Source organism: Rhopalosiphum padi, chromosome 1, assembly GCF_020882245.1.
Source record: "Rhopalosiphum padi isolate XX-2018 chromosome 1, ASM2088224v1, whole genome shotgun sequence".
NCBI lineage: Eukaryota > Metazoa > Arthropoda > Insecta > Hemiptera > Aphididae > Rhopalosiphum > Rhopalosiphum padi.
This window is the reverse complement of record NC_083597.1, coordinates 39018974-39091062: the sequence shown is the minus strand read 5'-3', so window position 1 is coordinate 39091062 and position 72089 is coordinate 39018974. Positions and strand designations below refer to the sequence as shown.

The 72089-nt window shown below is 29.8% G+C and overlaps 4 protein-coding genes across 10 annotated transcripts; 1 reads left to right on the top strand and 3 right to left on the bottom strand.

The window, feature by feature from the left end:
- Positions 1–17420: 17420 nt before the first annotated feature.
- Positions 17421–70086, top strand: LOC132918643 (protein NDRG3). Of its 6 annotated transcripts, none has more exons than XR_009660528.1 (12): positions 17423–17776; positions 29232–29454; positions 31067–31111; positions 31854–32053; positions 33692–33812; positions 47696–47837; positions 47938–48084; positions 49331–49621; positions 58824–58908; positions 64394–64646; positions 67268–67438; positions 69150–70086. XR_009660528.1 is itself a non-coding variant. In XM_060980031.1 (11 exons), the coding sequence occupies exons 2-11, from the start codon at positions 29255–29257 to the stop codon at positions 69242–69244; spliced, it is 1374 nt and encodes a 457-aa protein (XP_060836014.1). In that variant the 5' UTR covers positions 17421–17776; positions 29232–29254; the 3' UTR covers positions 69245–70086. The 6 variants fall into 6 exon arrangements, 3 of the variants coding, with proteins under 3 accessions (XP_060836014.1, XP_060836015.1, XP_060836016.1); XR_009660527.1 differs by having other exon boundaries at positions 64917–67438; XM_060980031.1 differs by lacking the exon at positions 67268–67438 and having other exon boundaries at positions 17421–17776; positions 64394–64441.
- LOC132932353 (uncharacterized) lies at positions 34945–37180 on the bottom strand. Its single transcript, XM_060998678.1, has 4 exons — positions 37055–37180; positions 36508–36806; positions 35968–36411; positions 34945–35453 (listed from the first exon to the last, which is right to left on the bottom strand). The coding sequence occupies exons 1-4, from the start codon at positions 37149–37151 to the stop codon at positions 35004–35006; spliced, it is 1290 nt and encodes a 429-aa protein (XP_060854661.1). The 5' UTR covers positions 37152–37180; the 3' UTR covers positions 34945–35003.
- On the bottom strand, positions 42405–45152 carry LOC132916961 (uncharacterized). Its single transcript, XM_060977437.1, has 4 exons — positions 45083–45152; positions 44664–44965; positions 43657–43907; positions 42405–43097 (listed from the first exon to the last, which is right to left on the bottom strand). Exons 1-4 carry the CDS (start codon positions 45141–45143, stop codon positions 42506–42508), a joined length of 1206 nt encoding a protein of 401 aa, XP_060833420.1. The 5' UTR covers positions 45144–45152; the 3' UTR covers positions 42405–42505.
- Positions 52349–58160, bottom strand: LOC132918642 (glucose dehydrogenase [FAD, quinone]-like). 2 transcript variants are annotated; one of them, XM_060980028.1, is made up of 5 exons: positions 57965–58159; positions 56278–56316; positions 55967–56185; positions 54750–54983; positions 52349–54203 (listed from the first exon to the last, which is right to left on the bottom strand). In XM_060980028.1, the coding sequence occupies exons 1-5, from the start codon at positions 58041–58043 to the stop codon at positions 52837–52839; spliced, it is 1938 nt and encodes a 645-aa protein (XP_060836011.1). In that variant the 5' UTR covers positions 58044–58159; the 3' UTR covers positions 52349–52836. The 2 variants fall into 2 exon arrangements, with proteins under 2 accessions (XP_060836011.1, XP_060836012.1); XM_060980029.1 differs by lacking the exon at positions 56278–56316 and having other exon boundaries at positions 57965–58160.
- Positions 70087–72089: the final 2003 nt, after the last annotated feature.

Here is a 72089-nt window from a genome sequence, read left to right as displayed (position 1 = left end):
CCATCTGCCTACTGTTTACGATCGTGACACCACATCAATACAACTTTCTGGTGGAACTAAGATTTCGCGTTCCCAGTGCCGTCATTAAAGATCTACGCGGTATTCCTTCATATTGATAGTTAGCACGTTTATTTCTTTTTAGTTTCGCATAGACATAATTTGCTCTTCGTTCGATGTGGTAATCATTAGCGAGTATGATACCAACCAACGTAAGGCTTTAGCTCTAAGTGCTATCAGTTAGTTTTTTTTTATGTTTTGTACTTGGCATTGTACCTATACTAGTTGTTTATGCAGTTTGGAGTGATTTTACTATTAGTAAACTAGTGAAATTAAAGGCTGGCTCAGGACCTCTTGGCGAGACTCAGACATCAGATATCTGAGGCCACAAGCTCCATCACGAGAAGGTGTGGGTTCTATCAGAGGAGAACCAATAGATACGTAAAGTAAAAAAAAAATCACGAAAATTACATAGTGTAATTTATATTTTTGTTAGGAATACGCGGTAATTTGAATTATTTATTACTTAAGCAAATCACTTAAATTATTTAGTAATAATTATGGCTGTTATTAATTTAAGTCAATGCCGATGTACCTATAGGTACATACCATAGGACGGAACAAAAACCTAATGTATTGAAAATTTCAATGTGTCCCATATTCAAAAACAAATAATGATATGCATAGTGACGAAAAGTTTCAAGTCACAACATAATATTCTTTATAACATTAACTAATTAAAATGGTTATTTCTTATTTAAATATCCAATTTCTGAAAAAATTAATTTTAAATGCTTAGATACATAAAAATTGATAATTATGTATTTTTAATATTTTTAATTACTGTATGAATTATTTATAAGGACCTTACATTGAATTTTTAGGGTTTCATACTCAAAGATGAAATATTATTACTTATTACCAATATAAAAATGGGGAAAAAATTAAAATAATTTAACAATTTTAAATGTTTATAAATAGCGGAAATGATTCACTAACAAAATATTTTGTCTTGAAAATGCTAATTTAAAAATTTTGTGAAATATTCAAGTCTCTATAGTTATTAATTTTTGATATAAAAATTAAAAAATATATTTAAGAAATTTACATCATTGCAAAATCAACATCAATTTCATATTATATTATTATGCATGGCTTCGCTCAAAATGTAATAGGTATATTGATTTTCAAAAATGTTAGATATTTCCACCGATTGTAAGTCTGTTGGAAGCATATAATATTCATGATAATATCAGTTGTCATTCCATATTTAGTTGTATGATTTTTCGTTTTAGTGACTTTCAAACTAAAATTAATTTTAACTGTTTTAAAATTGTGTTTTTTGAAAATAAATATATTGTGCAGACGATTGTATTAATATTTATTGTTATAAAAAGGCAATAAAATATTTATTTTTATGTACGAGATAAAATGAATAAATATTTTAGGTAAAATATTGCATTAGCAAAACTAAACCACAGAGTGTATTAAACTATGTGTGAACCAAATGCACTGTCTTCAAAAACGATTTTGTTTTTTTTCACTCTCTCGAGTTGGATGCTGCTGCGGTGGCTGAAACACACGGAGACACTCCATAAATACGGGTACTGATATTATCATTGAAATATACTGTGTAATATTTTATGTATTGAAGCCTAAAATAATTAAAAAATTGAACTATTAAAATTATATTGATTTCATATAATGGTGTATACCTAATACATACGTACAATACTATACAATTTAATACTATAAATTGTGATATTATAATATAATACTGTCTGTGCGTTTAATAATTTTACGTGTATGGTATTTATAATATTATAATATAATGTATTGTGCATAGACGATGTGTGATCCCATCGAAAGTTTACCGGTGGTCGGGAGTTTTTAGAAGAAAACGTCGCCGAAGTGCACACGCCTTCGTGCTATATTGTTATGGTATACATTTAGTAATATGTACGAATGAAAATACTGTGGCTCAGTGTATAGAATTTTAAAAGGGGAAACTCGAAGTGGGATTAGACACGACGAGCAGCCCGAAGCCCGTGATATCGTCAGGCTGCTAAGGATTTGTGTGCCGTCGTATTGTAATGCTGCACGTTTATAACATACAAATATAATACATAATATAGATAGGGTTAACGGTGATTATATATTTTCAACAGCAAACGTCCATTATAATTTCAAAAATAATTTTCAATCATTTAATATGAAACGGAATACACCCGCCAACTTTTCTGACATCGTGGTTACACCTTATTGTTACACTCTTCGTTTTACATACATTTTACATTTAATTTCAAATACTAATATACAAAAAAGAACTATTTAAATTAATTATTTGATATTATACAATACATAGACGTTTATGAACAATTTTTTGCGAAATTAAACATATTAGGTTATATGTTTATGACATTGGATCTTAAGTTTATTTTACATTTATCAAAACAATTAATACTTCCTGTTGTAATAGTTATTATTGTTCAATGTTATATGGATCATATTGTATGTATCTATATTATATTAAGTGTATTACGCCTATTGTTTTTATTTCGCCCACTATCGTGACCCGTGAGCAGGCGCATTCGGGTAATCCTTGGTTTTAAGCAATAGGTAGATAATATAATATATATTTGGTATTATACCCAGGTGGTAGATCGATTTCAACCCACTTGGGACGATGAGAAATTAATTTAATTATATATTAATATTGAATAAAACTATAAACGCGACGGTATTCGACAGGATAACCGGTATAATGTATATAAAAGTAATGTATATTAAAAATAAATCCTATCTATTCTAATAATAAAAATTAATTTGGATTTTTTAAAGCTGATAAATACAAGAATAATAATCCCGACTCAACTGTGCTTATACACCCACGATAAAAATTAAAGAGATTTAAACTTTCTACATTTTTTCTCTATACAATGTGTATCATTTCGATAAAAGTAAAAGTAAATTCCATCATTTTATTTTTTTTTAACTACATCTCAACTGGATTTTTTGGACAAAAACTTGTGTTGCGTACATTTTCCAGTTTTTCTGTTATTTTTGTTTTTGTTTTTACCAATCGTTTTGAAAAGCTTAGGGATTTTTTTACTATTGTCACCTTAAAATACAAACTACCGTAGATTCAATGTTTTACCAAAATCTATCATCAGTTGTATTAAATATTTAAGGTTTTGTTACATCGTAATACTCAAACATTTTTTGTTTTGTTTCGAATTCACACATCACTGCAATAGAACCAAAATACATTCACGACGTGTTTGTTTCGTCTATGCACAGAATCTAAAATGTGTATACGAAAAAAGAGTTTCCTAGTTTACGTTTTATACACATCACCACATTCTGTTCGCCGATCTGATCTGAAATGCCAATATATTATGATCTGTAACACTCACGCACACGCGAACAAAACAGTAAACACGTATACAATAATATAATATATTATATAGTGTAATATGTACGTAGTATACACAGATGTATGGTCGGCGGCGGCGGAGTACACAACGGGCACGCGTTAGGTATATTGCGGTCAAAAAGTGATGACCTCGTTAAAAGACGCCCGAGAGAGGGTGAGAAAAAAAGTAGCTTCCGTGTAAATTATAAATAAATCGAGTTTTCGTATGCCGGTCGCGGCCGTTGCGGCGTCGCTCGTGTATGCGGATGGCGGGCGTATACTGTATATATATATATTATCATGCAAAATTCATCTGAGCTTTTTGTGGTATAATCTAAAAGAATGTGCGGGCGTGTGTGTCTGCCTGCGAACGGGAGCGCAAACACTATACAACTGCTAACGGAAGAAATACGAGTATGATGGGAATTTTTTAGCGGCGAGCCTCGCGGGTGAGACAGGACGGAATTTCTTTTTTTCTTTTTTCTTTTTTTTTTATTCGGCTTTTCGTCTTTCAGAAATTGAACAAGACACGTTCTCTCTCCGCACCACCACGCGTGTGTACACGTGTAAAATATGTATGTTCGCGTCACGATGATCCAATGAGTGCTGCTGTTGCAGTGAGTGAATATTATAATTTATAATGTATCGCGGCCGTATAATAATAATGATAAAACAGACACAAACGGTTAAAACCTTGCCAACCGTGATGTACATGCCGCGCATATACGCACACGCAACACAATAATAATAATAATAATAATAATAATAATAATAATAATAATAATAATAATAGCTAGTAGTGTAATATTATGTATGCAACTGAACGGACGATACGCGCGTGTTGTGTGTATTCCAAGAAACGGGTGAAATTTTTTTTCGTTTAGAAAATTTTGATGACGCGCTGCCACCACTGCGGTTATCAGCGACGGACGTTATAATAATAATATTATCGTAATATTATATACCATATGTACTTATTAGTAGTGTTATGCACATCGCGACGCCAGGCGGATCGCACTTTCTCGCTGCAAATGTGCTCCACATGGGCGCTAACGTGTAAGTGATGTGTTTATTCTGTAGAAATAAATTAAACGGCAAACTTCACTGCATTACCGAGAAGATAATACGTCGCGGATACATTAATGATCAGACAGACGTCTTTTAGTGTATATTATAAACCGATTGCGATTTGTACGGTTTGAAATTATAAACAACGGGTGAAAGTCAATACAACTTTCTTGTAAGTGTAATTTGTATGTGCGCATATGACTATACTATACTATCTACGATTCGACTCGTACACTGTATTATACTATAGTTTTTTCATAACCTATTATTATTATCATCATCATCGTACGGTTTTTTGTTCGGACCGGAAGTATAATACGCGCGGTGTACGTATACACGTTTTTCTTATTCAAACAGTCCGATTGTATAATATTTATATATTTATAATACGATATGCCTACCTGTTTCGAAACACGTTTCATACCACACGTTTACACTATAATATGATATACACATAACAAACGTATAACTTCGAGCAATATTCTAGTGCTACAATTCTGCTATCCTTACCGTATTGTTTTCGTTACGCCGGATGTAAATATACGGCTCATTCGTTGTCTGTAAACCGTCCAATATTTGTACAACATTTGAAATCGTTGTTTAGTATGATACGTATACTGAGAATACTCGATTTAAGTTAAACATGTTTTCGACTTACAAGCCGAGTGTTTCAAGCTTCTGTTAAACAAACACATTTTGATGAATATTTTTATTCAAAATTATATTTCAAAAGTATCAAATAGAAAAAATAAGTTTTCGGCACAGACTAAACACCGATAATACACCGTCTATTTGCACATATCTAACTCGGATCTAAGTACTTGTAATTATATTTATATAGCTTATAGAACACCTGAAGTTGTGTCGTGGTACGACATTGCGTATTTCATATAAATATATGTATGTGAGTTTTTGATTTATCTTTAATTACATAGATCATTGATATGCTTTATACAACAGTTTTAATTATTTTCAGTTTTGATAATGGAATATTAATGACTTACGAGAACAATTATTTAGCTTTAAAATTAAATTGTTGGTATCTCATGAGTCATTTATAAAATATTATAAACTACCCAAGATGCGTGCTTATTATTATATAATGGGGGTAGGCGGTGTTATGTTACCCATTTTTTGGTTTAGTGATTTTTCATCAACACAGAAGAAACTGTATAACTTTGTATTAAAAACTCATGTTTTCAATTTTATTTTTTAATATTCTATTTAACTTAAGTTTATTGATAACAATAAAATATTGTGACGTAAGCATCGTAAACTTATTTATTGCTACCACAGAGTGATTAAAGTCCAGATGGCAATAAAAATATACATACAAATTTCCATTTGTAATTCTACAAAAATAGTTGTTGAAATAAGTGAAAGAATTATAACTATGCCTATGGTTAATATATTAGTTAATAATTATTTTATATGCCAACGGTGTTGTGGTGATACAAAGTTTTTTTTTTATAAGTACTTGCTCATTATTTACTTTAATTATTAAATGAATGATTTTTTTTTTGAAAATGTTGATGCATCTAAATCAAAATTCAAACGTGTATCTTAGTTGTTACTTACTAGTTATAACTTATAATTTATTAAATATTATTTTATATACTACAGATAATAGTAAATAATATCCATAGTAAAGATCTAACCTAGTATTTATTAAATTTGAGTTAAAAAGGCTTAAGATTCTGAGTGACACGGACGACATAATGTTGTAAGGATATCAGTTTATAAATTACGTGTGTGTGTGTTAAAAAATAAATACATTTTCAAGGTACTGTGTATTCAAGAGCTCTAATGGTTTCGTATAACAACTATGTAGATTGGAAATTTGATACACAATACTTATGGTATTTCATACGTTAATTCAAAATGATAAAAATATTTAATGTGTAAGTGTCGCGTATGCGAATAGTTGACATGCATAATAATTAATAAGTAATATATTATATATTGTTATGTTTTTTTGTCAAAGAAGTTGAAATTTTCCTCTGGACAATGCATAACTTGTGTTTGCACATTTACATAGAACTTTAAATAATACGCCTAACACGCTAATAATTAGAATATGTGTGTGTGTGTGTGTGTGTGTGTGTGTGTGTGTGTGTGTGTGTGTGTGTGTGTGTATGTGCTACATAATAAATCGAGTTAAATAATAAAACAGTATGGTAATTAATTTATTTTATACCGTACTATTTAAGCCACATGCACCTATACAATTAGGTAGTTAAACTTTTTTTAAACTGTAAAAACAGTGTGTAAATATGAATTATAGGTAATAAGGCGTTCATATTATAGAGTAGTATTTATTATTGTATAATATTTAATCTGTGGCGTTCAAAACGAACTTTAAAGCCACGTTCATAGCTATTTCGTCTGTCATGTTATGTGCCTTTTATCGTATTATATAACTGACAGTTATAACTTGTAATCATGGTATCATTCATTCATTCACTAACCATGATCTATCGGAAAATGTCCAGAGTTAGGATGAGATCAACCTTTGACTTCGTCATGGCAGACAGCTTAGTTATAAAGTCAAAGCTAGTAACTTATCCTTTGATAAAGGAATCATCAATTCAAATATAATAACACGCATCCAAAATGATATTATATACTATTCGATTACTTAATATACGATCGATTTTTACCGATTCACCACCTTCTACCACTACAACGATAATATTGTACGCAATAGTTTACAAATAATATTTTTAGTAGGTACCTGAAATACGGCTGTTGCACTTTGTTTAAAGTGTCTTTAAACAAGTGGGTTGAAAATTATTGTGATTGATCAACGAACGAGGGTTTAGCTTGTCGGAGCTGTTAAATTCACAACCCTTTTGCAACTCACCACTCACATGTCGGCATATACGCATATTTTGTTTTAATCAAATATAATATTGTATGCAGACATTTTGACTGGTACTTATTGAGAGGGATTGACGAATAAGTGGATAATATTATTTTTATTGAAAAAATTGTTTTATGTCGTAAATTGTTATTCTGAAAGACTAAAGTAGTTTCTTCATTCAAACAACAAAATATAAATCCTTGTTTCTAATGGGAAAAAACAAATTCAATCGTTCAAAATATTATAATATGATTATACGAATATGCTCTTCGTGGTCTATATTTTGTTATATTCAGATAATTAATTTTCGTTATTGAGATGAAAGGACAAATGAAAACCTATAAATTTCAATAAAATAAAACTTTTATGTTATAAAAATATTATTAACTGTTTAGAAAAGTTAAAAACATCTATTCTTTAATGCATATAAACGCTGTTTTGTGTTTATTATTACCTTAACAATATTATTGATTTAAGTTTGGGTAATTTTTAATTTGTCAAAGCCAAAATCAAGTTATCATTACTTACATACATTATATTGATTATATTATTGTATGATTTTTACTTAAATTTAAAATTTATATTTAGTTTTTTTGCATATCTATTTATATCGCACTGTTGTAAACTATATATTCAATCATATTATAACCAAATTATATTATTTTGTGTACCGATATATTATTGGAAGCAATACAGTCGAATGTAGTTACGCCGTATAATAAGCCTACCTGTAAAAAATACCTACCTTCTGTATTGCATTATGAATGACGCATGTGTATGTTTTCCTGTTTACGAGAACTAATATCGACGGCCATCAACATTAGCATATGTAAACTACACTTTCTATTTCAATCAAACTATAGTCTAATATAAAATGTTGTTCGTACTTACCTACCTTTTTTTAAACCACGTTTCATTCGTCCCGACGGCGTGATTAATACTTTATTCGAATAATAAAACAAATTGGTTATTTTTACGACCACGCAGCATACATACCTAGTATACACTATATTCGAAAGCATTTTGATTTGATCATTATGTGATTCTATCGTGCAATAACATGGCGGTTGTATATGTAATGCACAGTAGGTATAATAATTAATAATGTAGTCATGGCGGTATACGCACTGAAAAGTATATGATTATATATTATTTTTATGGTTAAATTATTTGGAAGATCTGTACATTTTACTTTGTACATTTAAATGTATAATACCATAATACTTTCTTTCATTGTTTTTTGTATACATCGTAATAAGTATTGTCGTAAAAGTGAAACATACACTTGACCTGCAACATCATATGGCTATAGCCTGTAGAACAGGACGGTGAAAAAAATTGTTTTACATTTTGCCATTACGGTTTGTTGGATTATAAATTATTTACGTTTATTTATGAATTCATAAGATACTTACCATCTATGCATACGAAATACATACGTTTTATTAATTTAAAAAATTATTCGAATATACCATTGTTAATTTTGTTTGGTGTGTAATAAAAACTAATAAAAATGTGATTATAATATCTAACATTTATAAAATGAAATGATCTACCAACCTAATTATAAAATATTATCATCATTATGGTTTACTGGATACGCACGCCTATCTCAACGCGTTGAATATTTAATTAATATTTAATGATCTAGTCTTATTAGTTTAAATATATGAAGGTAGGTACAATATTATTATAAATCTAGTAGCGATCTCATTAAAATGTAAAACCGAACATAATGACGATATAGGTATTCAAAAAGCCGACATTTATATGACGTAAGTTTATACTGCGATAAACAAATAACACCTATTAGATTTTTAATTACATAGGTATAATTAAAATGTAAAAGGATTATTTGATGTATATATTAATTCAGATTGTATTGAGGTTACAACTTTTTAAATATTCGTCTATATATTGAATATTATTATTGTTCATTGAGTATAATATTAATACAATGTTAAGCGTTAATTCTATATAATCGTACTTTAAAAAAATCATACCTACAAGTTATCTGGTTAAATTATTTTAATTTATTATTATGCTATAAATTATAGGTGTTAAAATATTATTGATGAAATATCAGACATATTTCGGTTTTGAATTAACTAAACATATATATTAAACTGATCGCGTAAATTATTTATACATAATATATTTTAATACATGTTGAGTAGTTTTACATTTGAAAAAAATAAGAAACATCACGTGTTATATTGGGTACTGTTTTTCTTATTCAGAATAAACATTATAAATTAATAAATAAAACGTTTTAAATTATAATATATTAATTGTTTATAATGTACTTAGAAAATATGAACATTATAATAAATTGAAAAAACTATTAATTATCGATCATTAGTCATAAACTAAAAATTAAATATAAAACAAATATAGTTCCACATAGGTACTCATATCTAAATTATACACATTACCATAATACCATTTGACATTTCATTTTTATAAGCCACTACGTGACAACTTGACAGGTAATGCTGTTGAGAATTTAAGAAAAATTTAAGTGTGCCAATTCGCGATTTCACTCAATTAGTGAAATTTAACAAGTTTCTCAAACTGTGGTACGCGTATCCCTTGGGGATACTCGACATTTTTTAAGGGGTACAAGTCTGGCCAACATGTATCTAATTCTTTAAATTTTTTTATATATATTTTAGTTTAGTAACTAATAAGAGGTACCCAAAAAAATTTATTGATAAAAAGGGGTACAGTGTTTATAAAAGTTTGAGAATCCCTGAATTCTAGAACATACATTTTAGTAACACAAAAAATAAAAATATATTAAATACATTACTATACATTTAAAAGATGGTTTAGGAATCGAAGATTATGGTACCGGGATTTTTTTATAAACAAACTACGTATTTCCAAATAAAATTATTTAAATTGTTCTAATAATAACGTGTAATATAAATAAAAAAATGCTAACTAAACTAATAGTTTATTGAAAATTTAATTTTTTTTAATGTTTTTTTAAATTATTTTTTAAATGAAAAAAATTTTATTCAAAACTTTCTAAACATTTTTCGTAAATTAAACAAATATATTAAACATTTTACAAATTTTACCAATTTTAAATTTTCAAATAATAAATAAAAATAATCTTCAAATAAAGCATAGGTAATACATAAATTAAAAAAAAGGTTCGATAGACAATTTACATTAAAGTTAAAGTCTCTTATATGTTATTTTTTAAAATAAATAATTTAAAATTAAACCATTGTTTTTAATTTAAATTAGTATTTTATTACTAATTTATTTAAATCATATTACATTTTTGCACTATGTGTTATGAATGCAGAAAATATAATACTTTCGTTTAACTTGCTTATTTTCTGTATTTGTTATACAAAAATATCATGCCAATAACGGATGCCAAGTCGATGTTTGTTTATTAGATTGGATTAATAAATCCACGGAATCCTTTAATATTTGTGAATAATATAACATGATTAATTATGTTTATTTGTATACAGGCTATTCGTCGGGCATGCTGTCTTCATTCACTCCTTAAATAATGAATTTAGTCAAATTATTACTCCTGGATATTTGCACTTTAGGAGTATATTTTCTAGCACTTACGTATTATGCTATGCTGTTTATGAATTTCGTGTGGTGATAAATTTTTTTTATTTCAAATAAAAACAATCTTTTTTACTGTAAATTGTTAGAAAATAATTTAATCATAAATAATATAAATTAGAAATCGAACGAGTAGTATTTAAATTACTATTAATCTCCATGTACTAAGAGTTTAAGCATGATTATAGTATACTATAATAGATTAAATTATATGGGGCTACGAAATATTATAGTAATTATTAATTTATATTAATAGTTTAGTATCTTATAGTAAAAACTAATAAATACTACATATAATAATACATTTATTTTATATTTTATGTTAAATCATTATTAAGGATTATTATAAATAATACTTGAGATAATCGTTCGAATTATGATTTCGATACTGACACATGATAATTTTCGAAAAATATTATCTGCTTAAATATTTGTAGTAAAAAAAGGTGTAGATTTGTATGAAAAAAAGTTTGCGTAACCACGATCTATGTCATCATAGGACACTCTTTAAATGTTTTAAAATATCTAACTATTATAATATGTTATTCTGCCTTATAGATATGTACATTTCGTTCATAATATATCTATTTATACGTATGTAAAGTTATTGTTTTTTTAAATTATTAGATATGTAATTAAATAAAATGTAAATATACTTTTTTTTTAATAAAATTAAGAATTAAATAGAACGACCATAGATACAAATTGGTATGTGGAGGAACTGTTTGGTAGGTTATTTTTAGACAAAATGTAGTGACGAAGTAGATGTTATATATTGGCGGAATCAATAGGTCCCCAAATTATACTGTATATAATATTATATACCTTGTACCTATCCTGTTTTCAACTGTATTGACCATAATATTATATACATATATCTATATGCCATACCGATTTACTTGGAATTCAAAAGCTTTAAAAAATGCATATAAAAATTAATAAATTATGATTAATATTGTTAATATTAATTTTGTATTCCTTTTATATTTGTCAATTTACTTGATATATATAATATTATGTTTACAAAATGTACAAAATTAAAATAATAATAATGCTCAGAACATCGTATTTGTTTTACAATGTGTATTACTTTGTTAAATTAATATGAGTAATAATAATTAATAATAAATCAACCCCTAACAAACATTTAAATTAACTTTTTTTTTATTTGTTTTAAATTACATTTTTTGTGTACATATACCTTTTTTTTAAACAGATCATTGAAAACTTTTTCATAGAATAAATGTAAAATTATTTTATTTAAACAAATTATTTATGATATCATAACTTATTATAAAACAAATATTTATTTTCAGAATTTTATTTATACTTGTGGCGTTAACGAAAACAAAATATGGAACAGATTATTATTGCGAGAGTGCATTTCTAAACTGTATTCTCTTATGTCGAGTTGTCAAGATGACGAGATAATTAATTCATCTTGAGAGCAGATTTATGGATATTTTTATTATTCAACGTATTATATTTATGGCCTTAAAATTTAACTCTTTATAGTTATAACTTCTATATTATAGACTAAGTTATTCTTCTGCATTCACTTCGTTTCAACCGTTAAAAATATTTATAAGCAGTAAACTTATTACTATTTAAATTATTTGAAATTTAAAATACATTTAATGTAAGACAACTAAAAGTGTACCCGTTTTATTATTTATCATCACGATAAAATGAAAACATTTATTATTCAATATGTTTATATAACAAGCTATAATTTGTCTTTTTAAAAGGTTTTCTATTTTCTACATCCAAAAGTGATCAAGAATGGACGGTAGCGTATGACGGTTAATCGATTATCCACTTCTTACTATTATTATTGTTCATCATACAACCAAAGCTGACACATACTATGATGAAATTTTAATTATTTTATTATATAGAATATATTATAGCGATTTTCGTATCTATATATTTCCAATTTAAATATATCTAAAATTATATATTACCTTTTGATTGATATGGAAAACTGTTTACTTTATCATCTGTTTCGGGCTATGTATAATAGTTAATAACTGAATTTAAGTTTTTTCCCTATATATATATATATGTATATATATAGGAAATATATATAAATTTAAAATGCCGGATATCTACAATCAATCAATATTTTTTAATATAATTTGCAATAATAAAATATTCTGTTTAATCTTTAAAAACAAAGGATCAGTGTTTTCAATAGTTTCATTAGTAACATAAAAGTATTAATGTGTAGGTTAAATTATATCATGATGAAAATATTGTAATTTATTTTATTTGACTAATAAATATAATATAATCTACAGGCAATATATTTTGTTATTAGTATTATTTGGTCATACTCACGTAGTGCTGTAACCTTAAATCAAAATATATATTCACATAAAAATCTGTCGAAGGAACATTTAAAACGATTTTTGAGGAATCATGAATATTATATCGACTATGTGTGATATAAATATAACTATATGAGATTTAAACGAGTTTATTGGTAAATAAATAATATGACCGACTGAACGATTTACATAAATAATATTATTATTTGATATTTTTGAGTTTTAATAATCTTTATCGTTTATCAACATTTAAATTAATTGTGTTTTTACTTTGGGGAATTTTGTTATATACAACTCACAGTACTCACAGTTTTTATCGCTGAAACGTGCTATTCCAATCAATTATAAATATTATTCAAATTATTTTAATTAAAGTTGAATTTTTATAAAGGAGTTAATATTTCACCCTTCGTAATTGTTTATGAGTTTATGACCACACATAATCATAAATAAATATTGTATGGTACTACTCGGGTATTAAGCTCATAGTGTTAATCTATATTATAAACTGCTATTATATTTTAGTTATATTTTGTTTTTGTATATGGGCCTATACTTATACATACTATACATGTAATTTTTAATGAACTATAATATTGTAATGTTATTAGTATGTAAAAATTATACAATTATTATTATAGATATGACTACGTTTTTGATATTATAATTTTGTTTGTTTGTTATTAATTTTAAAATTTGAAGTGTTGTTTATCCAATAAAATAAAAAAGAACTATTTCAAATAAAAAAAAAGTTAAAAATATATTAATTTTTTTATATTACTGCAAACGATATAGTTCATATTATTATACAATGCACATTGTACATTGTACGTAGTATACTTATTATACCTATAGGTTAAGTTACTTTTTAGTATGAACCCTAAAAAAGTCTCATAGAAATGTATGTGTATACTGTATTGCACAATAAAACTTTAGAACGGAAATAAAATAAATGTCTTTGAATTTAAGCTTCAATGACATTGAGCGGTTGAAAATTTATAATAAATATGAATAGGTATATAACACATAAAATAAATGATAGTCGCTGTTCAAAATAGTGAGGGAGAACAATAAAAACCATTCTTACTTATATTGCTAAAATAATACGATTTTTCAAAATTTTAGTTCGAATATTGTGTACATTCCTTGTGAGCATACCTAAATTTCCATGATTGGTATAACAATGTCTAGTTGGCGTTTAACCTATAATATATAATTTTTAATTTTTAATTTAATATTAACCAATAAAATGGTTATAAATAAAATTTTAAAATGAATAGCACCTGACAGAAAAATGAGATTGAGATTGGGTCTGTGATTATATCTTACTATTCACTACTATTTTTTTTTTAAATTATTTAGTAATTTAATTACACGATAACTACAGTTGGAATAAATTTAATCTAAAAACTGTAGTATAAGTATAATAGATACATAAACAATAATATAATTTATAATTATATAATACATATAATATAAATTATCGAAAAACATTATTTGATAATGCGTAATGGTATAAATAATTGTTATTGGTTTATCATGATTCACGAGAAATGTTGAGATAAATGTAAATAAAATAATTTAGAGATTTATAAATATTTGTAATACCGCACTATTTTTTTTTTTTTTTTTTGACATGTTATAACAACATTATGTACCTACCTAAGTTAATAAACATTAAAATAAAATTGTTATCCTCCGTCTAAAGTTTAACTGATAGAATTTACCTATACTTATTTATGAATTGTGTATTTGTATCTTAGGTAAATATAGTAATAACAATATTCAAACAAATTAAAATTTGTTAAAATAATTGTAAATTTGAAATATTATTACGAAGTGATTTTCATTCATACAGTTATCCTGTATTCAAAGTTAAATAATAAAATAAAAGTGATTATATAGTATTATTACAAAACAAGTAGTTATACCTAGAGTCTAGAGTCTAGACTCTAGACCAGTAAGTTTATCAGGCAGCCGTAATATTGTGTAGCTAAATAGCCTATCCAAGACGCCGTGTTACCACAATTTTGTATTTTAACATAATAATGAGATCCCAAAAACGAATCCAATTGTGGTATTAAACGCCGGGACGAAAAAAGAGGCGAGATCACGTCAAAAATGTACACTGAGAATTTTGGTTGTCATGATGAATATAGGTATTGTTAAACAGAATAGAAAAGTAAATATTTCGTGATACTTTCATACTAATATTGTAATAATATAACTTCTGGAAATATCGCACGCATAAAATGTATACATTTAACAGAAAAATATCACAATAGTCGATTCAAACGTAATCAAGGTTTAACAATACTTTAAGATAAAAAAAATTCTTCATTTATTGTTAATACTCATATTATAGAAAAAATGTTATACTATTGATATATTATTGTTAATTTTTATAGTCATCTAATTTTATTTACTGCTATTCAGTTGGATCACATAATATGATACATACATCTAGCTCTAGAATAGACGTATATTATATAATCTACTAACGAAATATTACATACGTAGTACATAATATCTCAGTTAGTATATTAATAATACAATTATTACTATGCAGAAACCAAGATTTGAATGTTAATTTGAATTTGTGATCGAACAATAATAATTTAAACAACTCCGTGCGAGTGCTATGTGGCTGCAACTCAATGACAAACACTATTTGCCAATTTTAATTTCAAAGTCATTAAAACAAATATATTATTCAGATATGATTTGATTAAACTTTGAGATGTAATATAGCATTCAAAACTTTTAGCTAGTTTATACCACATAAGCCATATGTGTCTAGAAGTATCCCGTTCAACCATTTGCATGCGAAAGCTATAAACGTATATTAATCCATTTAACTAGTTACATTATTCATAATATTTAAAAACCGAAATTAAATACATATATCAGTTATATCCCCAATATCATAAAATAAAACGAAACACGAGAGCTAAATTGAGTAAATTGTTTTTTTTTTATAACACATTGATGACCTAAATTTGTTGACTAATCTAAACAGAGGGTTTACGGTCCGTATCTAATTATAGATTCGGAAATTTGAAAATATAACCATATGCAGTCATGCCGATCACAATCACAAATCGCACTACCTAATAATATATTTGTTTTGTTCTAATTGCATTTTATTGTCATTCATAATCTTTAACTTATATATACCACAAACAAAATAATGTTATATAATTTAAATGAAAAAATATGTACATTTATATATTTTTTTTCTATAATACCGTTTAACTCAATTTTATATTTATCAATATTATAACGATACAAGTCGACTTATCGAGCAAGGAAGTCGAGTACCATCGAAGACGTGGGATTGAGATATATCGGTCATTTTTTCCCCATCGTTCATTTGCGGTCGTCGTCCCGTATCGATAACACGCCCGCCAACTGCTAAGCAGTAACGACAAATTAAAAAGTACCCGTTAACGCAGGTAAAACGCGCTAATAATTAATATTATCGTCATAAAATCGTTTGTTCTTCGTGCACCGTTCACGAAACCGGTGGTGACATCTTTGTGCGACACTCTCGGGTCGCGCAAACCTCCGCGCTCCGTGCCTAGATGTCGTCGTGGCCGCCGGGACTCGTTCACCGCCGCCGGCGGCCAGCCCCCTATCGACGTAAATCCGTTCGCACCCGGTCGGGCCTTATTCCAGCTGTTGGATCGATGCGACGGCCTGACCCAACAAAAATAAACACACTCACACGCACACGCGCGAACGCAGACGCACACACGGACGCGCGCGCGCGCACACGCGCACACAGCTCACGAAAACGCATAGTTTTCTGGTTTGGTCCTTTTTTTTCTCCTTATTTTTTTTACGTTATTTATACAGACCGCCGCCGCCGCCGCCACCGCCGCCGACGACGACGAGTATACGGTGTGTGCGTGACGCGCGCACGCGCCGTTTCGCCCCCGCTCGCCAGGTCGGCCGTGTGTGTTCCGCGCGCGCGGTGCAAATCGTTTCCAGCGCTCCGTATCCGACGTCGTCTTGTCCCCCGCCCGCCCGCCGTCTTGCGTGCCGGTAGTAAAATCGTTTGCGCGCGCGCCCGCGTCTGTGCGTGCGTGCGTGTGCGTGTGTGTGTGTGTGTGTGTGTGTGCGTGTGCGTGTGTGTGAGTGTGTGTGTGTGATAACGACCGACCGACCGACCGACAGACACACTTTGTTCTATTCGTGTTCGACGCGCGCGATGCGTCCGATCTCGTTCGCCGCCACCGCCGCCGTCTGAATTCGATCGCGTTTTTTGCTGATAATTTTTTTTTTTAATACATTTTTTTACATTTTTTTCCGCGTCTCTCGCCTAACGTCGGGCCCGCGCGCTCTCGCTACTCAAGCGACGGCTGTCTGTCTTTCGAATAATTTATATAATATATAATATAATAATCAGTTTTGTTTTTTTTTTTTCTCAAAAGATAAAACAACAACAACAACAACAACAATAATAATAATAATAAAACATATATAGTAAAGACCACACAGGTAAGCCGTAGTTGATGTCTCCCGGTCATGTTCAAACACGATATTATAATTTTAATGGTATTTTAGTACATATTATAATATTATAAAATATCGTTTTATGTCGAAATCGCTGCTGCACCGCTGCCGCCGCCGCCGCCGCTGCTGCTGCTGCTGCTGCTGATGTCGTAGGCGCCCCCTTATTGTTTTCACGGCATATCGCGATAACGCGCGCCGGCCCTCGGGAGGGGGATCGGGAGGTGCGCGGGAACTCTGGTCGAACTTTCGAGATCGCGAGCACGTATTGTGCACATACAGCTGGTACCTACCTATATCGGCAATCGTCAATCACCACCGCCTCCGAAGAGGTGTTTCGACTTTTCCCGAGTGATCGATATATACGTCCCCGTCCCCGGCGGACGGGTCGACGAAACCGGTATTATCGTTTCGTTTTCATTTTCACGCGATAAACCCCCGTCGTCAGCACCCCCCCCCAATTCGGAATACCGTCCGTTTACCTTGTTATTACAATTCCGTGTACGACTTAGGCGTGCGGCTAAATTCGGACCGTGTACTCACCGTGTACGTTAATCGCAACATTCAAACCACCCGCGCGCATTCGCTGTGCACTTAATCTAACATCATCATATTATATGTACCTACGACGAAAACGACGACGACGACGATATGAATTGCAGTTGGAACGATCTTTGCGGAGGGGGTGAGGGATTGTCGCGGTGATGGATATGAAGGTGTAATACGATATTCATCGACGGTCGTCGTGCGTACGATGATTACCTATACCTACCGCACGTCACGACGACTGATTTTCGTTCGAGACTATTGCGCGATATCTATCGTATAATGATATATCAATGTTTTTTCGTACGACGTTACCAATAATAATATTACACGTACGCAGTCGTACGATTTTATTCATCACGTATACGCATAATATAATAATATACTATTACATATATAGTTACACGTAGACTTAGTGGTAATATATTATGTTTTGCATGGACGTTGCGTTATTATACATTATATTGATATGTCTTGTGTTTATTTTAAACGCACATTGGTATTATTATAATATTATATTATATTAGTTGACCACAGCAGTAATAGAGACTATATTATAATATGTAAATCTATGTATGTAGTCGTACCTTCAAACACATGTATATTATATTATTATTTATGTGTTCGCCTATATCGTTATTATGATTATTATTATTATAACTATTCAGTTGTTTGATGTTCCTTTAGGTCCTTTGTGTGTAGTGGCATGCACCTGATATTGTATACGTAATTATGCCGCCGCCGCAGTGTATTGTGTTTGTCTTTCGTATATTGACGATGTAGGTACATATTATAATATAACATTCTGTTATTACTTGTATTGCGATAATATTTATGAATTCCGTTTCGGTTGTCCTAACCCGTCTGTAGTATCACGTGATCCGTGCTGTTAAGGGGCACCTGCAGCGGCCGAGCCGCGTTCACCACCATATCACCTATGCCGCAATATATACCACCTGCCACTACAGTATGTGATGCGACATTGTATTTGTATTGTTTTACCCTTACTTTGACCGGTCCTGGTCGAAAAAATTCCTTTTATTCTCACGTATCTATACGGTATTCGGTGTTTTTTCTCTCTATCTCTCTTCCCGACACACACACACACACACACACACACACACACACACACACACACACACACATACACAAACACGCACGAGCGCAAGAGCAGCTAGCGCACGCGCTTGCGTGTTTACGTGACTTTGTTTAATATTACTTTTTGTACTGCTGCGTGTTCTCGTTCGCCCCGGGTCCGAATCCTTGAATATTGTCGAAGGAGAGAAAACAAAATCCAGGTAGATATTTCGAACATCACGAATCGTCGTCGCTTCGAAATACCCACGTAAATCGACATATTTTGACTGGCACATACCCCGCCGATTCGGGCGCCAATACAAAATAGGTACATATACAGCGTGCACTACGTGTGTTCGTCAACGTCAACGTCAACGTTTATAACAATAATTGTTACAACGCGGATCCACGTTGTTTTCAGGCGCAATTATAGCGACAAACAACAGTACAATTTTAACGCGCCAGCGCACACCCCCGCAACGCTATGATGGGATTAGCCAGTAATAACAAAATATGTATATGACATACGACATCATATATGTTGTTGTTGTTCGTAGATCTTCTGCGCTTTAGTATACCTATGCGCGTCACGATGACTTTAACAATAGCGTTACTATCGGATAAATTTCGGGGGGCCGACAAAATTAACCGATAGATTTATGTAATATTATGTGTATAGTGTAGTACTCCAGTAGGTTGTGCGAAAGTTATGTAGGTTAGGTTTTACGGTGTCCGATGTATAGATACCTACAAATAAGTATCATGTCGTTTATTTTTTTTTTCACTTACGGGTCGATAAAAAGCGCATGTACCCCATAAATATGTATATATAATGTACCCGTAATATATATACTCGTAGAATATAAACTTTAATTATATAATAATAATAATAATTCCCGTACACGCGAGAGAATCGATTCATCGACTTTTTTTCCCACCTTTTATGTTAGGTAACCTGAAATTTGGCATACAAATAGGAGATTAACGAGTTTTCAGTTAACGAGTAGTTCAAACAATTCAATCATATACCTAACATATTGATCAAGAAATATTTTGACACCAATCGACAGTCGCGGAATTCGAAAAACTCTTTTTTTTCACAATCTAGCAAAACGTTCACCCGTAAACAACCGAACGACTACGGTTCGGATTGAGTATATATGTATATATGTGCCGTGCAGTAGTGTAAACTTTTAACACCGAACCAGGGAGTATAAACTTCGAAGGTCAAACAATCGACGAACGATTGACGATACGTTACGCGTATACGATTCAATTATATTGATAAAACGCCCGTTTCTTTCCTACAAATCGATATTTAGGTATGATTAATTTATTTTTTCATTACTCACCGCACTAAATCTGGGGATTAGAACACTTTGAATGTTTATTATGTGAATACAATATTTATATATACAATATATAGGGTCCGTTGTAACAAATTTAAACATTTATACAGTTTAAAAATTACACACGCATACTCACTACTACGCACATATCTATAAAATCGATATTATATAATATATAATATATACATTATACATACTGCAGTAGTTCCGTCTGGTATTTCAGCATAGCAGCTGTGTATTATATAAACTGAACTCTGCCGTTATATTACCTATACTAGATGATTTTTTTTTATTTAATCAAACAACACTCATTATTTCAAAACCTATTTTAGTTTTTGAAAATATTTTTTTTTCAAAATGTCTATTCGTAATAAAACAATATATTTTTTAAATATTTTTGATTTTATATTATATATTGATTATATTTTGAGTTTTTAATTTTTTGTAAAACAACCTACATTTTAATTTTATATCCCAAAGCAGGATATTTATTGGAGTATTTCGATACTTAAAAATCGAAATTCAGTCGGGTAGTTTATGAGTTATAAGTAGGCACCTATTTAAAGTTTAACTAAGTGGTGTGGAGTGGTATAGGGATACCCTGCAAAATGTTTGTCTACTACTCAGCTTATTTAAACATTAATTACTTATAACTCATTAACTACTCGTCTGGATTTCAATTGTTATACATCGAAATACACCGAAAAATATTTTGCTTCAGAATATGAAATTAAATATGCATTGTGTCGTACAAAAAAATTTAAAAAAAACTTTTACTGTTGTTTTATTTTGACTGGAAATTATGTAAAAAAAATATTTTCTATTAATCACCCTATATATACTTAGCGCAAAGAATATTAATTCTAAACATAGTATACATATTGTATGTATGTATTATATATAATGTCTTCATTTCTTTTGTACGTTAATTGAATTTCTTTTTGTATATTAATATATTATATTACGCAATCTGTCTTCTTTATTATGCGTATGTGTACGGAAACAATAATAATAACGGACGAGGTAATGAAATGAATGAGTATAATATTAAATAATACTTTGGAGTTCTCTTTTCCATACGATTAACGACTTTATCGGTTCTGGCGTGTCAACAGTCCGGTATAATTTATTTAAAGAATAAAAATAATTATTCGTTTTTGACACGAAAAATAATAATTATTACCACGGCATACTCTGCCATTTGCGCGTATCGTAGTTATAACTTATTATTACGCTTTAGTCATACACTCATCGTGATTATATACCGGTAGTCGTTATTATGTACATTTTAATACTATTTGAACCGAAAATGACAGTTTATAAACTGTAAATAAAATACACATTATTTGATTTTAATAGTTTCGTATTAATATATTATTGAATACCGCTAAACCAGTTAATTTAAACTTTATTACACAATGAATGCGTGTTATCATATTTTGTCGTTATCAAATACATTCAAATATTTTCTACTCAAAATTGTCAACATAATAAAAGGATTTAAGCTAAGGAGATTTTTAATTTCAACTCCTCAAGAAACAAATTCACTGTAAATTGTTAATATCACTTTACTATGTGCGTATATATTTGTTTTTTTGTAATTTATTATTAAATTTAAATTTTACCATAAGCAATAATTGTCCCACCAATAATTTAAATATTTACGATTTACCTATACTATTTTACTATACTATATACTATAACTTTTACGGAACACTACGATAAACTACACAGCCAGCTGATACTATAATTTGAAAATCTTCAATTCTATTTTTCGCATAGGTAATCTATTCAGAAATCTACGGCGTATTCGTTATACATTTTCTCATATAATAAACGATACAATATTATGTATAGCTTCAGGTATACAACATTGCGATCGAGTAATTTACGTGTATGACGTTTACAAGACTAATCTAATAATAGCTAATTAAAGTTAATACATTGTTGACGTTGACTAGAGTACAGTGGTTTGCGTAATATGTACAGCGGACTTATGCTACTGAATATTTCTAAAACCCATTAAGTCGATTATAAACACCTCATTCGGGTGTTTAGAACAACGACCGAAATTCGTATTGATTGTCATATAACTAGGTACCCACAAATCACAATAATAATGCAACATATATAATATAATTATTATAGTTGTATTGTGTTAAACAATATACATGGATGTAGGATGTGTCTAGGTATATATAATTATCCACGTCTATTGCATGCGGCTAATCTGTTATTACTTAGCTTATTATTGGTAAATTTTGAATTTTGTACATTCGTGTAGTACCTACAATACCATAATAAGGATATAAGGTTTGAGAAATCGTTTGACAAAATAATTTTTTTAAGTCTATAAACGTACACTGCAGTAAACTCGACGTAGTACAGCGTACCTTTGTATAGTATTTTGCGGATGTTATCGAATAAAGTCTTACAGGCCGTGATAACGATAACGGTGGAACTTAACTATTAAAAAAGAAAATAATATGTAGGACACAATTTGACCGTACAGTTAATACAAATATTTTGACGGCAACCTCATTAATAATATAAACAGGAAAATATTATAGGTGACACGTGAGGATCGATGGAGGCAAGGCCGTGTTCTCATTTACGACCCTCATTCATAATAATGAACTACATATTATATTATATAACATAGGTAACTACAATAATCGATTATAGTTGCGCGTAAACACACACACATACACAGTACACATCGTCCCATCATATAAAATATTATATTATTCTCGTTGGGTTAAATACATAAACTTGACTTGCTACGGGTGGTAGTATGTCTTTTCGAATCATATGACTTTAGAACTCTCGTTAATGGAAATTTCAATGACTCCTGAGAATCCATAATCATCAGTGAGTGTTTTCTGTGTTGACTCGAAATAAGCGATGACGTTTTCGGTTTTCCACTTTGACGAAGAATTCTGAATTATTGGTTATGTTTTATATAATATATAATATTATATAGACAGATTATGTGAGAATACTAACAAGAAAACTGCCAGACGAACTTGTAGACCGTAGACCCTAATGACATTTTGTCATTTAGGCTGTTGATTAGAATTCATGGTATTGTTGAATTTATTTTTAAAATATAATTTGGAAAAATTCAATAGGTATTTGTAAAGGGTAGTGGATATTTTTAAATTTTTTACTAACGCCGATTATTTATATTGTATCTTAAAAACCAGTTTGAATTAGTTTAGAAAGAATATAATTTATAATATTAAAATATAATCACGTAGTTTTCAACTTATAAATGTACAGTAAGGTGGCTTATAAATATGTCAAATTCAGCTATAATACGTTTGAGTACATAACGATATTTTTAGCTAGGAATTAGGAGAACGGTTGAGTAAACATGTTAATGTTATACATTTTTTTCAAGACATCAAGAATAAAATGGGTATGTGCAAACAATATTTTTAAAAAAAATATCATGTTTGAATAAAGGTTTTTAAGCAACTTCTTTTACTATTTTCTTTTATAGCTGTTGCCTAGGAGACACCACAAGAAAGCTGGCTCTTAATAATTAATCGTCTCTCAATATTTTTTTTTATTTTACAATTTTAATTTAAAAATATTTTGATCATTATGCATTATATTAAATTTATAAAAATAAAAATCTTTATTGTTTGTTTTTGCAACATAATCGATAACTTAATTATACTTGAATTGCGTAGGTATAATGTATAATATAGGTTAATTTTATTATACCCAAAATCGGTTTTCTGGGTTTCCAGGTAAAATTATGGTTATGCCAAAGTAACAAATATATTCTATTCCGTCTCAAAAAAGTATATTTGTACTCGAATGTGTTGGATTTACATCCAAACGTTCACTGCCCTAAAATTTGAATAAACATTCGCTAACAATAGGCTTGTTCCGTTTATGACATATTATGAGATTTCTGTTTACGTTTGGTATCAAATTATTACATGACGGTATTACATGACATGTTCGCTGTTGAGTTACTGCAACAAAACAAAATTAATTACAATGTGTAAAGCTCGCTGTATAGGTTAGGTTAGGTAGTTCTACATTCGTACTCTCTACCTAAATAATAATAGTCGTGTCGTTGTTTAATTATTTGAAAACAATAATTGCATTTATGTTATTAAACAATTTGATTTAACTCATAGTCTATTGTAAAATGGCAATACTAAAAAAGTATAAATCTATAATTTCCATTTTTTAATATTGTTTAAACATTTAATTTTATTTGAATTGTATATCAGACATGTATTAAAGTTAATGTTTACCTACAAAAATTATTAGACCAAACTTAATTTCTCGCAGGACTTATAATCAGAAAATTGGATGATTTGAAACTTTTGTGTTGTGGTAACTGTTAAGTTGAGGAGAGAGGGGGCGAGTTTAGGTTAGGAAAACATATAAACGTAACAAATCAGAGCCAAATTGTAAAAAAAAAATATTTGTATATAAAAAATAATTATATTTATTTGGCACAAAAAGTTAATTTTTCGTAGTTATAATAATTAAAAAGAAATCATATCATATCTATGTATATAATGCATTCACTTATATTTAATATTACATACTTTTAATTCTTTATAGTATAAATCACGTTTGAAGAAATTAATAGACAATTAAATTTACAATGTTAGCTAAATCTTTAGGTAGTTAAGTATAATTTTTAAACATTTTTTTATAATTTCTAAATGCATGTATAAAATATATAGTATAATTATTGATTGCGAAAACATTATTCTACTCTAATAATTATAGTATTTTAAATATTTATTTTTCCGGGATTTTTTGGAGTAATAAATATACAAACGTGAACGAATTGTCCAATTTATGATATTTTGCCAAATAATTTATGTATGCATATAGAAATGTTTGTCATACAAAAACTATTCGAAAATTCGATAAATTAATTAGAAACTCTTTTCGTTTAAACAATTAACATAATACAAAAAACAATTTATTATAAGCATATCATAAATTATTAATTGATGTACTTCAACAAATAGTCACAGTTTGTGTGTGGCTTTAAATTTTAGCTACAATTGTTTTATTAAAATTCAGTTTATTGTTGATAACAATTCTCTAGGACGAATTATTATTGTATCAAGGAGTTGAATAAAACATTTCGAACAATATGCGTATGACGAACCAAAAGCTAATCGAGTATTTTTAAATAAACCCACGATACAGTATATATATTTTTGAAATTGTTTTGGCTGTAATGTCATGGTACAAAATAACAAACATAAAAACATTGCATACGAATTAACAAAAAAAAATCTTTATTTATGTTATGTTCATATAGATAATTCAAAAACAAATGTTTATATATAGATAATGGGCACTCTGTAAATTTTTTATTTTTGCGTGTGTTATGAGTCGTGCGTCCTTGACCGAGTAAATTAGGTTTTTTCCGACACAACTAGGTTTTTTAAATTATTTATTTGACTTTTTAACTCTGCCGTTTGCAATATTTTTATGTGTGAATAATATTAATAACACGAAGAGAATAACTTTCTGAATTTGAAACACGAATTTATTTATTTTAGTGTTTCCATTATTATGATCATCCCAATTGCGAATAATAAAACCATCGGGTAACTAGGTACATCCTAAATGTCACTGCACAACATAATATTATTGATAACATATAAATTTAACAAATAAATGTTCTCATTGCACTATATACGAGGCGATATAAATACGATTATTATTATAAAACACAATTTAACCTTCGATGTAGAGTGTAGACAGTATTTTATAATATACACACGATATGCGATGTGACGTTTGACTTCAACGTTGATTGCTGTAATTACAGAGGAGGGTTTAAAGACAGTGAACGAATTTCACGTCACGGGGTATATAATCATATACAACGTCAAACTGGACTCGATATGAATGACACTTCATAGTCGGAGGTCGAACTGAACTCATATACACATAAAAAACATAATATATTATACTAGGTTGCTCGTCGTCCTCGGGTGGTTAATATTACAATAATAAATATAGTCAGTTGCTATCGGTTCAAATTATTCTGTTATATTATAGAAGTAATTTACAAGGGAAATATTTTCCAACGTGACATTATCGTTTTCTTTGTCAAAATATTCCTCTTTTTTTTTTTAAATACATGTTTTCAAAATTTTCGATTTTTTTCTATAACGCATTACTATAGTCTATAACTATATTTTTGCAAGAAATAAAATCAAAATTTGCATGTTACTGATTTTATTAGGTATTTACATCTTAAATGAGAAAAATCATGATTATTGATAAATGATTTCATACTCTAAAGCAGAATATTATTTTTCAAAAAATATAGTTGTGGTTGTTATTTAGAGTTGTAGTTTTTTATGAGTTCATAATAGTAAAAAATAAACAATAAGAGTTAGTAAAAATACTTTGCCGAACTCTTATTATATTATGATCTAAATTATTGTAAAACTAAATATATTATTATCATATTATAATATAACATTATTGGTTCTGTATGTGTATTGTTTGCTCGTGTATGAAATTGATTTTTAAAAAATATTGTTCTCCAACACGCCATGACATTAAAAATGTTTATGGTTAACATAATATTTTAAAAATATAAAATACTTACAAAAAATTCACTACAGTAATAAATAGGTTTTATCGCTATTAAAAATGATTGCGCTTTAATGAGTGCAAGTGTTACAATGTGTATATAAAAATGTTCCAAGATAAACCAAATGTCGAAAAAAAAAAATAATAAAATCACGAACCCTATAACGTTATAAAGTACGTGATATTATTATAAGCATGATATATCACGATAATATGACATTATTTATGCCGTAATCACGAAACTGTCGTCGTTTCGCGGTGATCAACGCCATCAGCAGGTGGCATTTACGCGTCTCGAGAAAAATACCCGTTATTGTGCAGTGGGCGTGTGGGACGGAAGCGTTTCCGGTCCCGTCCCATCCCGTCGTCCTGGTATCGCGCTCCAGTCGACTACACACAGGCCTTCCGATAAACGCGCTATGTTTATATACGCATCGTATCCGGTTTGGGATGTACCTGTACGATGACGACGTATACAAACGAGCGTACAGAGATATTATTATCGTCGTCGTAGTCGTCTATACTCGTGTACAACAGTGGTTGGTGACTGGTGTCATAGGTACCTATTATTATTGTCTCGTTGAAGCGCGTACGATTTATCGGACAAATACACACGCACGCAAACGGTCGACTGTGCGGGCAGAAAGTTAAAAATAATAAAACACAATTTGTGGCGACGTGCGCAGTATCTATACACCGCGTGCATACGAAAAATATTATATCGTTAATGGGATTAAATATAATCATCACTGAGCAGCGTACTCGTATCGCATATAATCGTGTGCGACGCTGCACACCCGTCCGCGTGTGGTGTTTCGGCTCGCGCGTTACATTATTATTATCATTACCAGTATATCCCTCCGGCAGTTAACGCGTCTATTAGTAGGTACTTAGCAGTTAGCAGACGTCGTGGCGTGCGTACACATTATTACTATTATTATTATTATTATTATTATTATTATTTTACACCGCATTTGTACGTCATATTTTTTCATCATCATTTTTTTTTTTACATCACTAATGTACCAACATCATGTACCGCTGTATTGATACATTTAACATGTATAACGGTATTTAAGTATAATATAATACAATGAGATATGAGGTGATATTTCTTAACTCGAGTCAATTCGTCACGTGTTTAAAAAAAAAAATATAAGCGTAATTCGAAGGACTTTCAAAAACCACGTTTTTATATAAAAATACGGCTTATGTATTTCACCTATACGGTGATGCGCCGTTTTCAAATTGGCAGCCATTGAATATTATTAAGTTTTGTATTCTTGTGCTTCTAAAAACGTTGCAGGCCATCATCGTTTTACATTTCACTATGGCCCGTGATATCAGATCAATTAAAAATAATATGTAGTATTATTATTTATTGTAATGATAAGGATAATAATTAATAACTTTATTAATATTAATAATTTCGGACAAATATTCAAATTTTTTGTAGAATATAAAATCAAAAGGCCTTCGTTTTAATAAAAATCAAAACCCACAGAATTGATTTTACAACAAATTTTTCTTTTATTATTCGATTTTTATCATAGAAATGTTCAATTTCACTTAATTCTACCTTTAACTAAACAACAAATATGCCTCCTTAATATATTTTATATTATACATACCTTCAATACTATGCAAAGCATATTTAGAATATTCTATATAGGTATATGTAGGCAATGTATTATTATTATATATCATCATCATCATATTATTATTATTATTATTATTATTATTATTAATATTATACCATTATTATTGTGTTATTATTATTACTATACATATTTTACATATTATTATTATTATTATTATACGTTGACGGCTTTTGCACGTACTCGCACGTACATACATTTTGTTTGCAGCTTTTGGCCCCGCATGCCGCAACATGTCCTACCGCTCGCTGGCCGCCGATCGCGTGTACAAAGCGACTACGGACGACCTGCAGCCGGAGCGGAAGAACTCTGTCGGTACTGTTTTTAAAAAGGCTTTCGGCACGCTAAGCTCCAGCCCCCGGCGCAGGCTGTCCGAACCGCTTATGTCCGGCGTGCCCGTAATCGGCACCGGAAACATCAACACGCCGCTCAGGTATATTACACGCGCGTATATAAAATATACAGGTACTACAATATAGGTACACCTATGTGACTATATTTTTCTTAAACATCATCGTGTGCACGCGTCGAGGTCGAATAGAATCCAACACGACAGTATTTATTATGTAATATGTAAATAATCTTTAACACCGCATACACACCGGTATCCGTTTACAGCACCAATAATTTTTAGAATTTTTTTTCCTCCACATTTTACATGCTTTCGAAAAAAATATTGTGTTCGATCGAATTATAATAATTACAAGAAAATTACGTTTATATAATATACCTAAAGTACCGTGTTGTAATACGTGATTGCAAATACTTAGCGTTTTTACGGCATTTAAGGACCACCTCGATATTATTATTCAAACGATATTATGGTTGAATAAATAAAACAGTGTTTGAAAATAATAAACTCAAATAAATATAACTGATAATTTACGTCACAGTAGAAATGTCTTAAAATAAGTTCTATCGTAGAATATTACTTGCTTATACTTAGACAAAGACTTAACCTCAAACATACTTGAAGAGTTTAAAAACCAGGTTTTCAATACATTCGTAATTTGAACATAGAAATAGGCTAAGTATAATTGAATTCACGTTGCCGTCCGTCACTATTTCCACTTATTGACTGTAAATGAGTCATAAAGTCGTGGTAAATTATTATTGAAGTTAAAATTAAATACAGTTCCTCCACTATTTCTACAGTCGTTGTAAAAATTACGTACACAATTATTGTTCATGACGTGTACAAGCATAGCCGATCGTCAGTTTTGTTTTTTAAAAGCTTCGGTTACGGACCGAGTAAGCGGATCTCGGGCACTATGAAAAAGGTTAAAACAACCTTCTCTGTATAATACTCGTAAAAACTTTTTTATTCACATTACACCGACACATAAACAGGGAGAGCCACCTTGATTTCTCATTTCCGAAGTCAATAGTGGGTATGTACAAACAACTAGAAAACACTAAAGACTTATATGTATGATGGTACGATTATTATTATAAATTATGTATGATGGGTAAATAGGTAAATTCAAACTCGATCGATTAAAAGTATTGAAAAGGAGACGGACAAACAAAAAAAATATCCGAAAACTTTTGCCTTCCATTCACATTGATTTTTTTGAAAAAACAAATAGTCGATCCTCGAAAATAAGTTACTGATACATTTATTTTATATACTAACTATGCTCCCCAGATTGTCGTCTATATACCACTTTCATGGTGTATTCATATTTATATTGCGGAAGGATGGGATGTTCAGTTTGTTGTAGTTTTGCTAAATATTTTATCATACAATTAAATATTATACTATAGTAGTTATTAATCGATTTATTTTTAAAATTAAAATTTTTCGGTGATTATTATATAATTAATAATTATAATAGAGAAATCAATTTTATTTAAAAATGGGTTTATATTTTACACAAAATAATAAACTATGATGATGTATACGTATGCATACATACGCACACACATCACATATACATTCGTCAAGACGCGCGATGGTGAGGGGGCATTGATATAATATATAATATAATGATATGATATGTTTTAACGTGTGTTTCTCATTTGTCATGGTTTTCGTTTTACAGAAAAATGCCCACCTCTGCCATATCCGAGGAAGCGTCGCTGCTCAGGTGAGTGCGCCCGCGACCGTTGTTTGATTTATTTTTATAAACGTAGTAATGGATGTCTTCTTATGACGTGTTAAACGGTGACGCCGATTACCGAGTTTGGGCTTTTTTTCGATTGATAATTACCTTCTGTGTAGAGATTAAGTTAGATTAGGTTCTCCTAACCGAAATAATTATATTTACAATTTACACGGCACCAGCCCGTTAACATCGTTTTTTTTATATATATATATATATATATATTGTATACTGTGTGTCCACAACAGTTCAAGAAGGTCACTCGTATCGCCCACTTTGGCCAGACTCGGCGCCACTACGGCTACATTGAATATAATTTGTTACATCCCGTTTGTGAAATTACCTAGTTCACGAAATGGACAATTTTTTTTTACCATTTCATGACTCTAGAGTACCTTGGAAAGTTCGTGTGTACTTTGTTGATCCTACGATAATAGCGAATAATATATTTCAACTTATAATTACATATTATTTTTTTTTTCTAATGTAATATTATTTTTATTATCTGCCATTATTTATATACTACATATTTTTACATTTTCACCATCATAATTAAATTAAACGTCGAGAACAAAATATGAAAAGTAAAAAGAGACCGTTGAAAATAACTTACAATTTCACGAATCGGGTGCAACATTGAGATATACCTATATACTGGCTATTATACTATGCGCATTAAAATAATATCACTACAATGACCACTGTGTGTTTTCTATGTGCGACGCAGTGGCATGCGATCGGAGACTTTGGAAGAAGTGGAACTCACCGGCGTCCGTCCGTCGCTACCCGCCGTCCGAACGTTTACCAGGGGCAACACCGGTGTGGAAGAGGTGTACGTGGACACCGACAATGGGCCGGTGTGCGTGGCCGTGCAAGGCGATCGGTCCAGGCCACCAATACTCACTTACCACGACTTAGGACTGAACTGTAAGCGAGCCAAGGATTTGGAACAAATTAAAAGCCTCAAAAAAGTCTGAACCGATATGAGTTTATGAGTTTGGTTGGGTGTAATGTCCGATTAGGTTTCGATTCGATAAAATAACGATAACAATAATTATAGTCTCTGAAATATCGAGAACAACGAATTTATACTTTGGTCATTTCTCATGTGCCAAGTGTGCCATTTATATTTAACGAAACATTTAAACAATGTCGATAATTTATTATGCGTGTAACATTATAATGTTAATTATATGACGTATTGAACATTGACTTTATACTTTATAGAACAAGACATATAGTATGTATAGTGAGTGTCTACATATTTTTAATTCATATTTACACTTTAAACGCATATAATTTTGTGCAGTTGTTTTGTCAAGTCTTTGAAAAGCTTATCAGGTCTTAATTTTTATTTTAACTAACGAACACTTATAATAAACATTTATACTGTCATTGAAATTCTAGTAGGTATCTATCTGCTGCGACTATTATGTCCTCGTCTGTGGCTTCGCTGTTCGAAGAAATTCGAAACCACCCCTCTTATGTTCATGGGGATACGTTATGACAATATGACTCATAACGTTGTATTTCTCTTCCGATGAGTAAAACTCTTTTATTGTTATTAAATTGGTATGAAGACGGGGGCGGGGATGCTAGTTTTGACGAAACGTTTATTATTTTCTACACTACAACGTAAATTAGTTATCTAGTTACCCACATATTTATTTTATTACGCGTTTTCAAAAGTTTCTCTCTTCCCGAGTCAAATTCCAGAATTAAATATTAATATATTATAGATATTATTATATTGAACATGATAATATTATAATAATATACTTATACATGTATATACATTATACATTAGAAATTATACACATTTATAATTTTATTTTACAATTATACCCATGTATTATACGATAACTATAATCAGTGGCGGCGCCAGATATTTTTTAAGGAGGAGGGGAAGGGCGATACCGGGTGTAATTTATTTCTGGCGGGTCATTTATGTATGGCTACTCGATCACCCATTCATTTATTTATTCCATATTTTCAGGAAAGTATTGCTAAAAATGTTTTGAGTATAATATTATACTATATATGTTTATATATTTATATAATTATATGTTTTATTCGAAATAAGTAATCAAAAAATATACCTAGTTTATTATTATCACAAATGTACTTCAGTAAAACTTCAAATTTTCTCCGTTTTATTTTATTTATAAATAGCAATACATACATTTTTAATTTATAATCTATGATATTTTAGAAGGTGTGCCGTTAGTATTAACTTTATAAAGCATATTTACTTCTTAATGTGCAAAAAAAGTACCTATATTTAATTTTTATATAGCAGCCAAACTTAAAATAAATAACTTATCTAAGTCTAAAATTCTTTGAAGTAATTAATGCTATTTTATATATTAATAATGATTTACAATTTCTTTATTTACTTACATATTTTTAACATTAAATTATGGGGGGGGGGTCAACAGAGGAGCAAAATCAAATGTTGGGGGGAGGGCACTTGCTCATTCTAGCTTCCGTGTAGCGTCGCCCCTCACTATAATAGAAAGATAATATTTTCATTTGGATGTTTTCTAATGACTATTTGTTTTGCAGACGTCACGAGTTTTCAGACATTCTTCAATTATACTGAAATGCGCACCCTCATGTCAAATTTCTGCGTATACCACGTGAATGCACCCGGACAGGAAGAAGGAGCAGCACCGTTATCGGATGAGTAAGTTTCATATATTCCTATTGGCGAAATGTTATAAAATGCATGCGTTTGTGGATATAAGGAAGTTCTTATGAGTTTGAAATGCATTATTCAACATTCATTATGATAAGTGACCATAATAGGCATACTGCGATATAAGTGTATATAAATATACATTTGCTTTGGCTATAATAATATGGTGTTGTTTTAGTACATAACTAAGTGATCTACCCACGTTGAGCGTATATCGTGACAATACACTAACGAAAAATAATATTTATTTAATGGTTTATTAACGAATTGAGTTACTGAATAAGATTTTTAATTTTTGCATACAATTATTGATATTATGTAGACTAAGATGATCGTTTTTATAGTTATTACAATCCTTATAATATACTAACTATTTCATAACATTACATTTAATTCAATTCAGTCCAATGTTATTGATTTTTTTTTTTGCGTTACTTTCATTAAATTATGATTCTTTAAAAATATCTGTGGAAATAAAATGAAATAATTTATTTAAATTATAACATTTGTTATACCTAGAATATATTTTATATCATTCAAAGGAAAATGTTAACCGATGATGAATAACACGTTGAATTGTTTTTCATAATATATGTTCAAAGTCATATTTTTTTAGTTTAGATTTATTATCAATTAAAAATACATTCTCCCGCTCACCATCTAACATATAGGTATGTTAAATCATCATATCTACTTTATGCGTGAGTGCCGCATAACAACGCAACCAGTATATTATTAATATGTAAATATTTGATTGGCTAGATCGCTCTTAAATCAACACACAAAATATGATGTGTACCTATGCATGCTAATAAATTAATTTGAATACATTTTTAGGTTGTGAAATTAACTATAAATTGTTAAAGCGTGGTGATTTTATGGAAAATAAGCGTAAAATAAGACTTATATAGATTATTATCTACTATAGTTAACTACAGTACTAACTACTTCATAGTTAATTATTTATTATTGTAAATATTGAACATTTGTCGAAAACCATTTTGTACTTGATATAACTTAATAATACTCGAAAACGAGCTTAAACCAAATAACCGTGAGCATTTACAATATAATATTCAAAAATAATTTCAATTTGGTTATATTTTTCTAATATTTGATTTTTATTTATTGATTTGTGTATTACATTATAATATATTATTGATTTAATATAACATTACGTTAGTTTTTATATTTCAAACCAATAAGGGCGAATTGGTTATTCAATACCATCTCAGATTGTTCGTCGATGAATTTTTGAATGCTGTTTTCCAAGACTTTGGGGATACGTTCATGAGCGAAATTCCTGATAGTTTCGCAGTTGTTGTCGTTATTCAACAACACTGTGACTCCATTGAGGGTGGTCTTTGAGAACTTCTTCACAATGTGTCCTTGTCCGATGGGTTTGGCGACGACAATCATAGTTTGCATGTTGTCAACGGCAAACGAAGCTTTGCCATTGTACACGTTTCCGGTGTTGTATTCCAAAGCCCATTCGCTGTTTCCTCTCAGGTCGAATGATGTGAAACAGAAGAGCATTTCGGTTTGATCATCGTTAACGGTGTAGTTGACCATCTTTTGGATTTTGTTAGTGCCGCTTAAGTCGTTAAACATAGTATTGTAAATCTTGGCCTGTAATGATTATATTAGATCATCAGAGATTGACAGATAGTGAATATTATTTATAATGAACAATAGGAGTGGAGACTACACAAGAAAACTGAAGTACAAGCTCTAGGGCCGACGGTGCATAGGGCCCGAAAGCCTAGAGTTTTACATTTTTAATAGCACCTAGGTACCTAGTTTTAATTATTTTGTAAAATGATTAAATATAGGATTCTTTAGATTCTTAAAACGTTTATTTTTTCAATTATAGTGCCTGATAAATGATATTATTTCAATAAGTAATATTTTATAAATATTATTTTTTTTCGGAATAAACTACATACTTATAAAAATGGTTGTAAAAATATATTAAATATTATTAAAATATTCAATGTCTGTTAGAATAATGGTAGTACCAAAAAATCTGTCTGCGAATTGTAATTTTTTTAACACGGCACTAGAGATTATGTCAATAACGAATATCGTATATGATCATGTTTTATTCGCCACTCTTATTTAACAGTGATTAGTATTATCTTACTTGTATTCCGGGAGCAATGTAAGCGTTGTTTTTCGGAACAACCATGGTTCTTGTCGGGAACAATACAGTCGATCTCAGCTCTTGTGCGATACGCATTGCAACTAGTGGTGCGAAACTGACGGCCATTTCTTCGGTGAGACGGCGTTTGATTATCTTGTTGAGGTAGTTGTAGTAATAGGTGTACGGCTTTTCAAATTGATCGTTTCTGCTCTTCAACTCGTTTAATACTTCCATGTTGGTGAAAGCGGACTCGTGGTGTCCGAATGTCAGCGAATTGGAGTCGATTTCTGGACGAGTTTCCATGAACTCGTTCAGTAGAAACTTAGCTTTGAATTCGATTTTTCTCAGTGTGATGTAGAACTGTCCGGACTCGATTTTTTTAAAGTTGGCGACATCGTAATCACCGAAGATATCGGCTTTCTCCAAATTAGCGGTGACCGAAAACTAGAAAATATATACCACACTGTTTAACCGATTCTCTAGCTTTGGACACATTACGTAGTTTATATAGTATTTATTTAAATTATTTATATATTTTACCACGTTATCGGCGATTTGGTCCACGTTGACTTCACTCAAGATTGTATTTCCCAAACCTTGAATTTTGGCGTTTCTGTATTCGATTTCACCGTTGCTCAAGAACTCGGTTGCATCGACCAAGCTCATCGGGTCTGCGAATTTAAGATTCTTTTTGGCTTGTTCAACGTATAACTGATACTTTTGACTTGCTTTCAGAATAATTCTAATTTTTTGGGCAACATTTTTGGACTCGTTGTTGTTATTATTTCGGTTACCATAATGAAAATCTTCCAAAGTTTTCAGATCTTCGTATTTGATTTCTATAAATTAAACATTTCATGAAATCAAATGGTTAAGAGCACCTATATACATTATTATGTAAAAAAAAGTATATTGTATAGCAAAATGATTTTTTAAAACAAAACGAAATTAGAACACAATGTTATACAATTTTGATTTATAATTAATGCTGCAAGTTATAAATATGTATAAATTTGAAACTAAAAATAAAAAACGTATTAATTAAATAAAAATTAAACAAAACTGTTTAAACATGTGTATAAAATACCTTGGTAGTTACCAGTGTGGTTACTGCAATACAAACAAGTAGCGTTGATTGCTGCTACTGTAGCAGCGAACACGAACAGGGAAACTAAGACCTTCATTTTGCTGTCGGAATTGCCACTGAACTGCCTGTAAAAGTCTCCGTCCGTACGTATTTAACCGTTTTAAAATGTTGATTAAGTGATTTGAAGCAATTGGATTTTTTGTCTACATGGCGACTGGTTGTCTATATTAATATAGAATTGTATATTATGACCTTTAAGAAATATGTACACCAGAAAATGCATACAAATTATTCATATTTAATATTTTCCGTGAATTGTAATAAATGCAAATGTATTTATATATAATATAATAATATTGATGCATTTTAGAAAAATATGAGATAAGTTTTAGATTTACTTCATTATAGATTATAATTGTGTATTAAAAATATAATATTGCTTATTCAATAGAATAGATTATATAGTATGTACAATTAACTTGAGATGATAACATTTATAGATTATGGATTCTACAAATTTATAATAATAAACAATATACCTGGGGGATACTTTATTAAAAGTTCTTAATCTACGATAAAATTAATTTAAAGACTATATACAGTTCAATAAATAATCTAAGACAAGTTCAAATCTATAATAAATATTTTTTGAATAATTAAAGATGATTTTGTTATAAAAACGGGGATGTCGTAAGTGTATTGATTTTTTACATTTTTTTTTTTTTTGCTAGATTATTTACGATTAGGGATGCAAATTAGATCATTTTAAAAATATCTCTTCAATATAAAAAATTATATACAATTCCCAATCGATAGGTAAAAGTAGTCACTGTCAATTGTAATAAAAAGGAAAATTAAAATGTATGTTAAATTTTAAAATAACTACAATAGTGTTTTTAAATTTAAATATGGTTTAATAATTGTAAAAATTGTATGATTTGTAGTATAAAATATCTATAGGAATAATGTAAATTGAATATTATTTATTATTGTTGATATGTTTATGAGTAACCACGGACATTTTGTCGTGTGGAAACATTTCAGGTTAATTACTTCGTTTCTTTAATATTTATTTTTCAACGAATTTTCCCTATTACGCCTTTAATGTAGTTCACTTTAATGTTTTATACGCTGCTAAATGTTAATGATGTAATAATTCCAATTAGTATATTCTACTAATACAATCTTATAAATGTAGACTTGTAGTTTTTTCAATGTGTGTAATTACATCTACAATGTGTTTATACATTTCAGTAATAACTTACCACTAAACAAGGGCAGTTTTATATAACCAATTACTATTATAGTATTATTATTATTGGTTTATTTATTTATAATTTAACTCCAATTATTTTTCTCATTTACCGATTATTAACTATATAAGACACTATTACACTTTATTTGTAGGTAAATATTACGTAAGTGACAATTTAAGTCACTTATAATTTAATAGTTTTAGGAATGTTTTAATGAAAATATGAAATATTTTATTAATCCGATAAGGTATCATTAACAATCATCAAAATTAATATTCGCATCGATATAAATATTGTTATCGCTAAATACAACATGCCTGTGAGGTATATTATTAATAAAAGTCATTAGGTCATTTCAGGTAACGTTGTAACTTGTTTTTAAACTATATTTATTTTTTATGTACAACACGTGCCGGTAAAGGTAATTATTAATTATATATAGGGACCTAGAGACAAAATAATGATTAATAGTACAGTTTTCTGTTTTTTTTCTTCAGATTTTATAGATTAATTTTAATTGGCTAAAACGTATTTACTAAAAAAAAAAACAAAAACTAAATATTATAAATAACGAAGAACAAAACAAATTCCAAACTGCTATATAATAAAAAACGAATTAATCTATTTAAACAATTTAATAGTTAATAAATATAGAAAAACATTATTACAATGTACATACATATCGAATTATTTAAATTTTATTTTTTCTTCGTTTTTTTCTTGAATGTAATAATATATATATATATATATGATGCTAATGGCTCTTTAGTAGTCGAAGCAGAAATTTTATATTTTTAAGACCAACATAATAATAAAATAAAATAAATTGATAGTTAAAAATAACAATATTTTAAATTGTGGTTATTCATATAACAAAGATTTTGAAGTATTATAATGAGTAAGATACAAAACAAAATAATATCATAATATACTATCGTCTATCACATAATTTCATCTCCGATTAAATCGGATTTAAAATAAATGTATTTTTATTTTTAAATAATTTGTAGTTGATTAACTGTATTGACTAATTTATTCTATTCTACAATTTAGAATAATTAATTAACAACAATAAGAAATAATCTTTAAAATAAATATCAATGTAAAGCGTTCACGTATATTATATTAAATTCTAAAAAAAAATTTAAAAACGAAATTAAGGCAATCCTACAAAATGCAATACAAAAATAAAATAAAAAGAACGCATTTGCTTTATGGCTCGTTCTTTTGTGAGTAGCATTAACATTTCATTTTAGGATATTTTCCTCCGTACATTTGTTTTTACTAAATTGGTTTATTTAATTAATATAAACTAGCTGATAATAGTATGTATGTGTGTGTGTGTGTGTGTGTGTGTGTGCATTACATTTAATATATTATCCGACTTAAAAGATTTAAATTTTCTTAATTTTTAATAAATTATTCGTGGGTTATCTACTTTATTATTGTCCTAAAATAAACATGTAATGCATTATCTTAAATTAAGGCCAAGTGGTCAGAGAATTAATCAATGCAAGTAACACGGATTAAATATTCATTTAAAATAAATCATGTTTGTCATCACTTATAAAAAAATAACATATTTTTAAATTTAATTTAAAAAAAAAAAATTATTACTCGTTATTTACTCGGTTATTTTATAACGAAAAATACAACCAATTGTTGTCTTATATTTGTTAAAATGTTTAATTATTAATTTTTTTTTTTTATTTAATAGGAGAATTAACACGGTGCAGGAAATTGTGTATCATTATTTAATTAGTTTTATTTTAAATAATAAAACATTTAAAATATATTTAAATATGTATCAATATTATTGAATAATTTAATTTGTAAAAAAAATATTTGTTTAATTTCATAAATAATTTTTAAAATGTAGGTATTCTGGTGTTAATTTAAAATGCAAACAATTAATTTATTGATTTTAATTGGAAAACATTTTGAGTATTTTTAACGATTTAAACGTATTTTATTAGTTTCGATATGTAACTGAAAAATATTAAATATAATTTCTGAAATTTGAAATTTAATTGAAAAGTAACAATTTTAAATGATTTGATAAATTTTAAATTGTAAATTAGATTTTATCAAAAAAAATAAAAACAATAATATTTTAAAATCTCTTTACTTTTTAGTATTTACTAACTTACCATATAATATTATCTAATGAATACTTTCTATTATATGATTATAATCATTAGAATCTATCATTGTATTTAATTGTTTTTCTGTGATTAACACAGATAAACTTCTGATATAAACTATCTGCTACTGATAACTTATATCAGTAGCATTTATAAAATATAATTATTTACCAAAATTAACTTTAGAGAATTTTTTTATTACTATAATCATTATAATATAAAACTTTTATCAATGCGTTTTAAAATACAACTTTCAATAGTACCATGATTTAACAATCACCATTAGGAGGTACTTATATGCGAGTAGTGCATCGTAATAAATAGTACATAGTGAATAGCTATTTAAATTTACACTCGTTCGAAATAATTCGTAGAATGTATACGATTGATGTTTTTTTTTTTTTTTTTTATTAAAATAGTAAATACAATTCTTGGTGTAGCAATATATATGAAAAAAAATAAGAAGAGGGAAACAATGACCTTTTGTAGATAAAACTGCAAGCTGTGTGTAAACCGTTGAAATATATCACTCTATATCAATCTATTTTAACGGGAAAAAAAAGGAGGCGAGGCACGTAGTCAACACATCTACTTCAGTCCATCACAATGACGCTTTTGTTAACGATTTAAGGCATCGAACTGTAATAAAAAAAAATAATAATAAAGTGACTTTTGATGATATTATATAAAAGTACAAAACCTATATTTCGGATTCGAATAAAATGATGACATTTTACGATAAAATAAAAATTAGTTAAATTTAAAACGAAAAAAAATATTATAATAATAGACATGATAATAATTATCAAATGTATTTGATTTTATCTTTATCATGGAATATTCTATTTTAGTTATATTACTATAAAATAATAAATACAACAATTGGTTATTTAACAATGAGAGATTTATACTATGAAAATTGCTAACATTTAAACAAACTAGATATTAATTACAAAAAACAAACGTTTCAACGAAATAAAGTTCTGCTTAATATCAACATTCTCAATGTTATGTCATACTATTATGATTTATCATTGATTTCTAGAATATAGAAACAATATAATAGTATTTATTTTAGTGTAGCTTTTTAGCTTATGTAGAGGTTAGCAAACTATTCGAGCGATGACAACATTTTTTTCACTATGCCCCTATTTTTTCTTTCTGTACTTTTCAATAATATTTTGCAGTGGTGACTATTTCAATAGAGGTCTTATACTTGGATAAATTAGCATTCTGATAAATTGTTTGTGTATTAAATTTCTAATGTATTGGTTTGTGATTTGATTTATAATTAATAAACAATATAATATAACAATTTTTAAATTGAAAATTAAATTTTCTATTGAACAAATTATTTTAGGTATCAATACAATTTAGACTAAGTACACTAAATACCGTATTATTTTTAATACTGATAAATATCATAGTTTATTTTTTTAGATCTAGAAGAATGTTTAAACTATTGAAATCAATACGTACTATATGTATGAATAAACATTTTTGTTTTAAATAAACTACTTATTTAAAAAAAAAATAGTAAATACTAAATATTTTCTACTTACAATTAAATACATGCAATGGCTACTTGCGCATTTAATGTTATATTGAAAAAGTTAAACAATTGGTATTGCTTTACTACGGACACTTTTTAATCATTCCATTTATATTCATATTTACATATTTTTTAAATTTATACAATGCATACTATAATAATCCATACTTGATGCCGATGAACCAAAATAATCTAATGCAAAGCGTTATTGCTTTCTTCGGTTTCAACGACATTTACATATTGTTTATACATTTGTGCATACTAAACAATATTATTATGTCGTTGAAAAGAATATTATAGGAACTCTAATCGTGTACGATTTAGACTCGTCTGATTTTGTGAAAACGTACAATTATTATACATGAATTGACTACAATACATCGTTTTATTATCGATTATCGTCTTTATTTTTAATACACTATAACAATTATAAAATGTTGCTGGTTTATTTTCTATTGAACAAAATATATAGTCGACCCTAGGGTCCGTTCGTAATTAATTACATCATGGATTGGTGGACGTTACGGTCGATGGCACTCTCGAGGGTGCGCTTGAAGTAAACGTTGAAGTGGGGCACCAATTGTTTTTGAACGTCAGACCAGTTGACCGCGGAATCGGAGTCGATCGACGGGAACTGAATTTGGGGCCTCGTGACGTGGACAGCGGTGCGAACTTTGTTTTCGACGAAGTCCAAGTCGCAAACCACCTTGACGGCGTCGGTCTTGTACGTGGCTCTATGGTTGTAACTCTTGCCATTGGGGGATGTCACGACGCTGTCGAATTCTCCGGTCAAGTCCAACAGGCGGAGTTCGAGTTTGGCGGAGTAGCTCTCGTTGGTCTTGTTCACCTGCACGAACGGAATCTTAGCCAAGTTGTTTTTGGAGTTGTCGAAATCGAGGTTTTTCAACTCGAAACGGAAACCATCGGCCAGATCGCCGGTGATCGGTGACACAGTTTCGCTGGCGATCTTGTTGCTGCGGTACACCATGTAGGGTTTGACGATCCGCCTGATTTGCAGGGCGACGTCGTTGTACATGTTGTTGGCTTCGGCGGTTGCTACGTATTGAGCTATGGTGTTTTTGACGAAATAACTAAATGGAAAAAAGAGAAATTATTTCGGCCTTAAAACTTGGTTTCGGGTGTTGTTTGATAACATTTTATGCACAGGACTTGGATATCAGGGCTTACCGGTGTTTATCCAACTCGAAAAATTTCATATTTTTTTCTTTTGCCTATAGTGTTATTCTAATTTTATATCATATCGGAACGATCTTTGACCAAGTTTTTTTGAAAACTATTAACAAATTAGTTTATATTTTGGACTAAATAATTTTTGTCTTTGTCCTAGTCCGTTTCATCTTTTAAATAACATTTTATTTTATTAAAGGTATTTAATTAAAATTAAAAATGTAAACACATTTTTGATTGTTATTAACGATCATTTATAATATTATGTTTGACGTTTAATAATGCCTGTTGAAATGTTATTTTGTTTATTGCACGATATTTAAATTTTAAATGTGATGTGGGAATAAGAATTCATTACTTTTTATAATGTTAATTTAAATTTAAAAAATAAATAAAAAATTTACTCCTTCGATTTCATTTGAATCTTCGTTAATTTTTATTTACATTGACCGAATTACTCACTCAAATTGAGGTTTGTCGTCTTGGAAAACTTCCGGCAACGAGGTGTGGTTGACGATGAACTTAACGAACTTGAAGGAGTCAACGTTCGACATTAACGGGTAGACGTTTGAGTTTTTTGTGAGCAAAGATTCACCCATGTATTTAGGTTCGATAATGTCTAAATGGAATACTCCACTGTGTCTGGCCACGGTGTTCATGTGATGAAACACTCCGTTGACCGCGAGTTTTTTCCAGCCGTTAGCGACGTGGATCTGTGAAAAGGAAATCAAATTATATAATTTCCCTGTGGACATAACACGAGGAAATCACAGGGCTCAGCGTGACTAGATTCGTTTTACCGATTGTGCATTGATGTTTAAAAGTCACTCAATAGTTAATTGAAAAGTCAACCCATATACACTGCAGGGTGATTCATTTATAAAATTCTAATTTAATACACTTTTGTAAGTCGAAATAATTTAAATATTACGTTTTAAAAAATATGTTCTTGTTATTATTTTTTTTATCTTAAAAAGGGTTGCTTAAGTTAACTTGGTTATAATGAGAACCTATATTTTTCATTCCATAGTCAAACACTAAAATAATATTTAATATTAATTATGTATAAAAATGTTTAAAAATGCATCACTTTTTTGAAAATAAAATTAATAATTTAAATTTAAAAAACATCAAAAATAAAATATTTTATACAATAATTTAAAATATAATGTTATTACTTCAGTATTAAGTCGATATGTATTTACTTTTAACAGATTAAAAATTAACATTTTTTATTTTTTTTTTCAAAACATTAAATTTAACTTTGTAAATTTGTTTGTATGCATTTAAATATATTAAAGTTATTTACGTCATAACTATTATGATTTGTGGATCTGTAGTAGGTATACACACTACATTCAATGCCAAAAAACAGAGTTGAATACAATTCTACCATTAAACAAATTTCGACTGATTCTTCAATAAATAAATCGAGTATCACTGTACATATTATACTTAAATACGCTTACCAAATCTTCTCCCCACACCATGGTGAAGTTTTGGCTGTCAAAATTTTTCAATCCGTTGACGCGAACGTTGGTCAAAAACGTGTCGGCGTTGTAACCGAAGTTTACGGTGTCTTGGACGGAAATTTCGTTAGTTCTAAAGTTGTCGGATTTTGCAACGTCATTTTTGTATTGTCTTATGACGTTCACGATGGCGTCAAAAGAGTTTGCAATGGAATCACGTACCTCCTTTTCTTGGACATATTCGTTGTTATTGTAGTTTTCATTCGATTCGAACAATTCGTTTTGACTGTTATTTTTTTTATCTGAAAAAATACCATTTTTGTTTTAACAATCATTATGAGGGAAATAAACATAATAATATAGTAATATTAACTATGAAAACAAAAATAATAATATTAATATAATAATGATATACGTACTTGGCAGCGTGGCGGCTGTGGCCAAAGCCAAACTAGCGGTCAAAACGATCACTAACTTCATTTTTCCACTTTTGCGGAACAACTGTAATGTTAATTTCAACGCCAATACCAGCTTTTATATATAATTTTTTATCACTTCTATTATTTTTAAGTTTTAATAATACCGATAATGGCTGCATGCGCTATCGATAAAGTGTTGATTTGCATTCTTTATAGGCTTTTCTCAATGTGTAAATGCATTTTTACACAATTATGCAAATGTTTTTTTATGAGTATTATATATTATATTATTAATAGATTGATACTTGTTAACAAAATATTTGCTAGCATACAAGTTTAAATACATATTCAAGGTACTCATCATAATAGAATATTATAAATGTATACCGCGTACATTAAAAATATTAATTAGATGATAATATGCTGTTGCTTCTAAATACTTAGATAGCAATTAAAAAGGTACAAAAAAATTTAATTTTTAATTTCAGAGAACTCTAATTATTATTTTATTTTATTTCATATTATTCAAGTGCTTTAGATTTAAGGATGTAAACAAAATATAATATTTATTGTTTAGCTTCTGTAGTAATTTTTGATGTTTATAAGTAAATTTAAAAAAGATCTAAGACTGAATTTTAGTTTGATATTTGTCTTCGTCATTCGCATTGGATAGTCAAATACGAGTATTTTTAATTTCTCGTGATCAAAATATGACGTACGGGTAGAAAAATTAATGTGTATACTGTATACTGTGTGTACTATAACTCATAAAACATTTTTAAACCGGATTAACCTAGCTTTATTCATAATTTTAATTTTGATACTTCAACTGTCTTAACATTATTTAAAACAAATTTAGTAAAACATTTCTAATAATGTGTAGTTCATATATCTATATATATATATATATATATATTTATATTATATACAATGTTAAAACAATATGATACCAGTTATCTTATCATTGTTTTTATTTTTTAATCAGACAAGGTTTTAATAAACATTTAAAAATGTTAAATATGTATGTATTTTCATTGAATACTGTATGATTATTAATTTGATAAGATATTTTACACTTCTACTTATTGTGCTTATTATTTTTCTGTGTATATTTATATTCAATACTATTATATTTTGAAGGCACATTATATAGATTTTCAGAATTTTATAAAAATGAGGTGTTTATGTTGAGGTATGTGTATTTTCATAGCTATCTCTCTTTCAGTAATCATGTTTTAGGATAGTGACAGTTACTAAAAAAAAAAATATAGTGCAAAATATTTTACAAAATATCGTATTTCAAATTATTCTGCGTTTATAGAGAAAAACACGAATATTAAGAAATATAAGTACAACTGGTACAAGTAAGCATTTTTTCAAATAAACCCTGATCATGTTTTATGGTAAATTGAGATCAGCTGAAAATTGCTCTTAACTTATTTAATTTGTTTCGAATTTAAATACATCTGTGCTATGCAGCTGCCTACGTTCGTTTAACTATCGTATTTCCGTTCGTTTTTTTACAATGTTTATTTTTGTTAATGATATTATAAAATTATCCATTGTTTAATATTATCATTAAAAATTCGTTTCTTTATAATTATTAATTTAATATTAATTATTTATTTTTTTTTATCTAACCAAGGAATCCAATCAATTATTGACTGCTTATATGATTAATTAATTTTATAAAGTTATTATTATCATTTTATGTGATATACATATAAACTAATTGTTTTGTATTATTAATGGGTAATTAATTGATTAATTAAGTTATATAATTATTTTTACGAGTTTATAATTAGGTTATATATAAATATATTATTAGATATTAGAACAGTTAGTAGTTTTTAAATAATATACGTAATAAATGAATAACAGTAGGCAATACGAGGTTATAGGTTATCTACTTATATTATATATTCAAAGATTAATTCTCTAATTAAAATAAATATATACCGTTCGATTTTATATTCGAATATTTAACATTATATAGTGATTATATATGATGGTAATGATTCTCAGACATCAGTAATGTATTTTCACACAGCATTATAAAATGTTTAATACAGCTATTATACTTGATGCTATTGATGGCTCAAAAGTATCTATACAATTATTGCACTATTTTTATATTGTTCAACTCAATAACTAAATGATTGTGCATAATTCGCATTTTATATAATAACGTAGATACTAACAACCCGAGATGTCAATGTTAAATGTATAATAAAAATTAAGTAGAAAACGTGTAATGGTAATGTGAATATACATTTGTGAATCTTAAAAATTAGATGCATGCAATTTAAAGTCCCAAAAATGAAATGTTTTACGCAATGTTTATCATTTAAAACTAATTGCAAATTATGGTCTCATTTTCTTTTGCAAATTGAATCATAATTTATAATTATAGTATATACTTTACTTAGTTATTTTCTATAAATGATTAACTATATATTTTTTTTAACCGTCGTCGACATTATCGAATTGTTTGTTGTTTTGTTATAAACATTATTTCGAGTGAAATATATATTAACATTTTGTATGAAATTCGACACGTGCATTTTTGGTAAAAACTAAATTAATTATTTGTTTTTGTTTTATTTTTTTCAGCTATGTTTTTCCTAGTATAGATGATTTAGCGAATCAGTTAGACCACGTTCTAAGATACTTCGGTTTGCAGTCGATCGTTGGACTTGGAGTGGGAGCTGGTGGGAATATTTTGACGCGGTTCGCTTACAGACAACCAACAAAGGTAATGTATAATAAAGCAACGCGGTGTTGTCACCATTTCGTTATCATATAATCGTAATAACGCACATTTACTAAAACATTTTACTGGTCGTGTATTCTAGGTCGAAGCCCTGTGCCTGATCAACGTGGTGTCGACGCCGGCCGGTTGGATCGAGTATGGTTATCAAAAGTTGAACAGCAGATATTTGAAATCCAAAGGCATGACACAAGGAGTGATGGACTATTTGATGTGGCACCATTTTGGAAAAGTTAGTAGAGAAATGCGAGTGCCCAAGTATAATAGCTGCAGCGACGGATTTATCGCTGGGGCCCGTTCTCTTATAATTTGTTTTGTAATTGTGGGTTATAACCTATATGCATACTATCATCATTTAAACGAATCTTGAACTACTGCTGTAGTCATATATACAAAAGTCGTCATTAATAATTCTATTTCGTTTATAATTGAGATGGGCACGGACAAACTTGGGACAGTATATACGTACGAAATATGCACATTGCGTATTAACATTCTCTCTTTCCTTCTCATCAATCGGCACCACTATACTGTATGTTATCCACTGAAACGTTTATAATATATTATTAACATTATATGGATATAGTACAATTATACGCATGTTATAGAGTCAGGTGATTTCAATAACTTCGATTTAGATATTCGGTACGACTCGTATTTTTTTCATAATTTTGGCTTATTAACTCCGAATTATTTCTACATATTTTGTTTTTTCGTTAATCGTTGAATCGTATTGTGGGAAAAAACATTAAACGTATTACCTATTATATAGTACTATTAAAGTATTATGAACAATATACGGGGTGCATAGAAAATCTTTAATCTAAAAAAATATGCAATTATTACGAATAATTATAGCAACAAATAATAAAATATTTCAAAAACATATTGGCCAGATTTTCTAAACACAATTTGTTCACTAATCGTTAGCATCGTTAGCATACATTTTTTTTAGCCACGGGGTTTGAATAATTGGTTATGGTGTTGGCTCACATAGCATTTTTAAACGAGTTAAGAAATAGAATAAATATAAAGTACATAACACCATGATCACGGTATAAAATATAGAAATAAATACCAACAAATTCTAATCGCAATTCGATATTAGGTTTAGTATTTCGAAGCTATTCAACGACACATAATCAAATAGTCCGCTGTACGCGTTACATTGTGTGACGTGCTAAAAACATCACCACATAATTAAATAAAAATAGTTGAAAATCCATTTTTCTATGCAATATATTTCGTTATAACTAATATTTAAAAAATAAATTATAGTGTAAAATATTATTAATAATCGTTAGATCATCATAATAATTAAATTACAAAGTCATTGGATAAAATAACACGTGCAATTGGACAACCAGTCCTGTTCATTTATTATAGGCTGTTTTTATGTCGTATAATATGTAAAATTTACGATATCTTATTGCTTGCTATAATGTTATCTACAACGTTTGATTCCGACGTTTTCAAAGGGAACCGAAGAGAGGAACCACGATCTGGCCAGAGTGTACCGCGAGTACTTCGAGCACAGCGTTCACCCGGGAAACCTAGCTGCGTTCATCGACTCGTACGTGAGACGGACGGACCTGGGAATCAGCAGGAGCACGCCGACGTCTGAGCAATGCCCGGCAGGACGCCGGCTCAGCATGTCCACCACGTTGCAGATGCCCATCATCAACGTGTGCGGAGCTCTGTCGCCGCACCAGGAGGACACGGTGACGCTCAACTCGAGACTGGACCCAACCAAGTCGTCGTGGATGAAGGTAAGCCACTTCTCCCGTGTTACCATCTTAGATATTATATTACACGGTATAGGTATAATTGTACGTCGTCATTCGAATCAGAGGTTCTCAAACTTTTTTTCATCTATTATTACTACTCGAGTGCATTACGGGTTAGTCGGGCGTATCACTAACGACTAAAACATCGGAACTACTCAAAACATCAATACAAATTTTATATCGATAATAATAATATATAATATATGATTGATAATTTACATTTAACTGTAATATTCAATGTTTTCAAAAGATATGAAATCTATTAGATCCGTTACAAAGATCACTAAACATATATATTTATTAATTTTTCGTACAACCAGCGCACGGCCTTATGTGTATCGCGACAGGTACGCGTTCAAAAGTTTGAGAACCGATGATTTAGACGATATCAGTCTAATTGTCACGGTTATAAGTATTATTTTTAAAAGTTAAAAATTCGTCGTCTATGAATGTGTACGGGTCATGACTATAAAAATTAACTTTAAAAATGTTTTATATAAGCATTAAAACTCTCAACTACGATATTAAATTATATGTATAGGACTACATCAAGAACAATACTAGATAAAATCTTAACAACTGATTTATGATACTCGTAATATCTTACTTGCACGTTTTAGGAGCTCGAGCTATTATTGATATGTACCTATATTGCCTATACAAAGTGCCGTGCAACCAACTATGTTAAAATTAAAACCAGGCCACTTGTCTGACACAGAAACGGGCTTCGGGTACTCATCTCACTTACATAACTTATAACAATCTTAAAATAATGAAAATAATTTTATACATTTTTTCAAACCTCTTAAAATTCATCGGATTTCTATACACACTTGAAGTATACACCATGTAGAAAATAGGTCATTTTAAATAAAAAAAAGCTCGTCTTTTTTTTCTTTTTTTTTTTATTCGATTTAATTCGCATTTTTAATTCCACATCAGTTTTATTAAATTTTCTACACGCAACGTACTATATTTAATGTGAAATTATGTTAATCTGGAGAATTTACTGAGACAATTTTGAAGTGGCGGCTTGGCATTTTTTTAAATAAATGTAAATAGAGGCCTAATGTATATATTAGGTATACTCGTATATTGCGTTATAAAAAACTATTAAAATATTTGTTCTATACATTCTGAACTACAGTTAAAAACTTTTAAAATTAATATAATATATTATAATAATATGTATGTTATTATTAGACACTGAATGTTTGACTACATTCGGATATAAATGTTTTTTTTTATTAGAATACTGCGATCAATATCATTTTTGACATAAACCAATAGTATGTTTAAATATTAGTGTAAAAGTAACCTCTACGGCCGGTTATTTTTAAGTATTAACTTCAAAAAGCCTAATTCAAAACATTTTTCCTAAACTGGGTTTGAAATTATTTTAAACGCGCTTGAATGTGTAAACTATAAATCAATACAATTTGACTGTTATAATAAATATTGTCTTCTATATTTTAAATCTATGATTCATGGGTAGGACAGAAATCAGGGAAGTTATTCGGAAAATCATGATTTTAAACAATAACCGACGGATAAACTAAATCAAAATAATAAAGCTGAATATTTTCAACAATACCTAAAAAAGTATATAATAAGCATCTCATAGTTTTTGTACCGATGCATTCAGAATATTCATTAAATGTGTATTTGAGATGCGTTTGAGAATTTTATATTGCTGTGTGTTTGTGTTGTACCTAGTGGGTATATGTATTTCGCTTAAATTTGGTCATGAAGAAAATCGTTCTAATAATAATTATATTATTGTGATTTGTGATTTGCGGATTTAATATATATATATATATATATATATATATATATATATATGTTTTTATATTATTAGTTCAATCGTATAATTTGGAATCAAAAACACATTACCGTCGACGACAACATTGGTATTTATATCTATATCAACAGTATATAATATTATATTCTCTAATATCGAGAAAATCGAGTCATTGTTCGCATCATATCGGCTGATGACGATTCCAATACGCGATTTCTAAACTCGAGATCGACTCGATAAAGGTAGTCCCGTGCCATTTCGTTTTGAAACCCATTTAAGTCTATATTTTATTTATCCAAACAACGTCCAATATTCGTGAAAGACCCATACCGATTTTAAATCTACACTATTTTTCTGTTTATTTCGTCCGTTTCCGTTCACGATAGATACTAATATTGTATAGTTTTGTTGTTGTTCAATCGTCATCGACAAAAAAAAAAAACCGTAACTGGGTATGCTGACGGATTTCATAGTCGGACATCAAGAGCCTGTCCACGGACGTCGTAACTCGAGTTCTAATGGTAACGAGAACTATGTTTTTCTCTCCTTCGGGATTACAACGATACTTTAAACTATCAAATATCCCTCTCGTCAGTGATAACCGGAGTATTTCATTCGAGACGAAAATAAACTCGGTGTTGTATTTTGCGATTATATAGGTTACTGCGGGTGGTTTGTCATTACTGTGCGTGATAAATGCGTAGTTCGCCTTCACGCCAAGAAAAAACTCAAAACTAAAATAAAATATTTGTTTTTTACGATTCCGACACCGTCGTCCAGCTCAGATCGGAAAAATAATAAAAGTTTATAATATTCTAGATAATCGAGAATATAATATTACTCCGCACGACGATTCGGACGAGATAAACTACTATACACGAGATATAAATAATAATGCACACCGCACATTCGAGTTATGGCCGAAATATATTTTAAAATGGAGTAATCGACATTCATACATAACATATTATAAAGATTATTGCGCGCGTGTTTACTTATAAGTTAAACGGTAACGATATTTAAATGCGTACAAAAGCGAAACAATAGTACTTAATCTTAGCGATACAATACATCGCTATTAACGATATTACGATATAAACATAATATATATATATATATATATTATACACGTCAAATGAATAAACATAATAATAATAATTATACGTCATATTATAGCGAAAACGGAGTACTCTGAATTAAACGATAACCTTTACGCCGATAACAATATAGTAAAGACGGCCTTTGAAGTGTATAGTGGTATACCGCGAGGAAGAACGGATTTAAAAACAATCCGAATTTACACGAACAATATTCGCGCACGTCCGTCCGCGTGCCGCCGTATAGCCCCGCGGGTAAACGGGCGTGCGCGGCGCCGCCGTGTACGCGAACGATCGCGTCAGCGCCACGTGTTCTTGATGAACTGCGCGGCCCTCTCGGCGACCATCACGACGGGCGCGATGGGGTTGCAGTTGGGCTGCGTCGGGAACACGGACGAGTCGGCCACGCGCACGCCGCGGACGCGGTGGACGCGCAGCTCGGGGTCGACGACGGCGGTCGGGTCGGAGGCCGGGCCCATCTTGCACGTGCCCGCGTGGTGGTTCTCGCCGCGGGTGTGGTACCGGATCAGGCACCGCCAGTACGGGTCCGTGCCGAACGCGTGCCGGCCGCAGTGCTCGACGGGCTTCCGGTCGACGGTGGCGCCCAGCCGCTGCAGGGCCGCGGTGCGCACCAGGTCGTTGGCCAGCCGCAGGCCCCACACCAGCACGTCGACGTCCGCTTCCGCGGCCAGGTAGTTGGGATCGATCCGCGGCCGGACGAACGGGTCGGCGCTCGTCAACCGGATGGTGCCCCGGCTCAGCGGCCGCACGTTCACCGGCCGGACGTTCATCAGCACGTGGTCCGCGGCCGCCATGCACCCGCCGTAAACCGGTTGGGCGTACGCGCAGTTCGGCGAGTAACCGTCGAAGAACAGCTGCACGTCGGCCGGGTCCGCGGGCCCAGCCCGGTCCGAGCGCAGGAACGCGGACGTCTGCAGGCCGCCGGTGGTGGACAGCGGGCCTGACCTCTGCTTCAGGTATTGGCCTATCGTCTCGAACGTCAGCAACCGGTCATTGGTCACGTTCAGCTGGAAGCTCAGCTTGCTGGCCACGTGGTGCTGCAGGTTGTGACCCACGCGCAGGTCTTGCACCACCGGCACGCCCAGCGGCCGCAGGTCCTCCGCCGGCCCGATGCCGGACAGCATGAGCAGGTGCGCGGACCCGATGACACCCGCGCACAGGATCACCTCCTTCCGCGCCGTCAGCCGCCTGGTCCGGTTCGCGCTGTCCACGTACTCGACGCCGTACACCGACCGCCGGTCCGCGGCCACCAGAAGCCGGGTCACGTGACTGTTGGTCTTAACGCGCAGGTTGCCGCGGATCCGCAGGTGCGGCCGCAGGTACGCCGTGGGAGTCGTCATCCGGGTCTTGGAGTTGGTGATCATGAGCTGCGCGATCGAGAAGCCCATCGGTTCCGGGTGGCTCATGTCGATCTCCTCGTACCCCAATTCTCCAGCAGCCTCCATCAGCGTCCGCGTGATCGGCAAAATTTCGCTGGGTTTTTGCACAGAAATCGGGCCCCGAGTACCGTGGTGTTCCGTCTGGTAGTCCTTGTTGTTCTCAGACATCTTGAAAAACGGCAACACGTCATCGTATCCCCATCCGACGTTGCCGTCTCTCAACCACCCGTCGTATACATCCCGGTGCCCTCTCGAGTACATCGAACCTTAAACAGTTGAAAAAAACCTACTGTTTACTCCAATACATTATACTAGGTATTCAATAATAAATCATCATAAAATGTAACGTGTTGATACATCGAATGTGTGTTACACATAATATATTTTAAAATGCGATTTACCGACAATTACAGGTGTAGTAGTGGTCACTACGATTTCAGAAATGTGAATCATTTAATAATAATTTAAATACTTGACTAACATATGAACATTTTCAGCACATAACGTTTAAAAAATTCCTAAATTTGAAAATAGTTTATTTAATACAACGGCATACACTGCTATATAACATATTTAAATTTATTTAAATAGCTAGTTTAGAAAATTGTAATCATTGTTTTTTTAAAAATGTCTGATAGACACCAATTACCTGTTAAAGTACTACATCAGTAACCGTAGTTCGTGTATGCAAACATTATGCATTAGTTGTTACTGACGATTAGGTGGTTAACACACTCAATTCGCGTCATATTTTATTTCACAAATAACTACTATTGCCGCGGTCGTCACTGGGGACTTAGAAGTATATTTACCGGACAGTACAGCCGTTCCACCCAACACTTTTCCACGAGGCCAACCGCACACTCCTCCGAATGCCAAACAAGCGTTTTTTTGCGGCGTCGTAGTATACTGCCAATCATACTTCGTGGCGATTGCCGAACTCAGTAATGCAGGTATATCAGTGGCCGCCGGTTGCTCTGGACCTGATTCCAAAAGGGTCACCGTCCATTTAGGATTTTCCGACAGTCTCCCAGCCACTACGGGACCTGAAAATATACGATACATTATATTTCTTAGTGATCATGATATTTCAAAATTATTTTCTGTAGTGATCCATGTATTATATTATAGTGTTAAAATAATTATTCCGAACAGTTTGGAGTTAGCGCAGTGTATAGCAAAATTAAAGTACTAAAAGGTATTCTCTGAAACCCGCTCTCCGCACACAATTATTGAAAACATGGAAGTTTCTGATACAATTTTTTAGCTTTAAATAATATTATTCTAATAATTTTTAATATGCAAAACATATAATGTACTAAGTAAGTACTTAATGTATACAGTTAAAGGGATTTTTAGTTTCGATCGAAAAATTGGTTTTTGCTTTAACAAATAAATTATTCTGGACTTTTCATAATTTATTATTTTTTTTTTTATTGCATAATTTGTTTATTAAAACGGTATCAATTTTCAAATGCAAACCTTCAACATTAATATTAAAATGCCAAAGACAATATCTTACCAATCGTTTAAGTACATAATCTAATACTGTAGGAATAATGATCTAATAACTGTATTATAATTTAAAGTTTAGATTGGATCAGAAAAATAATTTTTGGGTATATATAGTACATTTATACTCGTATCCTTTTCAATTCTTCCGTATATTATAATTTTATTTAATTATACATTAAATGTCAGATTTGTGACTCGAAAATATCAAAATGTTAAAATGTTTACAAACAATATCTCAATGAGAATTAAAAATGAAAAAAAATAAAGTTGTTATTTGAAAATCCTAAGTAGATTATACTGTTTTAAGATTTAATGAATAGATGAACAGGATTAAATGCTTATTTTTATGAAAAAAATATAACATTTGATTAAAATAAGTCACTATAAATTAAAAAACGAATCAGATTTTTCGGGTATTTACCAAAACAAAGCTGCTATTGTTTCGCTTAAACATACCGCCTTCTTGTTTAAATATTTATAATGAATTTTTTTTTTAACGAGATGATTTACTTACCGGCTACTCCTCCGCCAACTACTATGAAGTCTACTTCGTCGATGTCATCATGAGGTTGCTCGATCACTCTTCTACACGAATCGATCAAAACACAATCGGATCTTATCAAAATGTCAGCGGCAATCATAAATTCTTCCAAATCGGGATTCGATTTACATAACTCCTTGACGAAAGACGTTTCTATATGTTCGGCGTTTTGTATACATTTTTCTGAATTTCCTAATGATCATAATAATATATAATAAAAAAAGTACGATCAAAATGCATTCGAGTATATTTAAAATAGCATTACATAATAGCATAATGGCTACCTTTATTATTCGAACTCGTGGACGCAAACACGTTTACCACTTGACACAACACATGGAAATAAAAATACACTTTCATAATTTTTTTAATCGTTATGACAAAATATGTAATGCAAAGGAATTATTAATACTATTGAATTGAAAAAGCGTTTTGGAGAAATGCATGTGGCTGTTCTAGCATTAATAAGTAGTATAAAATCTAGTGTATGACGAATAGAAGAATTTATACGTTGTTCGAAAGTTTTAAAACGAATAAAACGACCAAACATCCATAAACGCGAAATAGTCAACATTATATCTATGGTTTTAGTTAATTAATCATCATTTATCGCTCTTAAGAAACCACATAGGTGTGACGGAAACGTATTTTAATGTAGAGAACGGATTCCAAATACACGTGGTCGTGTAAAATTTCACATAGGTGCTTTTTTTATAGTTAGGTATATGCAAATACGAAAAGATAACAATAAGGGGTCACTATAATAATGTTTAGTGTTTAATTGTTAGACGACGCATTTATATTTATTCAAATGGATGGCTACATGGCCTTAAAGTTTAAGTATAATGATTCGGTTCTCTATATTAAAATATTATTTGTGTAACATATGAAATAACAAAAAGTCACATTATATAACATGTAACGCGGTATAATAATTATTAATTAAGTATTGAAATTAATACGGTTGATTTTTTTGTATTAACAAGATTGTAAGTAATACGGGTTTGATAATTGATTTTGATTACCATATTACAGTAGATAAATAACTACTAAATTTTAAGTTATATCAAAATAAAAAAAAAATTATATTCATAGTATAAGTGGTCGCTTAACACAATCGATTGAATTATGTTTCCGTGATACAAATATAATACAGCAGAGATATTCGTCAGAAAGTACATGAAACTATAGCTGATTAAAAATATTATTGTAAAAGTATAAATTATATAATCTCCAAGCTGATTGGATTTTTGACCGGATTAAATCAGATAAGTACATCAACTAAATACTATAAAATCAAAAAAAATATATAATACAGAAAAGTATATGGGTATGGGTAACATTAAATACCTATATTTAATGCACGGTAATTGAGTCAAGGCAATCGCTTATCACCTTAACACACAAATACCTTCCCCCAAAAAAGTCTTAGGACTAGGACTGTACAATAATCTACATTTGTATCTGTCTATATTCCGCCTAATATGAACCACTAACCTGTTACTATATTGATGAACATTTATCTTAAAAAATAATAAGCAAAATATAGTTTAAACAATTTTGAATATATTTAAAGCTCTTATAGTTATTTAGAATTACAGTGGCGTAGTCAAGATTTTTTTTCGGAGTGTGGGGAATGATCGATGTTTGTAAAATATACCTACCTAATTTAAGATTTTTATAGCGATTTTCATAGACCATTAAAAATTAATATAATTTTTAAATTTTCTTAATATTTCTAGGAGGCTGCAGCCCTCTCAGCCCTCCCCAAAGCTACGCCACTGTTAGAATATCATGATAGCTATTATACTAAATCTGATTCTGTAATCAAAATATTCTAATATTATAGTTCTACAAGTCTAGAAAGCTAGGCTATTATGATATTATATAGGTATAAATATGTTATTAATAATATGACATTAATTCCGTCTTGGATTGTGGGTATCGTAATGAAAATTTAAAATTGTTTACCTTTATGTTTTATGTGCTTTGAAGTAGCGAGTACGTTTAACACTTGAGCGAATATGTGTAAGTAAACCACAACATGCATATTTAAAAAGGTAAAATAAAAATGTATAATTAAATTTAATGGAAATAAAATAAAATCGAATTTATATAAAAAAAAAAGAAACTAACTTATATGATTATTATTGAACTGACATAAAAAATGTAGAATTAAACACTAATTAAATACAATATAGAAATACAAAAGAGGAAAAAACATAGTTATATGACGTATGACGTGAATTTTAGGCGTACTCACAGCGTAAATGTCCAATCTTTAATACGTGCAATATCTACGAGTAACGGACATTTTTTTATTGTTTAATTTCGGATATGATCGAATACAACAACGCGTGCAGGACTGCGCATTCGTTGCACATAATAATAATATAATATATTATCACGGTTAGTTATTATATGGCAAATTGTTGTTAGAATATATCATAAGTGTGATACTAACGCCATAATTATTTCTATGGCATAAATTCAAAAACCGTATTCGTCTAAGTCCCGTAAATTCATTAAAATACGAGATGTCTATATTCAAAGACCTGTGACCGTTTTAAAAAGTGATTTTAAATTGTACCTATTTGCTATGACGAGTGATTGCGGGCCGCAGTGTATAAACGCCGATAATCAATATTAATACACCAAAATACGCCAATGGGAAAACGGGGTTTGGTCCATAAAATCATAGTCCGTTCGATGAAACGAGTAAAAACGGTCACATGTCGATTTTGAAAATATACGTCTCGACACGGCGACGACGACGATAATGTTATTACATGTAATACTAATGGCATCGTTGTTTATTTTTTTCATTTAGATATCCGACTGTAGCATGGTGCTGGAAGAGGTACCACAAAAAATGTGTGAAGCGCTGCGGCTTTTCTTGCAAGGACTCGGTTACGGTAAGCCAAACCAGTCTTCGTGCACAGTAAAATAAGCGGAAGTTTTCCTATTTGTCTAATGCTTCGACGTTTATACTGAAAAATACAATAAAAATAATTTTTTTTTAATTAATAATAACAAAAGCAGTACACCTACGTATAATAATAATATTGGAGAACTACCTATGCAACAAATTTGTAGTCTTTATAATAATATTAAATTCACACATTTGTACGTTAATAATCATTATTTAGTCACAATGTGTCGTTATTGTTTTTTTTTTTTGTTTGTTTTTTCATTATTAATACATACGTTAACAATATATATATATATATATTTATATTATATATATATATATATATATATATATGATGGCAATTTATAAATGGTGTCTATATAGGCGTATATACGTATTTTTTTTTGGACTCCCCATTCAATTTTGTCAACAAATGAAAAAATTAGTGCGTTCGCGAATTTGTATTGAAATTAATAAAAATCTTGTTAGATGATTTTCTTGTTGTTGTACACTCTGTGCGTATATTTTATGTTTCCGTTCAACTACTTCTACTATATAGTAATAATATATCAAATAGGTCATCGAGTAAAAGTTTTATTCGTTCAAGTACGATGCGAATCACGACACGATATTGACGAGCCATATCATACCTATATATTTGCTGTGGCACGGTCCGCAAAACGGTGGCGTATACGAGTTTTTTTTTTAAATTTTCTTCGTTTATCGAATATAAGAATATTCGACAAACGAACAATAGACGACCGTTGTAGAAAAAAAAACGTTTATGCGTTATTATACGCCTAACTAAAAAACAAATTCAAATTAAATATATAATATAATGTTGAGATAAGTCCTCCTGCGTGTACGCCGCTGTATAATAATAATATGACCACCGCATAGTACCTACGGAGTAAATTATATATCGTCGTCACATAACATTGGTATATTGCAAACATTTATACGACACGCATAATTTTGTATTAATATATTATATTTGTTGCGTTTAATTTGTGTGCACCCATAATATATACATATTGTGTAAATTCAATTACGAGCGGTTCGGAGTTATCAATCGCAATAATCGCAATACACAATACGATCGTGAAAAAAAAAAAATTAGTCGTTATCAAAATTACGTAGGTATATTATTTTACATACGCCGCGAGTGTATTAAACTGAAATAGATACGGTGTGCACTCAACGTTACTAAACAATTCTAATATAAATCCGATTTGACCTGAATCGCTCGTGATTTGTCACCTTTACGTACTGTTTATAGGTACTAATATAATGTACTGTTCATTTTATATAATACATATACATATATATATATAATATTCAAGTAGTGATCATTTGCTACAGTATTTCACATTCAATTTTATTGATTTATTATATATTGTTATGTATATACAGGAACATTTGTTTGACGAATAGGTATAGGTGGCATATGTTTGTTTTTGTATTTTAAAAATATTATTTTACGAAAGATTTTATTACAAACAAATTCAAAATAATTATTTTTTCTCTTATTTGATAAGATTGCTTAAAATGTGTTAAAATAAAAAAAAAAATGTTTATAATTTTATAGATGATACACATAAAGATAAATTCGAATCTTTGTTATGGCCAAATAAGTTATAATGTCCATCTTGGTCTAAAATAAGGAATAGATCAACGATATTATAATATAATATTGGTATTTTAAATTGTAATAAAACAATGGACATTATAATATGCCCCAATGACATATTATAAGTACAGTTGATTAAGTAATGATATTTTTAAAAAATAAAAATTAATACACATAAATGTGCGTTAAGTGAATAAATCGAAATACAGTGAAATTATATAGCTTTATTGTGTTGATATTGTTGTGTGACTGGTGCGTATTGTCTGTAATAGATAACTTGTCATTGATAAGACGTCAACTAGCTATTCAAATGTAATGGTTTTGACATTCAAGTATACGACTACAGCAGTGAACGTATGATTTTAGATTGAACTAATATCATAATGCAATGTGTTATTACTTATTACGTATTATATTGCATTGCTTGATTTATGTGATTTTATAAAATATTGTTAAATAATATCGGCACGAATGAATATTACTGGATTTTGTTTAAGACGGAAAGTAGCAAATTTCTCTCACTATAGTCTAATTAAATTCATATATATATATTTATAGCATTTATAGCATTATATTTAAGATGAATACATAAAAGAAGCATATCTTAAAACGTATTAAGTGAAAATATGATTGTTTAGCCAGAAGCGTTTATATTGTAATGTTATCACACGAATATAACAAAGATCTAATTAAAACAAGGGTTTTATTTTTTAGAACCTACCTAGGTATATGACGCTTGTAAAACGTACTCGAATTATAATTCGATACTTTACCTATCTACTTTTTATGTGTAAAAAGAGTTTTATTAATTTTTTTTTTATATAATTAAATATTGATCGATAAACCTTAGTTAAATAGTTAAAACAAAACCAAGAGCACAGTTGGAAATTCGTTAACAGTTACTGTATAATAGGTACAATAAAACAAAACGGTAACATAAAAATATTATGACAAATACATTTCGTCTGCTTGGAAGAAAATTATCATAATCTACAACCTTAAATTTATATATAGAGATAGTTTGAAATTAAATTGTTTTTGTTCAATTTTTATAAATAGATAAAAAGTTTTTTGATATTTTTTGTTATGTGTACGTAATATTTATACTTTGCATTATCATCAATAGATAGATTTATTTTGATCAGCATCCAACACGAATGGCTAATTTTAGAAGGTTGTTCGTCAGAGACGGATAACGTATTACACCTATTAATTAGTGTATATGATGGTGTCACGAGTATGAATACATGTTAAACGCGTAGACTTTGCACCTTTGCTAATAGCATACTGTAGTATGGAAAACACGTATATTCGATATTTAAAGTACGTAGGTACCTACTTATTATAAATGATTTCCGTAGGTACACCAGTCACCCGCCTACGCAGTATAATGTAGTCGTTATATTGTGGCTTTATAAATTTCAGCGACGTCGATAATACGTCACGCCTAATTTCACATTTATCCTGTAAACGAAAGGACGAGATTCTTCAATCAAAATGTTTGGTTTTGCATTAGTTTTATTTAGCCCACACACATGTATTATACAGGTGCACATTTCTGATACAAAAGAACCGAGAAAACGTTTTCGTTAATTCATAATTCGTTTTCATAATATTAATCTAATACGGAAATTTACACTCAATGTGGTATTATATAGTATTATATGTATATATATATATATTTTTTTATTTTATAGAAATATTATCAGTTTTTAAAACTATTGCTATTAAAACGCAATACGTCCAATATATTATACATAGGTTATATTATATTCTCGGAATAATATATCGGGTTATGTGTTAGTCTGCTCTATAGAAACGCGTGTTTTCCTTCATAGAAATCAATTCAACAACCGTTCGCATCGATAACGTACTATTTTCACGATCGGCTTTTGGATATTTTAACGTCGATTTGTGTTTTCAATTTCAACGATCTATAATACACCGTCGATAACGACACGACCTTTTCACGTCGTCATTCCTCGTTTCAACACCCCTCCACAGACAAAATTTCATCGGATCTTACTTAAATCGATGTCCGCCCCCTGCCACGGGTCTAAAGCGCAGCTTGCTCTACGCGTGTATCATATTATTTTTATAATGGACAATAACAATCGTTCGCTGTTTCACCGAATTGACGTAGTATATTATTGAAACGCGTCTATAAGTTTTGCACACATTTCGCTATGCAATTTTCTCGTAATATATATACACATATACACATATATACGTCGACACGTGTATATCATGCTCGCCCAACATAATAGTGTATAATGATTTATTAAACACTATGTCATATATTATATCTACTTATCTGACTATTAATTGTATGCGCGCGCGAACGAGAAAAATCGTTTAAACGTATACTATAGTAATATAATTATTGCCGTAATTAAAAAAATAATGCGACTTATTTTCCAAGCGAAAATCTCGGACGAGTGTGAATGTATTAATATCACCTAAATTTATTGTATATACATATTTTAAATATTATAATACTCACACGTGCGCGCTCGCGATTAAACGATTATAATAATGTATTGTCTAATATACTGATATAGCGTATGGTGATGTTGTGTCGAGACGTATAAAGCGTAACCACGTTTACTATATACCGCAGTTTGTCCGTCGAACGACGACTGCCTTATATTATTAGCCGAATTCGCCATTTATTCTAACGCACACGCCTCATGTGGCTGGACGATTGTTGTTATAATTTTTAATAAACGCTACGTGCAATTTGACCTAGATAAAATGTTATGATGTATCTACATGTTGTGTGTGTGTGTGTGAATTTATACAGACCGTACATCAGCGTGTAGAGCCATCATTTATTGCACGATTTTATATAATATTATATATTAATAATAATATTTTTTTTCATTTAGTATATACATTATATACATGATTAAATATGTTTGTGCATCTGTTATATATTTTTTTTTTTTTGTATGTGTTATTACGACTGTAAATTATATACTATAACTATTAAGTATATTATAATATCAAACATATACATATTTAGATACCTACGCGGTGATTCTTTTAACTTTTTTTTTGTTGGAATTTTAGAGACATATAATGTAATTTTAACATATTAATATTATATAACTGGCTTATTACTTCCTTCCCCGTGTTTGTCGGCAGAACCACAACGATAATATCGATTTATTTTGATTTTTAAACTGTGACCTATATTTTCGATTTTATAATCGGAAGCAGAATAATTTTCTAAAATGAAAACTCTTACATTAGATAATAAGAAAAGAATTGTCGGTTCAATTTTATAATACTACTTCCACATATTAAGAACATTTTTGTTCGCGTGATTTTTATAGCTCTAAAAACATTATCAATTTCATATTTTCGATGTATTTCGAGTGTAGGTACACTATAAGTAATTTAAAATAATATGTAACGTGTATTATATTATTATATATTGTACTATAATATTTGACTCGACACCAGTGGTTTTACCGACACGCTCGAGGGTGACGTTTTATACAAACCGCAAACGCGTTATTTTATATTTTTCGAGAAGAAAATGTCAAAAAATTTAACACTTTTTAAAGTGATAAATATTAAATCTGCCGTTTAAAAGGATCACCGTAGTGCTCTGTGTGATGTATATATATATATATATGTATATATATACATGCCAGTGTATATATGTGTATATATTTTATAGTTTACACAGTGCTATAATAATATTTATAAACGATAATATAATGTTATATATTACCTAAATAATTAACTTTACCTACGTAATCTATACATATTTATTTTCATGTTTTTTTTTTTTTTTGTCCCGTACATGTTGTGTGCGGTGGGTGGTGGCGTCAACGGATGGTCGCCACAGCTGTGAGACTCGGCCGGCCACCGTTGACCGTATCCAGATCGGCTGAAGGTAAAAATGTACTAGCTAATGCATTTAGCGCACGGATGCACGAATAGTTAGCGCACGCACACACACCCACAGAAACACATACACACACATATATATATATACAGACACACACGTACTACACACACATCAAATACACCCTCCTACCTACCGGGCAAATTGATCGACTAAAAGTATATCAGCTTCGAAAAAACGAAATTTGTAACACGTAAGTGTCATAATATAAAATGCTTGACGGAAGAAAACGGTTTTTCAACGTTTCCATAATATTGTTATATTACATATTTTTATAATGATATCTTGCTTTTACCTTCGCCTTATACACTGTCTTATGATATAAATATGTACTCTCTCTCTCTCTCTCTCTCTCGTCTTCTCTCTCTATCTCTCTTTCTCTATGTATCTCTTTATCTCACGAATTTCTATTTATGAACTTCACTCACTTTCTTATTTTTTTTTTCTTTTAAAACTTTTATAGTTGTATCAGAATATTATAATCGCGAGGCTGGGCATTATGGTGTTTAAGATGAGACGAAAGTTTTTTACGACGTGTTAAAGTTTTTTATTCGAGTATGTCGTTATTGTTTTGCATTTTAAATAAAAATTACAATTATATTTATGTCTATTGTTATACGTGTATAAAATTGTCTCGACTACTTGGTCATTGTTGTAAACTTATGAATACGATTTTGAGTATAAAACATATGTGATATGCACTATATTTTCGATAATATATGTTGTGATTTAATATAATGTTTTATAGAACCTATATTTTCATTTTTATTTTTTTGTTTGATGGAGTTCGAATGCAATATTTTTACGACGACAAATAAATTAGGTATTAAAATATAAACTTTTTACCGATACCGTCCGTCTTAGGAAAAAAGTTTCCCCTAAAATTACAGGTATTAAAAAAATACTCAAACATTTTAAAAACATTATTGTTAACACAACCAATTAAATAAATTTAAAAAAAAGTTACTTGGCTGCGATACTATATTTCTTCCGATTTAACTTATACAAGTATTATCACGAAATTATTATTGGAAAAAAAAATAAAGTTTAACGTCCAGCCTTGCTCATATTATATTCTATACTATGCTATCCACACAACTATAAGTGCAACGCTATATTTTGTTTTCAAACACGTATAATTATTTAATCAATACTGTTATTTTTATAAATATACAATATCATTACACACGCTTATGTAGATTTAATTTATGTATGCGTGTACAAGTTAGAAATCATTAATAACTATAAATAATTTTTACTGACATTGACGCAACTAAATAAAACAGTGGTGTTTTCGAGGATACAATAGCGTTAGGTAATCAGGTTTTACAATATACAACAATTTTTTTTCATGAGAATTTGTTCAGTTCGATTGCTCAGAATCTACTATCATAACGCCCGTCGTGCAGTGCCTCGATAAATTACAATTATTTATGATAACCAATTTGAACCAAACTGCGGAAATGTGTTCATAATATTAGTTTATCTATATAAAAGCAATTTTGCCTTCAAGTGTTGTTGCATATATTACGTTTAAAGTTATCATTTGCTCGGAATCCAAAACCGTTCAAGCGTATACTAACGCGTTACTAATACACCAGAGAAATCAAAATTGAAATTATCCGTTTTATATTCTTAGTCGTATATACATATAGCACGGTCTAATCAAATTAATAAGTTATATAATACATAATCGTCCAATACAGCAATATGATAATTTCGTTTAAGTCAGTTCAACAATTAGGTATTATTTGTCCTAAAATGTTAAACCGTTGAAGACATTTAGACTTTTAATAATTGAATTTATCTAATACTTAATCATTTAAAGAAAAAGTCTAACCTTATATCTAAAGTTAAATTTTGGAATATAAAATAATATATGGTTATGAAACCGAAAGATAAATACTGCCATGTTTATTGGTTTTAGTTTTAAACGAGCCGTCGAATAATAATATTACACTTGAAAAACAAATAAATTCGTAGAAATATAATATCTAATTACCTGTTAATAACCATGTTTTAATGAAAAAAAAAACTTGTGTCTATATATTATTGTATAATACGTCATATTTTCGAGTCGTGTAATTTTGTATTGCAGTTTATTATTTATTTTTTTCAAGATTCAGCATTGTTTGTAATCGTGCCTTTGATAAAATATCAAACATATTTTTAATTTAAATTGTGTCTTGAAAATATATACACATTTATGAAATAATTATAATATACAATGGGCATATAACACACATTATCGCTATAATTCGTTCTGTTGTAAATTGTTTGATAGAAATGTCTTCGATTACAATAATCTCTCATCTTTGGCATATTATTATTTATCGATCAGGAATAACACACTGTAACTAACACAAACATAATAATCATAAATACTCATTAATTAATTAAACTATAATTATTAAACTAATTTAATAATCTAAATATGATTTATAGTTTCATTTGAGAACTTAATATTATTATGTATGTTAGCAACTATTAAACTATTCATTGCACGTCGATGCATAATGTATGACACACAAAACTGAAATTAAAAAAAATTGCTTGAATAGTTTAGTTTAATTTATTAGTACCTATCTAGTAACTTGTTATTTTTCAAACACAATAATTAATAATACATACATACAATAAATGTTTCTTTTATGTTGAATAGATTATCAAACAAATAATTACTAAAAAATATAATCATTGACATTTTTTTTTATTAATTATATTATATTCATAAAAGTATAAGCTGTTTACCAATATATATTTTTTTAAACCAATTGTATTTAAGACATTTAAAGAATTTTATTATAAACTTAGGTGCTAATGGTAATTCAGATAAGAAATAATGATCCCGACAAAACATTCCGTATAGGTTCACCTAAAATGATACGAGTTTGTAATAAACAATGAATTCGATTAAAAATTTTCCGAAGATATTTCAAAATTAACGAATACAAATTTATTCAAGCGCATACTACGAAATCACGGGTAAATTGTATACAAAAAATTAAGTACTTACAGTAAATTTGCATCCCGGTTAATAACTATTTATCATAATAGTTTAGAAATGACATTTTGCATGGATAATGTTTGATAATTTTAAATGAGCTTATATTTTTTATGTATATTATAGTATATATTAATATATTATATACAGACGTATATATGACATAGGTAGAGTATATTTTAATTTAAATTTCGAAAGTTCAATTTTAAATTTTTCTTTAGTAACAGTATTTTTATTAAATATAATACTATAGTAAATTTTAGAAAATAAATATTTTTACTATTTAAAATATATTAATTTTTTTAATAATTTAATTATATGTATTTATATTTTACTACATAGCGTAGGTACATACTAATTTTATTTATCTATAGCAATACTGAAATTAGTGATTTTATAAATGTAGATTATATATTATTTATAATTTACTAAGGTCGTCTATTGCGTTTGAATAAAATAGAATTCATGATTTTATTAAATTAAGCTCTTATTAGAATTTTAGTCTTCAAAAACACACATGATTTTTCAAATAATTTACTTACTAAAAATCGAATTATTGTCATAGTAAAACACAACAAACATTAATAATTAATGTAAGCATTATAGACCTATGAACTAATTTAACAAAATTAATTTGAAATTTTTAAACTGAAATGATTTCAATAGAAAAAAAACGGCTTAAAAAATAACAAAACTGAATGTCAGCTAATTTAGAACGAAAAAAAATAATTCCGTACTAAACAGCCTTGATAGTACAACACGATTTTATTTCTATACCAATAAATATTATACCCATCGATAAATAAACACTCCCCTACTACACTACCCTTCATTGGCCATTATACCCACCCCTGTAAGATGTTCACCGAATAACATGTTTCTGATTAATGGTACCGATAGTATATAGACATGTGCTTTAGTATAATTTTAGTTTATTTAGTTTGTGTAGACATAATATTAGCGAGTATTCTTCCTTCGTACAATATTATACACAAATATAATATATTATAATAATATGTTGTGCATGTAGGTCGAATAGATTTATTTCACTAGCCTATTATTTTTGTCGTTTGGACACGTAGTTTTTGCGTCATCGTGTATACAGTACGCGTGTAATACGCATGACATGTCAGTGGCGTATACAGGGTTTCCGAACGGATGTCCGGACGGGGTGGTCACGACGATGTGCGTAAGTCCAGATTACTTCTGCTCCAAGTCGTACGTGACACCGCGAGTTGTGAAAATAATCGCAACACACTCACACACACACACAGTACACACACACATTCGATTCGGGAGGGACGGAGCTGATGATATCGACCACTCGCACAGTCGCACGTGAATTATACGCCACCGACAATGATATAATTTCGCATGCATATTTATAATAATATTATATGATATAAAATAATTATTTGTTGACGTACTATTGTCGTTGTCGTCGTCGTCGTCGTCAGCGTACGCGACAGTTTGTACGAGATAGTTATTTGGTTTTTTATTATTATTTTTTTTTTTTACGCGTAAATTTCGTACACGACTAATACGCAACTATTTGATTTCGTCGTTGCGTTTGTCGTCGGCCGGATGTGACGGCGGTTGGACCGCGGACGTGGGCCTGAAACCCGCCGACCGACCGTCATCCGCCCGCCGGGCAGTGCAGTCTTTAATGACGGCCGTGCCGTTTTTTTGCAGTTATATCGAAATCCATAAGGCAGTCCGCGTCCAAAGACAGCGTGCGCAGCTCGCCGTGGCCGTTCAGAATCACCGAAAACCCGCTGACGGCATGATGACATGATGCGCGTAATGCGTTTATGTCATTAGCGTGCGCAGGTCGTCTGGCGGCGAGGCGGGAGGATGGTGCTATAGCAACAGTTTTACAATAATAATATAATTATAGGTATACGCATATATATATATGTATATATAGATGACATATATAAATATTATAACATAAAATATACACCCGTGGAGTATTTTCGCGGTCTGGCATCGACGAGTCGTGGGGTGACAAACGTATACGAACGGTCTGGCTAGTTTGTTTTTTTTTGTAGACAATTATATACATATAACAAATATATATATATATATATATATATATATACGTAGACCTATATGTATTATGATAATAAACAGTTATGTAATATGTAATGACGTTAGGGATATTGAGACTCATATCATCAAAAAAAGCTTCAGACGTAGTTTTTGCTAAACGGAGAAACAAACTCCGTATGTATTGTTATAATGTATAAGTACGCCTAAAAATTAAATTAAATTAATATATTATTATTATTATGATATAATCGTTAACGAATAATAAAAACGACGAGATAAACGAGTTAGTTTTAATAGACTGCACAAACACCTGCGCTTTTTTATTGTTTGTTTGTTTTTTTTTTTTTATATATATATATACTTTACGTTGTTGATTATTGATGTTAATAGTTTGTTAAGTGTTGCTGTTATTTAATCAGATATATTGTACACGCCGTGGATTTTATATACCGTTCTGTATGATATAAAGATGGATTGTGATAAGTAACAATATATAACAATGGAATTTATAATTATACATATTTGTAATTTTAATTGTTGCATATTATGTCTTTAAATAATTATTACATTGATAATACGTCCGCTGTTTGTTCGTTATTACCCGAAATAACGCGTTGGCGTATGGTCGACACGTACCCATGTGATATTGTGTATTCTTATTATTATCAAAGTGCCCATCTGATGCCTATTCTATAGCATAATGATATTACAAAATATATTAATATGCGCTATAAACATATTTACTGTGCACACATTGTTAATTGATATTAATAATTTAATATGTTTTGTTATATAGTAGTTTAAACGATTATATGATATATTCGTGTTTTTTACTTTAAAATGTTAAACGACAGAACCACAGAACACGTAGTCGACATTGACATGTATTACGAGCTTTTTGAAGGTAAATACTCGTATAGAATACGACAATACGTCATTCATTTGTTAACGAAAAAAATGCAGTCAAAAAGTAAGAAAACTAAAATAAGGTAAACGAAACGGCGTCAAAATAAGGTTATGAAAAAAAAATATGTATGAACATTTTTACCCCAACGTTGTCCACGATAATCATAATATCATGACGAAGTTTATCCCAATAATAATAATAAAACAAAAAAAAGTCAAGTTTTTTTTATTGTGTACGCATCACATATTGTAAAATAATATCACACTGCGCTATATCAATTGACTTACGCGAGGCTGAAAATAAAATTATAATTATTTAAGTCGACTAAGACGCGTGAAAAACGCGTTTCAGGAAATTTAGATGATTTATAATTTCGCTTTCAAATAACAATTCTAAATTTATTTCAAGCAATAATTATTATAATAGTGAAAAAATATATTACATTTTTCACTAATCTTTCAATGATACGTATATCCATGTTTTATACTTAAAAAAATAATAAATGATAGAACACGTAATCGATATTGACAGGGTATTAATAGGTTTTTGGAGGTATATACTCGCATAAATTACGTTAAAACGTAATTCATTTATTTATGATAAAAATGCAGTCGAAAAGTAAGAAACCTAAAATAAGGTTAACCAAAAAGCATAAAAATAAGGTTTTGAAAAATATAATTAAAACATTGAAATGATAAATTAATGATTCTAAAAAATAAACATGAACGTGATCAACAAAAAACTAAATTTGAAACGAACATTATATTATCGTTGATACTACCTACGACACTTACGGTAATGTATAACACCATATTAAAAATATAATATACGTCACAAAGAAACACAAATGTGAAAAAATAATAATAATACCTACAATATTTTGTGGTGTATATATTTTTATTCTATTTATATTTGCGGTATAATAGATGCACATTTTTACCATCACACGAAACAACTGTTGTTTCACCAGAAGCTAATTAATTACTAGAGATATATTTATTTAATTTATACGAAAAAGTTTATTAGAAAATGCATACAATTACCCCGAATTTAAGTGTTGAATTCACTAAAGGTATTTTGAAGCGACATCATATGGGGGACATCGAACAAAAGTTTAGGGGAAAATGGGAAATTCTTACACAAAACCAGTATTCTTGATTTTTTTTTATTCTACAAAGATAAATTGTAGAGACTTCACATTTTTATAAGATATTAATATTGGCATGTAATAGTTATGTTATGATTTTCAAAATAATTTGACAATTAATTGTACTATTTATAGATATTTGATTTTTTTTTTTTTTAGTGTGTTTTAATGATTAAATTTGTAATTGCGAGTTAGATTAGATAAATAATAAATAATAATAATGAAAGGTTCTTGTTCAATTTTTCTTACAGTAAATAGAAATAATTGAAAATAGATATTCATATTTTTTTCTAAGCATCCAAAGTTAACGTTAACGTTAAAATTTTTATTTTTTTCACCCTTTTATCCATTATCAACTTTTAATTTTCAAATGGCAACCTATATTTAAAATATTCTTGATTAAAAGGGTTATATTTGTATGAACTTTAATGTTCAAATTATTAACTTTTTAGCGAGATGTAGCATTTCAAAATTGGGCAGTTATCGGTTTTTACAATAATTCTTGTTTCTGAAGACCAGTAATCAC

Bases quoted from the DNA above. Each gene is read 5' to 3' on its own strand.
- LOC132918642 (XM_060980028.1), bottom strand. From the start codon at position 58,043: ATGCATGTTGTGGTTTACTTACACATATTCGCTCAAGTGTTAAACGTA. The intron at 56,317-57,964 runs GTAAACAATTTT...TGTTGTGTCAAG, and splicing joins AAAGCACATAAAACATAAAG to TGGTAAACGTGTTTGCGTCC. The intron at 54,204-54,749 runs GTAAATATACTT...CAACTGTTTAAG, and splicing joins TGGAACGGCTGTACTGTCCG to GTTCGATGTACTCGAGAGGG.
- LOC132916961 (XM_060977437.1), bottom strand. From the start codon at position 45,143: ATGAAGTTAGTGATCGTTTTGACCGCTAGTTTGGCTTTGGCCACAGCC. The intron at 44,966-45,082 runs GTACGTATATCA...GTATTTTTTCAG, and splicing joins CACAGCCGCCACGCTGCCAA to ATAAAAAAAATAACAGTCAA. The intron at 43,908-44,663 runs GTAAGCGTATTT...TCCTTTTCACAG, and splicing joins TGGTGTGGGGAGAAGATTTG to ATCCACGTCGCTAACGGCTG.
- LOC132918643 (XM_060980031.1), top strand. From the start codon at position 29,255: ATGTCCTACCGCTCGCTGGCCGCCGATCGCGTGTACAAAGCGACTACG. The intron at 49,622-58,823 runs GTAAGCCACTTC...TTTTTCATTTAG, and splicing joins CCAAGTCGTCGTGGATGAAG to ATATCCGACTGTAGCATGGT. The intron at 64,442-69,149 runs GTAAAAATGTAC...GTTTTTTTGCAG, and splicing joins CGTATCCAGATCGGCTGAAG to TTATATCGAAATCCATAAGG.
- LOC132932353 (XM_060998678.1), bottom strand. From the start codon at position 37,151: ATGAAGGTCTTAGTTTCCCTGTTCGTGTTCGCTGCTACAGTAGCAGCA. The intron at 36,807-37,054 runs GTATTTTATACA...TTTAATTTATAG, and splicing joins CCACACTGGTAACTACCAAG to AAATCAAATACGAAGATCTG. The intron at 36,412-36,507 runs GTAAAATATATA...TATATTTTCTAG, and splicing joins ACCAAATCGCCGATAACGTG to TTTTCGGTCACCGCTAATTT.